Here is a 72,089-nt window from a genome sequence, read left to right as displayed (position 1 = left end):
CACCACAATTTAAAATTAAAAATACTACGTTAAGGACCTGAAAGATAATTAAATGTAATTATGTATCTCACCTGTAGTTAAATATAGTTATATATGGTTCCCGCTGACAAGTTATTGTACTTAGCAGGGCCTCAGAAATGTATAATTTCTTGAATAAAACGCAATTCAATAAAAAAAAAAAAATATATATATATATATGTAGATATATATTTATATATATAAATATATATAACAGACTAAAATATGTCACGAAATGTATATGAGGATTATAAAAATTTTACTTACAAAATACATAATTACTAACCTCAGCGGGGATAAGGGACTGCCTATGCTTAAAAAAAGTTTCTGATGTCATTCACTACTATTACTATATCCTACAGAAATGCCTGCAGTTAGACCGTTATATGCGCACCCAGGTTAGAGCATTCCATGGTACTAGGGCCAGTCCCTTGCCAGGTCGTTAACCTCTTACCATGTATTACTCCCCTCCCTTATTAGATTCGTTAATTGAAATATGTAGGTTTAAGTCACGTGTGCTGTAATTTACTGTAGATAATAATGCACTTACTCTACAAGAGGAATAATGTTCATCCATCCGAAAATTCTTACTAAAAAGTATTACATTTTACAGTACAAAACACTTGGTAACGGCGACTAAGTATTTCAGAATATGTTTAAAAAAAAATTAATATAGTAATCTTAGTAGATTGAAACAAGAAAATAATATATTTTTTTTGACAACTACGTTAATGTTTTTAGGTTTGATATCATTTACCACCACCCCTATCGCCAGTCTTTCAACTCCACTATGTGCTAATTTTGAGATATGTAATAATATTATATGTGTGGAAAAGTTTGGTTTAAAATTAGGATCTTTATACGATAGGAATTCTACAATCACTATATATTTAACTTTACAACAAAAATTCCACAAAACAATGAAATGATCTGTTAGATTTAAAAGTACACGGCCCCTATAATTCGCAACAACGTTTTTTTCGTTAGTTTAATCACTGAGGTAGTCACATTCTCATTCAGAACATTTAGCTGTTACTTTGGTAGTTAAATAAATATTTTGTACAACTGCTGATTGGTTTTGATTTTGCTTTGGTCAATAGCATTCTTTATCTTTTTTAAACCTAAAATTGTTTCTGCGGTTCAATTTTTAATAACAATCGCTGTTTAAAACAAAAAACAAATAAGATCAAGTCTGAAAGAAATGCAGAGAAAAGGTATAGAACATCATAAAAACACCTTACATTAAAAGTAACCAACATTCAGACACAGACAAAAAGGCAAATCATCGTCAGGTAATAATATTAATTACAATAATATATTATATATATATATATAATATATATATATATATATATATATATTCGTCTTTCGGAAAATAATACCGGCAATAAGATCTTCTTTAACGAGAATTTGAGTTATTTCTACAAGGGCCTGTTGAGAGAGACTAAAGCTCGAGCTTAAAGTTCACAACTTTAAATTCGTGTGGTTTCAGAACGGAAAAATCCTAGTTAAAAGACATGAAAACGACAAAAACATAGTAGTTATTAAAAGCCTAGATTGATTTAATAAGATAGGGAGTGTAAAAAGGTACGAATAAATTCTCCAATAAATATGTTTAGCCTATCTTGTACAAGTGGCACAATGTTTAGAAATAGATTTTAGATAGTAATATAAGCTTTGCAAACTATAATAGTTTTGGTGAGTGGTTTTCTGGTTGCAATAGTAGCAATAGTGATTTTATGGGTATTTCCCATTGTAAACATTAACATAAGGTCCATAAAGAAAAAATACCATGTATTACTCCCCTCCCTTATTAGATTGGTTAATTGAAATATGTAGGTTAAGTCCACGTGTGCTGTAATTTACTGTAGAAAATATGCACTTACTCGACAAGAGAATAATATTTAGCTGAAAATTCTCACTAAAAACGTATTAAATTTTACAGTATAAATACTTGGTAACGGCAACTAAGTATTTCAGAATATGTTTTTTAAAAATAATTACAGAAATCCTAAGTAGAAATTAAACAAGAACAGAATATTTTTTATTTAACAACTACGTTAATTGTTTTTAGGTTTGATATCATTTTCCGCCACCCCTATCGCCAGTCTTTTAAGTTGCACTATGTGCTGACATGAAAATATGTAATAATATTATATGTGTAGATAAGTAAGATTTAAAATTAGGATCTTGCTAGGATAAGAATTCCACGATCACCATATAATAAACTTTAAAGACTAAAAATTTCCCAAAACAATGAAATGATCTGTTATATTTTAAAGAAGTACAACAGTCCCTATAATCCACAACACGTGTTTTTCGTAAGTCCAGTCACTGAGGTGGACACATTCTTATTCACAGTACATTTAGTTGTTACTTTGTGTAGTTAAATAAATATTTTGTACAACTGCTGATTGGTTTTTGATTTTGCTTTGGTCAATAAAAGTCTTAATCTTTTGTAACTTAAAATTTTTCTGCGTATCAATTTAAAAACAATCGCTGTTAAAACAAAAAACAAACAAGATCAAGCCTGAAAAGATATGCAGAGAAAGTTATAAAACATCGTAAAACACCATACATTAAAAGTAACCAACATTCAGACACAGACAAAAGGCAAATCATCGTCAGGTAATAATAATAATTACAATTAATTTATATATATTATATATATATATATATATATATATATATTTATTATTTTTATTCCTAGGAAACTATGGAATGGAGTAAATAAACTATTGGGCAGAATTGAAAGATAAAAAATTCCGATAACCAAATAATGGGTTCCATATCAGACTCTGTACAAAATATAAACTAACGGATTTGCCAACCAGTTTGATACAGGGGTGATGAAAATTAAACATCACTGTGCTAATAAAGAATTTACTGGTACGTGTAACAATGCAAAAACATAGTTTCTATATACCTAAGGAAACTGCAACAGAGATCAAACGTATTATTGATAACTGTAACGAGCACAAAGCTCCAGGATTAGACGGGATTAGGTATAAAGATCTGAAAAGTATATCTGCATTCCTTTTCTCCTGTTCTGGCCAAAGCTATAAATATATCGATTTTCGACGGGGGTATTTCCAGAAAATTTAAAAACTTCCATAGTTAGAACCAATATACAAAAAGGGGCCCAGAGAAGCCTATATTAATTACCGTCCGATTGCCTTGCTTTCAAGCATAGAAAAAAATAACTGAGATGTTCATTGTCGGAAAATTAAATAAATATCTTAAATGAATGTAGTTTAATTAATGAAAACCAATTTGCATTTCAAAAAGGCAAAGGAGCGGAAGAACTCTTACATGTATTTGGTACATATATTAATAAACAATTATATAAAGGATGTCACGTACTGTGCCTATTTTATTGACTTGTCAAAGGCATTTGACACAATTGATTATTGCAAAATGGCTGAGACACTGAAAAGCATTGGGGTGGTTGATTTGCAGCTGCAATGGTTCCAGTCCCTATTTGAAAAATCGGATGTTTACAGTTAAAATTTTCCAAACATATTTAGCACTTACAAAACAAATACTTGTGGGGTGCCCCCGAGGTAGCAATCTTGGGGCCAGTACTTTTTAATATTTACCTTAATAAAAGTGGTTTTGAAACTGTAAAACATGTAAAATTATGGGCCTATGCTGATGATTTGCTACTGAGTAGCAAGTCATCATTGCTTGCCGACAGCTCAATCCATGTTGCAGGCCGACTTTTGGCCGGGTTTGTGAATGGTTTCATGACATGGAACTGATACGTGAACTCGGAGAAGACGGTTATGATGCACATTCACTTGAGAAATAAAAATTGTAGCAATAAATCCAGTAATAAAATATCACAAGTGTTTCCTGTCCAAATTTTAGAAATTCAGCAAATGGAATAGTAACAGTATGCAGTTTGCAAAGAAATAGAAACTGGTAGAATATTGCAGTTATTTAGGAATAATAATTGACAGTGGTCTTACTTGGAAAAAACATACTGAAAAAATTTCAAAAGAAAAATGTTGTCATGTATGACTGGCGTTTTATAGATTGAAAAACACCATTAATTTAGAATGTAAAATATCCATAATATAAAGCATTAATTGAGTCTATTATTAGATATGGAATACAACTGTATGGGTCAGCGGCGAATTGCCATTTGAATAAGATTTGCCAAACTTTAAAACAGGAGTCTACAGCTGATGTTTACACGCAGCCCAGATGATATAAATATTAGCAATCTACGTAGGGCGAATACATTAACCCCTCAAGATTTTTATAAAATATACGATATACGTGAGACACTTTGGTAATGACGAATACATGATGGTAAACTCTAATACTACATCTGCAAATTTAAGAAACACAAAAAAACTAATTGTTCCTTACATAAAAACGGATTTTGGGAAGAGACTGGTGGAATTTTATTGTGCCTACTCTTTACAATAACTTGCCTAACCACATTTACAATGAAAATAATTTTACAAAATTTAAAAAATCTGTATATAATTGGTTAGTTCACACATATTAATGGTAAGGCTGAACATTTCCTGATACTTTAATGGACCTTGTTGTTGTTTTGTTTCACTATAATATTGTTTTATTTCATATTTTTAAGAACTGTTAATGCCAAAGATGTATTCCTGTAGTTGTATTGATGTTTTTCTATGTTCATTAGTTTAGATCACTGTTGTTATTTATTATTGTCACATTTACTAAGTATTATTTATATATAATTTTACTCATTACAAATAATATCTATAAAAGACAAGACCTATCTACAAGTGTTTGATTATATATCTGTCAGAGAAATGTTTTGCTTTCTTTTATTGTTATGTGTACAGTTTTTAATAAGATATCTTTATTTGTTTACTAATTAATTCAAGTAATATCTCTCTAGACTTCTGTTATCCTCAGGGATGGATTTTCATTATTGTTTTTTTTTCTGTTTAAAACTAACTTAAATAATATATTTTTTGCTTATTTCACACTTTAATGAACATATTGAATAATCGACTAGGTATAAAGGTAATCTGAACTTTACGTAAAACTGATGATTGCAATTTGCTGCTGGTGTTCCATTAATACTGCACAGTATAGCACTTTGATAATACATCAAGTAAATCAACCGGTAAAGTACTCAACCGGTGCTTACCAATTTAATAAGGAATGCATATTTTAATGGTTCTAGAGGTAATCTCCATTGTGCTGTATGTAGTGTTTCTGGTACACCATGTCTACTAAAGGATATAACAATTACTAGTTGTGTTTAATTATTTGAGCTTATATTAGAAATGAATTTATGTACTCGGTTACTATCTGTTGTTTATAAACGACTAATATAGAAAGTTTGCTAAGACATGCCAGATTGAGAGTTGCTTGAATTTTTATTTATTCTATGCACTGAATGTAAATATAACTAAGAGTGTAGCTTTAATATATAACAAAATAATTTATATTATATCTAGTATTAAATGTAAGTTATTAGGGCAATATCATAGTTATCAAGATAATGTTATTTACCTGGAAAATAGAATATCCAAATTTCCACTTACACAGTTGAATAATTTCAATCACACTTTACACAACATTTAACAAAGACATAACCGACACACAGTACGCCAGCATATATTCAAATACTTGTATGCGAAGAAAAAGTTATTAAGTAAGAATGAATAAATTTGATATACATAATTTCTATAAAATAAATAAATTAGAATAGCTGTAACAGTTGTAAGAACCACATTTATATCATATTAATTCACCTCGATCCGTCTGTATGTAGGCTACACGACATGACTGTTGGTTCTTGCCCAATGCACGGAAATTAATCGTTTTTTGATAACATGTTTGAATTGTACGTAATATTTGTCTACTTCTTCCGATAACCCAATATCTTTAATGGTTATTACACAAATGGATAGGAATGGGTAATAACTGATAAGACTAATGAGTTACTTAGTTGACCGAGTCTTTTGACTATTCGCCACGGTCAATACCATCGACCTATTCACCCAATTTATTTACTTTTCTTCAACTTTTCAGTTTACAGTTAAAAAGCTTATTCAACAGAATGTTCTAAATATTTAATAGTGTTATGGAAATGATGTATTGTATTAACTTATAGTAATAATCAGACAATATTTTTTAATCACTCCAAATTAATAATTTCACTGTTGTATGTATATTATATACCAATGGTCACCACAATTAAATTAAAAATACTACGTTAAGGACCTGAAAGATAATTAAATGTAATTATGTATCTCAACTGTAGTTAAATATAGTTATATAGGTTCCCGCTGACAAGTATTGTACTTAGCGGGGCCTCAGAAATGTATAATTTCTTAAATAAATGCAATTCAATTCAATTCAATATACAGATTAAAATATTTAACGAAATGTATATGAGATCTATAAAAGTTATACTTTCAAAATACTTAATTACCAACCGCGGCAGGGATTGGGACTCCCTGTGCTTAAAACAGTTGCTGTGCATTTTACTACTGTTACTATAACCAACAGAAATGGCTGCAGTGAAACTGTTACGCGCACCCAGGTTAGAGCATTCCATGGTACTAGGGCCAGTCCTTTGGCAGGTCGTCGCCCTCCTACCATGTATTACTCCACTCACTTATTAGATTGGTTAATTGAAATATGTAGGTTAAGTCACGTGTGCTGTAATTTACTGTAGAGAATATGCACTTACTCGACAAGAGAATAATGTTTACCCGAAAATTCTCATTAAAAAGTATTACATTTTACAGTAACAAACACTTGGTAACGGCGACTAAGTATTTGAGAATATGTTTAAAAAAATTAATATAGCAATCTTATTAGATTGAAACAAGAAAATAATATATTTATTTGACAACTACGTTAATGTTTTTAGGTTTGATATCATTTTCCACCACCCCTATCGCCAGTCTTTCAAGTGCACTATGTGCTGACTTGAGATATTTAATAATATTACATGTGTGGAAAAGTTTGGTTTAAAATTAGGATCTTTATAGGATAAGAATTCTACAATCACCATATATTTTATCTTTATAAACAAAATTCCAAAACAATGAAATGATATGTTACACTTAAAAGTACACAGCCTCTATAATTCGCAACACGTTTGTTTCGTAAGTTTAATCACTGAGTTGGGCACATTTTATTCAGAACATTTAGCTGTTACTTTGGTAGTTAAATAAATATTTTGATCAACTGCTGATTGGTTTTTGATTTTCTTTGATCAATAGGATTCCTAATCTTTTGTAACTTAAAATTGTTTCAGCATATCAATTTAAATAACAATCACTGTTAAAAACAAAAAACAAATAAGATCAAGTCTGAAAGATATGCAGAGAAAGGTATAGAACATCATAAAAAAACACCTTACATTAAAAGTAACCAACATTTCAGACACAGACAAAAGGCAAATCATCGTCAGGTAATAATATTAATTGCAATAATATATATATATATATATATATATATATATTCGTCTTTCGGAAAATAAATACCGGCAATAAGATCTTCTTTAACGAGAATTTGAGTTATTTCTACAAGGGCCTGTTGAGAGAGAACTAAAGCTCGAGCTAAAGTTCACAACTTTAAATTCGTGTGGTTTCAGAACGGAAAAATCCTAGTTAAAAGACATGAAAACGACAAAAACATAGTGGTTATTAAAAGCCTAGATGATCTTAATAAGATAGGAGTGTAAAAAGGTACGAATAAATTCTCCAATAAATATGTTTAGCCTATCTTGTACAAGTGGCACAATGTTTAGAAATAGATTTAGATAGTAATATAAGCTTTGCAAACTATAATAGTTTTGGTGAGTGGTTTTCTGGTTGCAATAGTAGCAATAGTGATTTTACGGGTATTTCCATTGTACACATTAACATAAGGTCCATAAAGAAAAACTGGGATTTACTCATGTTAGAATTAAACATCTTTTCTGATACATTCGATGTGCTGATTCTATCAGAGATATTTTGTGACGAAATTGAGATAGACAAATTTAACATTGATAACTTTTGCAGAATTAGTGCATGTAGGTTTTGTAAAAGAGGAGGAGGTTTAGCCTTATTTTATAATACCTTAAAACTTAAATTTACCGAATTTAACATTCATACAGAATCATTTGAAAACATTGCTGGGTCATTACATACTTATGGAAATAATTTTAGTTGCAATTTGCAGATTCTAGCTCTTTATAGGCCTCCAACTCAGAGCACAGGTTTTAGCGTAGGTTATTTTGTGAACGAATTATCAATTAAGTTGGATAAAAATTTATCATAATGGGAATATAATTATGATTGGGGACACAAACATTAATATTAATGGTGACCTGGAGAATTCTGCTTTAGATTATTTAACGATGTTATTGTCGAAGGGACTGGATAGAGTAATTTACGACAATACTAGGGAAGAATTTAGAGGTGAAATATTATGTTCATCTTGCATTGACCATATATTTTATTAGAGAAGTTTCTACTTTCGAGAAAATTGTTGTAGGCGTTATTAGGTCTAAAATTTCGGATCACTATCCTGTTGGTGTAAAACTCAAATTTGTGTGCAATCCATCACAAACTGTAGTGCATCTTTGCCCAAAATAGATAATATAAATGAAACTAGGTTGAAATTAGAATTAGGTAACATTGATTTATAAAATATGCCTATAGAGAACTCAGATATGGCCTATAACTATATAATCAACAATCTGAAAGCATTATACGATAAATGTAAGGTTATAAATAAACCCCAAAACAATAAAAAAATTAAAAATAGGACAAGAAAAAGTAAAGAGTGGATGACTAATGACCTGAGAGACCTGACAAAGGAAAGAGATAGGCTATTTAGAAAATCGAAGGCGAATCCTACAAATCTAGTTTATAGGAGGAACTGCAATTGCTTTCGAAATAGAGTAAATAGTGAAATTTCAAAAAGAAAAAATGAGTACTATAAACATTATTTTCAGAACACTAAAAGTGACCCTAGGAAACTATGGAATGGAGTAAATAAACTATTGGGCAGATTGAAAGATAAAAATTTCCGATAAACCAAATAATGGGTTCCTTATCAGACTCTGTACAAAATATAACTAACGGATTTGCCAACCAGTTTGATACAGTGGTGATGAAAATTAAACATCACAGTGCTAATAAAGAATTTACTGGTACGTGTAACAATGCAAAACATAGTTTCTATATACCTAAGGCAACTGCAACAGAGATTAAACGTATTATTGATAACTGTAATGAGCACAAAGCTCCAGGAATAGACGGGATTAGGTATAAAGATCTGAAAAGTATATCTGCATCCTTTTCTCCTGTTCTGGCCAAAGCTATAAATATATCGATTTCGACGGGGGTATTTCCAGAAAATTTAAAAACTTCCATAGTTAGACCAATATACAAAAAGGGGCCCAGAGAGGCCTATATTAATTACCGTCCGATTGCCTTGCTTTCAAGCATAGAAAAAATAACTGAGATGTTCATTGTCGGAAAACTAAATAAATATCTTAATGAATGTAGTTTAATTAATGAAAACCAATTTGCATTTCAAAAAGGCAAAGGAGCGGAAGGTCTCTTACATGTATTTGGTACATATATTAATAAACAATTATATAAAGGATGTCACGTACTGTGCCTATTTATTGACTTGTCAAATGCATTTGACCACAATTGATTATTGCAAAATGGCTGAGACACTGAAAAGCATCGTAAAACACCTTAAATTAAAAGTAACCAACATTCAGACACAGACAAACTCAGGTAATAATAATAATTACAATAATATATATATATATATATATATAATATATATATATATATATATATATATATATATATATATATATATATATATATATATATATATATATATATATGTACATATATATATATACAGACTAATATAGGTCACGAAATGTATATGAGATCTATAAAAGATTTACTTTCAAAATACCTATTTACCATTCTCGGCAGGGATTGGGACTGCCTGTGCTTAAAGCAGTTGCTGTGCATTCACTACTGTTTACTATAACCAACAGAAATGGCTGCAGTTAAACTGTTATGCGCACCCCAGGTTAGAGCATTCCATGGTACTAGGGCCAGTCCTTGCCAGGTCGTTAACCTCCTACCATGTATTACTCCCCTCCCTTATTAGATTGGTTAATTGAAAATATGTAGGTTAAGTAACGTGTGCTGTAATTTACTGTAGAGAATATGCACTTACTCGACAAGAGAATAATATTTAGCCGAAAATTCTCACTAAAACGTATTAAATTTTTACAGTATAAATACTTGGTAACGGCGACTAAGTATTTCAGAATATGTTTTTAAAAATTAATACAGAAATCCTAGTAGAATTAAACAAGAACAGAATATTTTTATTTAACAACTACGGTAATGTGTTTAGGTTTGATATCATTTTCCGCCACCCCCCCTATTGCCAGTCTTTCAAGTGTACTATGTGCTGACATTAAATATGTAACTAAGAGGTACTCTGGTAATTCGTATATACCCTTTTAACATTTTGATGAAAAAACTAGTAGCATTAAAATTTAACGATTGTTTCCGGTTAACAATATTTTAGTTTCCTTTTAAAACACTTTAGATATTTCGAGAAGAGAGATGGAGAAATTCCAAATTCTAATAGGAAATTAATTTATCGATTAATTCCCTGTTGTCTCAATAGTTTGCAAAATTCGAGTAACCAACGCTGACATTCCATTGATGTCAAAAGTTTTCTTTTGGTACAGTTGTCTATGACGCGGGCTTCTTTTTGTTTCGAAGCAGGTATCAGAAATATGGATTTTACGGGAACTAAATAATTGAAAAGATGAAATTTATAATTCTGTTACTTGGAAATTGAATCAGAGTCGGTGACTTTTAGAACGTCTTCCTTCAAAATATTCTGAAATTAAATATTAATTTAAATACAGTAACAAAAAAATCAAATACAGCAAGAAAACTTCTACCCTGTAACATAGCAGTAGCATTAATAACAGACGGGCTCTTGTGTAGTAGTGGCCAGAGTCCATGCAGTAATTACATTTTACATAAATAATACGTTAAAATAATTCAGTTATAGTATTTCTTTGTTCTCTTATATATACGATAAATTCATGAGTTGATTATGTCTAAACCTTAGGCTTTACTTCTGTTTAACATAAACATTCAGACAACATATAAGACAGTACATTTATATGAAAATGTGATATATTTTAACTTACTCTTTTGAAACAGTTAGCAGTCAAAACAACAGAGGGGTCAGCCGTGGTGTCAGGGTCACAGATCCGAAGAAAAGCAAACACTTTTAACTCCGTCCGCATCGACTTTAACACAATGACACATGTGGCTGAGTGTTGCAACATCTTTTAAAGTATTATGATTTAGATATTATTGGTGTTTTTCATAGTAACGCGGTACAGTTTAATTGTTGGTTTGTAAATAGTTTAAAATTTTGGAGTTTTTAATAGCAAAATCATTTTAATTAATAGTGACATATTTAAGTAGACTTCCCGTACAGTAAACATGGAGTTTATAAGGGAACATAACAAAAATATATGGATTTGTTATATGGTGATACGTGGTAGAAATATAAAATATCGTTTATCTAAGTTTAGACAAAAAATTCTCATTTCTTTTATCAGTAACACGTTTAGCTTGAAATATGGGGAAATATTAGATGTTCATGTAAATATGTTGGGAAAATAAGATGGTTCGCATTAAAAATATTTCTATATTATACTTGTTACATATGTTTTATTGGAAATTTAATAGAACTGGATAGGGTGATTGGAAAGGAGTACAATTTTGATCAATCTTTTTAAATTAAAACATGTCACATTAAATTAAAGAATAATTTAAATATGGTCAAATGAGAAACATTTTATTTTGTGAGCAAATTATAAAATACTAATGGTTTAAACAAAATATAATAGATGTACATGATTTTCAACATGGATTGCATTAGTATATTTTAACTCGGTACTAAAAAAACGTTGATTGTACTTACTTTTTAAATAATAAAAATCATACTAATATTTGTCATTATGGGGCATCCAAGATTTTTTTTTATGGTATTTTTAGATCATTTTGATTCAAAATGTTATTTATACACTTTTGGGCATATTTTTATAACTGTACTCGTTTAGAGTAACTGCATTATTTAAACTGAATTATATTCAAGTTAACTGTTACATAAGTAATCTTAGTTATCTCATGGATAAGCCATTTCATACTCATCTGAAAATGTTTCGGTTTATTTCTAAAATTAAACCATCTTTAAGGTAAGCTGGTAAATTTGAATACAACATGTAAATTATGTAAAACGAACAGGTTTTGTTAATAGATTTCGATAATCTAGGAATCACAATTCCAATATTTTCCACTGAACGAGTAAGGTAGTGGTGGCCTATAGGTGTGAAAAGGGTAGACTTGTTGTCAAAAATATATAAAATATCGAATAATATAGAAGCAGATAGACGCAAGGCTAGACCATATTATATGCCTACTCGTCGTATTACAGGAGTCGAAACACCAGTTTACTCCAAAGGAAACTGTTCAGTAGCTAGGTGTTTAGTCGTAGCTTTGCAAATCGCACTTCTCTCTCGTTTATAATTCCCAAAATATTCTTTACATTAATGAATAATTTGTGAACTTGGTCTAGGTAAATGTCACTTTTTGTTTATGAAAATTTATGTAGTCTAGTTGAATTTGTATTTCGTTAGTAACTGTGATTGAATTAATGCACAGCAAACTTATGAATCACAATCAGAATGTTTCAGTTTAAATAGCTAGGTGGAAGTACGGACTATGGATTGTACTAAGTATTTTTATACTTAATTTTGAGGATTTTGGAGTTTTAAAATAGTTCGTGTTTTACTTGAAATAGTTATTTATTAAGATAGTTTCAACTTAAAAATGTTGAAGGCGTCTAGACAATAAGTAACGTAGAAATGAAACTATTATAGTAACGTTGAATTTGAACTGAACAATTAAGAGTTCAGCGTCTAGGGCCAGGGAGACTCTCTGCTTAAGAGTGTGAATACTCGCAAGCAAAGATAACATCTTTCTTCATTTTAGTCATTGCTAGCTTCACGGTATAGTAAATACCTCTGTTTTAACCGACAACTATATGTCAATGTTATATACGATACAACAAGACTGTAAGATAACGGATTCACAATATTATATAAGGCAATTTGCATAAGTGTTTAATATTAGTTCTTTTTTATTTTATTCTGAAAACATATTTATTACTTTAGTTTTTAAAAAGTTAATTATTAATTTGTGTTGTCACAACCATTAGCTAGTGAATCTATATAAAAATTGTGATATTATTATTAAACGGTGTTATTTACAAAGTTTTAATGTTTGATATGCTTTTGTACAAATAAGTTTATGGATTAGTAAAATTTAAGCTTTTGAAATACCTATATGATAGTTTAAGTTTTATAAAGGGTATTTTCAGACCACCTGTGTATAATCTTTAAGCGCCAAAAAAAACTACGCTGCAAAGTTCGTTTCAACAGATAACCGCATTTTTGACGTAGAATTTAGTACCAAATGTATCAACCCAGAAAATAATTGCCCTGGACGACTCATTTTGGGGGGGGGGGTGGTCATCTCTTTTGTACAAAAGTTTCAAATGGGAATGTATGTTACGTGATTTTCCACGTTAAAGGTATACGTAGCCAGAGAATTTTGAGGCCAAAACTCAATATTATGGTTACTCGTATGCACTAGGTATGTATTAGGTACACAATTAGTTTTTGTAAGACGTTTTGTTACAAAGCTCTTCAGGAAATATGAAGTGGCCTATATGTTTTCTTTCTTTTTTTAAGATAACATGATCATGAAACCTTTAGTACATACAACTATGCAAACATTCGTACATAAACATTCGTTTTAGATATAAACCCATCAAAAGTAAACAAATGTTTAAATTCCATTAAAGGCAATTATTATGATATTTTAGTTTATATTATATTATAATTTATATTTTATTTTTTCTTTAAAAATTACACTAAAAAGTCTGATTTCATTATGTTGTGTAATAACTACAAATACACAACATGTATAAACAGCGCCATTGCCCTTAACCACCTAGCACCTAGACCTAGCAAGCTAATATGTACGAATTTGGCTTTTTCCGAGTACTTTGATGTACCCTGAGAGTTTCATATCCATTTACTGTATTTGGTGTAGCATAAGAGAGAATGCCATATCCACATCCTAAACTTTTAAAGTTAACTTGGGACCCTAAATCCTTTGTCACGTATACGTAAGGAAGACGATGTTGTGACTAAGAAATATTGATTTATCTTTCCCTCATATGTTGTTAAGAATTACACAACGGTAAGTTCGGTATTCAGGACGTACTGTTATAAACGGGAAAACTATTTATAAATATTAAGTATTATTTTATAATTGTGTAACCAGTTAGGTAGATTTCATAGAAACATATCTATAAAACGCGTTAACTTGATAAAATATAAATGGCAATATGCAATATAACGTGAGCTAATAACTAGCGTATTTCTAATTAGATACAGATTGAAGTTCGTGCAAAGACTGTAGCACATAGCTTGGATGACTTTAAACAACATTATTTAACTAAAATTTTTTTAAATGGCGGAAACTATAATTTACGAAAGCATTTTAATTACAAGTTTTCCAATATACACACCTTTATGTTTTGCGATCCCTTCAGATTTAGAGAATGAGACCGTAAAAATTTTGAAAAAAGTAATTAAATATGTGTACTAAATGTTTAGGTTGCTGGTGACTTTTGTGTGAGTATACAAGTTTAGATATTTATTGCAGGAATGAAATTTGGTTAAAAATTCCGATGCAGGAAATAATTAATTACTACATAATTTATTTAAGTCAATGGCTATCTAATGTTTTTAATTTAAACAGGCAGTATTAACAAATAACATTATCCTATAATTTTATATTTATTTATTTCAGCTTTGAATTTTTTCAAACTCTTGAATATTTATTCTATACATTTATGATAAGGTATAACATTTTGTAATATCGAAGATACACATAAAAAATTCAGACAGCAACGTAATTTGGGAATTGTGGAGAAATGCTGAATTCCGTTAAAAGAACATTTTTTATTATATGAAGTTAAAAACAGTGTTTCATAATATTAAAATAGTTGATAGTTTGACGTAACATAAAAATACATTATTATAATTGAATATTATCTTAATTAGAAAAAAAGTGTCAGCTTTACTGTGATATATTGTGTGCTATCTAGATTGTTCCTAGAGTACGATTAATATAATACTGTGCACGGAAATATATATATATATATAATATATATATATATATATATATATATATATATATATATATATATATATATATATATAGCATACTTTCTATTGTGATTTAACTTTCCAGATCCCTGTAATTTCTAGTTACAAGTTTGTAAACGCGCACACACATACTCTACTATTGTGAGACATAAACTAACACACTTGTTTCGAGCCCTAATTTGAAACTGATGAGAATCCCAAAATAGGAATTAGAAAAAAAAACCTGCAAATTAAATCACTGTGATTTTAACAATACTTTCATCTGTAATAAGTTAATAGGGAATTACATAAACCAAACAGGTCATTTGTTTACAAGTAAAGTATGGAAGACTATGCGATTCATTTATGGTAGTGATTCACATATATATTACAATTTAATTTATTAAATTATTACTACTGTCATGAGTAATTTTGATTATATTACGATTATAAACTATTATCATGTAAACATAACTAAACCAATTAATATAAGTATGCCATTCTGAAACAACAATTTTAACCAAATTGATTTAAATATTTTAAGTAGAACAATACATTACCTTGTGTATGTGTCGTGTGTGTATTAGTGTGAGTGGGGCGACTTCCTGCCGCATTGGCCGCATCACCCTGTAACAATAAGAAAAGACAGCATGTAATAGTGTATCATAATAAACTATAGAGTTTCCAATATAACCAATATAATTAGAAATATTTCTTAATTAAATAAATGTTTTTAATATTATGTATAGTCATGCAATAAGTATATAAACTTAAATCTAATATTAGCAGATAAATTTAGTTACCTTAATATGTTGTGTAGTGGAGAATTATTGTTGTAGTTAAATGTAGTTCTACACGCACGCAAACTTTCACACTTTTCCATTCAATCATCAGTCATACTTTGAGTGTTTTGCAACACACGTGGGGTAGTGTTACGTGATAATGTCAAAGAGGGGACGACAAGCCAACGCAGGACCGAAGCCACCTGAAAACAATCAGAACAAAACACTCTAATCACAATCATGACATCATCAATTAGTAGGCTGATTTATTTATAATACCTTATAAAAGAGTGTAATAACAGTCTTGAGATTTGACTAAAACTGTAGTTTCAGAATGGAATTAAATTTACACCTGAATTGTTCCAAATACTTACGGTACTGTGTCATCTCGCATCGAGGATAATGAATATAGCCTGCTGAAACATGATTTCATATTAATAATCAAAACATAATGAGTCAAATATAAAACTAATACTTAACATAGATAATATTGTAGTGGTGTAAGGTGAATATATATAGGTTCCGGTAGCCAAGTCGTCTAAAACTATTAACTTTGGATCTTAGCTAGAAATAGCACAGTCTTAAGTTTTGTTTTTGCACTGAAAAATTAAAAGTAATTTGTATGATATATTTTAAACTAAGTGGTATTAAGTTTTCTTCAAATTTGTGATGGAAACAATCTATTATAGTTTGATAAAACGTCGTTACTATGACATTTTGACGCAATTAATACAGTATTAGTCATTTTAGATTGCATTGATGGAGAAAATAAAAACCATGATGTCGACAAAAATAAGTGAGGTTTACTAAGACACTAAGTCAAGAAGTGACTGACGTCAACGCAGACCGACATGAGTACCTTAATCGCCAGTCAGACTCGCGGTCCTCATCTTGTCTCGAGTTCCAGCACCTGAAATCGAAATAGCGTGTGCTGGTGTCACTGGAGATTCGGAGACCAAGCCAGAAAATGCACTATTCCCTGTCAGAACGCTGCCAGACCTCGGGAAACGAGCCGGGAATGACTAGTAATCCCACACTAATGTCAATCCACCGTCTCTTTATCACGGACAGTTATTTCTTGTATACATTGGAATAGTGATGTTTGTCCATCTAAAATTCTGCTTCAGTAGGAAAAGGTAAAATTTGAAAGATTTTGCAGGGAAAATTTCCACAATCATCAAAGAGTCTCGTGAACAAAAGGTGAAAATAGTCAAGTGCTATTCTGGATCTGTGACGTACAAAAAAAGGAGAAAAATTGTGTACTATTGTAATATCGACTCGCAATTTGTAATATGACATGTCGTAATGTAGAGTGAAGCATTGTAAACTGCTTATAAATAAGGTAATTTTTATAAAAGATTTTTGGCTAGTATAGAAAGTTTCTGTAGTGAATGCAATTACTAATTGTTTTTCAGATGAAAAGTTAAACAAAAAATGTCCAAGTGGTTGTAAATATGAAAAAATATTTCTCTTTTATTAAATTATGATAGCTTCGTTGTACATGCAGTATACTCTAATAACTAATCATGGAGAGAAGCAATAATAGGCCTGCTACTGTGGGGAGTAAACAATGTAACGCTTAGCTCAAAATTACAATGTAACTTAGAAATTATTAAATTAATTTCTATGAGAAACGCGCTGAGTTCACAAATCCTAATATGAACCTAAATGCAAGGCAAATAAAGTGCTTTATTCGTTTTTGTTTAGTTATATTTGCTTAAATTCTGCTCAACATTTTATGTATACGACAGCAAAGTTCTATAAAAAATTTATTTGTACTTTCACTTCAGTAATTTTTAGAAACTCTACATACATTTACGTAATATGATGTACTCATACAACGTTCACTGTATGCTCCGCAACAAACACTGTTGGAAGTTTGACAATAGGCAATGCTTGTGACGTAATACTAATTGCGTGCAAAACAATGTCTGCCATTGTTTTGTTGTTTAAAACACTCTGGAGAAAGTCTTCGTGATGAAATACTCGGTTGAGTGCAATATGTTTTAAAATTTTTGTAACTTACTAAGCGATATTAGTACGCTAATTAATATTTGAGCACTTGTAGTTTTCTTCTATAACAAAATATAGAAGTATGGAATAAACGACTAAGTAAAACATTTCCTAATATTTAACGCAAACGTTTCTCTAAGGATAGAACGAGGTATATCCAGTCAAGAACACGCACTTCAAGTCAGTAGGTTAATTTATTATCGATATATCCTCCTGATTTATAGGCAAAGCTATTATACAGTTAATTAAAATTCCAGTTTCATATGAGTTCATGTTTAATTTAGTCAGTGTTAGTGTTCAAGTCCAGAAACCATTCGATCCAACCAGTTAACTTTAATATACCACAGATAAAGAGAGACTTACTTTAGTATACTTTCTTCTTTAAGATTCTAGAAAAATTACTTTTTTAATTGTTGTATATTTTTAACTGAGTAAAATGCTTCATTATCAAATGGCTTAATAAACGAGATTATGTTTTGTCCAGTCCACTTAGGTAGTTTGTTTCAGAACATTTAGCTTTTACTTCTAGTAGTTAAAAAACTATTTTGTAAAACAACTGCTATCTGGTATAAATACGCAAGCTTGAAAGATACTCAGAATAAAGTCTACAAACACCATAAAACACTTTACAGCAACCAACTAAGACATAAATGTCACTGTGACGTAATACTATGCAGGCGGAAAATATGACACGAAGGAAAAGTATAGGAGATCTATAAAAATGATACTTTAGAATTTTTTTATGACCAACCTTGGCAGGGATTGGGACTGCCTGTGCTTAAAACAGTTGCCGTGCATCCACCACTGTTACTAGAACCAACGGCAATGGTGCAGTGAACCTGTTATGCGCTCCCAGGTTAGAGCATTCCATGGCACTAGGGCCAGTCCTTGGGCAGGTCGTCACCCTTCTACCATGTAATACTCCCCTCCCTTATTGGGTTGGTTAATAGAAATATGTAGATTAAGTCACGTGTGCTGCAATCTACCGCATACAATATGCACTTCTTTGACAAGAGAATAATGAAGATTCGTAAATTCTCACTAGATGTATTGATCTTTACTATATAAATACTTGATAAAAGCGTTAAATGTTTTCAGACTCATAATGTTTAATTAATATTTAAGTCCGAGTAGATTAAGACAAGAAAAAAAATATTTTTATTTGATACAACGGCAGATATTAAAAGGAAATGTATTCTATTCTGGTATAAATACGCAAGCTTGAAAGATACTCAGAATAAAGTCTACAAACACCATAAAACACTTTACATCAACCAACTAAGACATAAATGTCACTGTGACGTAATACTATGCAGGCGGAAAATATGACACGAAGGAAAAGTATAGGAGATCTATAAAAATGATACTTTAGAATTTTTTTATGACCAACCTTGGCAGGGATTGGGACTGCCTGTGCTTAAAACAGTTGCCGTGCATCCACCACCGTTACTAGAACCAACGGCAATGGTGCAGTGAACGTGTTATGCGCTCCCAGGTTAGAGCATTCCATGGCACTAGGGCCAGTCCTTGGGCAGGTCGTCACCCTTCTACCATGTAATACTCCCCTCCCTTATTAGGTTGGTTAATAGAAATATGTAGATTAAGTCACGTGTGCTGCAATCTACCGCATACAATATGCACTTCTTTGACAAGAGAATAATGAAGATTCGTAAATTCTCACTAGATGTATTGATCTTTACTATATAAATACTTGATAAAAGCGTTAAATGTTTTCAGACTCATAATGTTTAATTAATATTTAAGTCCGAGTAGATTAAGACAAGAAAAAAATATTTTTATTTGATACAACGGCAGATATTAAAAGGAAATATATTCTATTCTCGGTTGCAATTTAAGTAATATAAATATAGAGATTACTCCTTATTTAGTTCAATTAGATCTTGATGTACACTCCTAATTGCACCCAATCTTTCAAGTGCACAATGTGCTGACTTGAAAGATGTTTCAATATCATTAAAGTTAAGTTTGATTTAATATTATTAGGATCTGACGGATAAGACTTCTACGTTCACCACATATAAAACTTTAAGACCAATGCTAAACATTTGATTTAACTTTTCATAAAACTTAAGTTCACAACGGATAAAAGCAATAAATATTAATACCGTTATAATTTAGTTTCAATAGAAAGTTTCAACAATGGAGTTCATAGATTTAATAATCTCATGGAATCTTTCTTTTAATTTATTATTCTTAATAATATCCACCGTTAATAATTTCCGTCCTGTTCTTACAGATACTGTGTTGGAAGTTAACCAACGACCACAGGTAGCGGATACACAGGTACTACCTATACCAACACCCTGGAGGTCTTTATGAAGAAACAAACTGAGGCAATACATTGATGACGTCAATGAAGACATAATGAGAAACGACTTACGGTCGAATATTTATTTAAGTTACAGCAGTGGAAAACGAAATTGTGTGTGCTGATATCACTTGAAAACTTAACCAGTAAATGCACCTAACCCTGTCAGTACGCCATCAGTCGTGGATCACTATTACCGGCTAGTTTTTCGTACTAATGTAATACCTCAATTATATTTTGTATTTTTAGATTTAATCCAGATAGGAATAAACTAAAATTAATATGTTTAAATATAAACATTTAGTACAGATCTTACAACCTTGTCTAGTTTAATCAGGTAGTATAGTTACAACGCAGGGTAACCTTCGCATGTTCATATGAAGCTTAGAAATAGCATAATCAAGCTGAGTTTATTAGTTGACCTGGAAGAAATCAACTGTCAACCACGCTACTTTTGGAAGAATCAAAACGACACAGCATCAAAAAGGATACAAAATATAAAACTGGAATCTTTCTTTAGATATTTTCCAGGTTCTTTATACTTAATACTGACATCAGTTTTAGTATGTAAAAGGTAAGAATTATAATTTTAGAAAAACATTAATTATTAACACTTTGATACTTTTCTATGTTGACCACCACCACAACTTTCAAAAATTATTTTTTTCTAGGATGAACCTTCCCGAAAATTTTAAGAACCAGGTTGAGCACTTAAACTATAACAATTGGGAATAAAACGTACACCACTTAAAACAATAACCAAGAGAAGAAATACTTTTCAAATTAAATATCATAAGACATCTTAGAACAGATTTTGGCAACAAGCAATGGTGGCACCAATGTAACAGTTAAATACGTTTATTATTACATTTGTGTAGCGTTTTTAAAGCTACATTGATTTATTTTTTTAATTAAAACTTAAATTAAATAAAAATTTTGGGATCGAAATATTGGGACTTAATTTTAGATTAGATTGTGAAATGTCAGCGTAAAATCGAACATGTAATCCTTTGGCAAGTTAGCACTGGTAGTTTTAAATTGTTAGGAAGGCAGGTTGACTGCCTTGAATTGATTAGAACTTGTCTTATTGTGAGTATTGTTCTCCTGGTTTGATACAGCTGGACCAATGAGAGAGCTCCACGGATGTCCTGCAAAGGTGATTGGAAAGGGAAGTATTTAAGCGCCCGCTCATAATTTTCGCCCTTCTTTGGGTTATTTTCGTGAGTAAAGTTAATTGCAGTGCGCCGTATTTCTTAAATTTTTTTTCCGCGAGTGATTTTGAGGTAAGCACCAAATTTATTGTACGTTTTATTGAAAAAGTCTTCTTGATCTGATATTAAATTAATTTTGTTGTCTTTTTTATAGGAAAAAATTAAATTCATAGAAACTACAGAGCAATCTGAATAACTTATTCTCGAAGAACAATAGAGCATAATAGAATCATACAAGTTACATTTGGTTCATGCTTGCAAGAGAAGTGAATTAAAATTGAACTTTGTTAATAACTTTAATTGAGATTTGAAAAAGTAGTAATTTATTAATATTTAACTGGAACTGTTTATTGTGAATTATTAATTGAAAATTAATTGAACTTTATAATTGTTAGAGAGAGAGTTGTAATCTGAATTGCAGAGACTTGAAAGTTAAGGTTCAAATAGTGTAAAGAGAAGTTGAAATTTTATTTTGTATTTTGAGTGAACTTAGAAGTGAACATTTTTATTTTAATTATTTCCAAGTGGTATTTCATTTTATTTTAAAACTTTATTATTTTATTTTAGAAGAGAGCTCTGATTTTTAGTTTGATAATTTGATTAATATTTTTATTTCTTGCCAAAGGAATTTTTAAATTTACTAAAAGGTTTGTCAATTCTTTGTGGAAAATAGAGTGATAAAAATTCTGAAACGTTGAACTTATTAATTTGCCAGTTAAAAATAAATCCATTGTTTTCATTTAGAACTGTGATTTTTATTTTAGACAAACCAGATAATATTTAATAGTTAACAATTTTAGTAATACATTGTACTTAATATTCACTAGGATCTTTACTAATCAAAAAATATTTTATATCGTCTTGGATGTATTATTGATGATTTATATATTAATACTCTGGAATATTAAGATCAACAATCCAAGTCGTTATATTGACTGCGCCACTCTGCTTGTAAAGTATCCAGTGAATTTTTAAATAAACTTATACAAACTGTTATAAACTTTGTTAGAAAACTTTGGCAAGAACTTGTGTTGTCTAGTTAAGTTGTGATAGTTAAGTTAAATTTATTTAACCTAAAATGGCTCTCAAAGTGGACTTTTTAAGTAAGGACGAATTAATTTATGAACTGTGGTTCCGTGGTGTGGAAACAATTACTGATAGCACTGTAGATAAACTTAGAAAGTTATTGAGACAGGTATTAGGTCTCAACATTATTGGCAATAAGCTAAATTTGTCTAGTAAAGTAAGTGGCAATGAGGAATATAAACAGTGTGCTGCTATGTATGAAGTGTTAGTTCTTCGAGTGGAAATGGCAATAAAGGGTTCTAATAATTTGGAAATTTTGCGGTGCCAGGTAAAAATTGCTCATTTGGATAAGGCGAATGAACAACCTGAAAGGTCTATTCAAATTAACGGATAACTTGATCAAAGAGATTGATAGAATGTCTGAGGGTTTAGTAGCTCAGGAAGAGTCATTGAAATCAGTAGAATTGGATGAACAATTATGTAGCGAATTAGAACGCCGGCTATCAGAATCTAACCTGGAGACGGAAAATGAAAGTGTAGCACTTGAAAATATTACGAAAGGACCAAAACCCGTTAATATGTGTAATGATGTTTTCGTACCTGAGAATCGTTCAATTGTATATAATAAGTTACCTAACCCACTTGAAAGGTATCTTAGAATGTTCAAGGTAACGGACGGGTTAAAAGTAAATGAACTATTGGAGTTTTTTAAAAGTTGTTAAAAAATTTAAAAAAACGAAACAAAATGTTCTGATCAAGAAATCTTGGAAATTTGCGTGTCTTATTGCCAAGGTCCATTATTGGCAAAAATTTTGGAAGCGAAAGAGTATGGACAACCCGTCAGTGTTGTTCATGAAAATTTGTTAACTACCTTTGTGCCCCTTTGTTATCGCGAGAAATTAAAATTTGAAAAGATCTATCGCCCCCAAAAATTTAATGAAAGCCTGAGTGGTTTTATACTGGATGTTAAGGAATGGGTTAGTATATTAGCCACATCAATGTCAGAGAGGGAAGTAGTAGATATTATTAAAACAGGTTTAAACCCAGACACCCGCAATAAAATGATATTTATGGGAAATCCTACTTCGCTCAAAGAGTTGGATGAAATCTGCATAAGGTGCCAAAATATTGAGTATGCGGATAAGTTGAGGATGGTTCAACAAGGCACCTCAAACCGGGAAAGTAGGCCTATATAACTAATCACATTCAATTAGGCCATAACAATCAAGTTGTATGTTTTAAATGTAAGAAAATAGGACATTACGCTAGAGACTGTAGAACTTGGCATGGTAATGAGGTTAGTAATCAACCTAAATTGCCTGTTGAAAGGCCACCCGTTTCTCCAATATTCCAAAAAACTTGTAAAAGGGGAGGGCTTAGAAAAAGGTAGCTTAGATTCTAACCCTTCCCGTAAACTGGACACTCAAAAAGATTTTAAATATAGTCCCTAACAAAAATCCGGACATATTAATCACATGTGGCAGAAACGCCATGAGGAAAGCCAAAGTACCTTGCCAAGTGTACTAGTAAATATAGAAAACAAAGTTAATGTGAAATTTTTGTTAGACACTGGAAGTACACTAAGTTTAATCAGTGCGAAACTTTATAATCATTTAAGGGAAGTGAATTTAGTTAACAAATTGTTAGAATCTAAGGTACAATGTGTTAGTGCTGGAAACCAAAAATTAAATGTACTAGGAGAATTAAATCTTAAAATTAAAATTGACAACTTATCCTGGAAGGTTAATCTAGTAGTAATTAATAACTTATCACAATGTGGAATTTTAAGGGGCTAATTTCATTAAATCAACTGGGTTGTTAATTGATTTAAAAAACAATGTGTGTAGATTCGATTTTAACTTGAACAAGTCAGTGCATTTAATTCAAAACACTAGTTCTAATGTGTTAAATATAAATCATAATTATAAGATAGGGAGTTCCGAAGCTACACAGCAAGTTTTAGAAATCATTGAAGAGTTTCCTGAAGTTTTTTCTGAACGTCTGGGGAAAACTCTTGATTTCGAGTACAAGATCCAATTAAAGGATGATGGTATAGTCAAACTGCGGCCTTATCCACTTAACCCTCTGAAGATGGTGAGAATGAAGGAAATCATCGGTGAGCTACAAGAACATGATGTTATCGAGCCAAGCCTAAGTGAGTACTCCATTCCGGCCTTTTTGGTGGGGAAGGAACCGGGAAAAGAAAGGTTGGTGATAAATTATAAGGAATTAAATAATAAGATTGAGGCTGTAAATTTTCCAATTGGGGATCTCCATTCTTTATACCCGCATTTAAGTGGTCACCGCTATTTCAGCATCATAGACTTATCAAAAGCATATCATCAAATTAGATTAGCTGATGAAAGCCAAAATTTGACAACTTTCTCTGTGCCATTCGGTAGTTATAAATTTAAAAGACTGCCATTTAAACTTCTTGTGGGCAGTGGCGTTTTAACTGCTTATTTAAATTCAGTGCTTGGACACTTAAAATTTAAATGTGTTTTAACATACTTAGATGATATTATAGTATACTCTAAGGGTTTAAATGAACATTATGCCCACTTAAGGGAAGTTTTACGCTGTTTGAGGAACCATAACCTGACAGCAAATGTTAATAAAGTTAAATTTTGTTACAAGGAAATAAATTTTCTGGGACACATTGTGAGTGAAAATAAATTGAAAATTGACCCAGAAAGAACTGTAAATATTCAACAGTGTAGGAGACCTAAAAACAAAAGGACATTGCGCGGTTTATAGGAATGACGTCCTATTTTTCTAAATTTATTGAAAACTATGCGGACATAGCGGCTCCTCTGAACGCTATGAGGAAGAAATGTGCAGTCTTCCGGTGGACCGAAGAGTGTGAAAAATCGTTTGTACAGTTAAAGAATAAGATATCTAATCCCCCTGTGTTAGCTATTCCTGACTTTAATAAAGAGTTCACCTTGCAGTGTGATGCGAGTGACAGGGCAATAGGAGCTTGCTTATTGCAAGAAGATAACAATAAGAACTTAAAACCTGTGGCTTATTACTCGAGAAAATTTACTGAAAATGAAGAGAAACTAAGTACTTACCACAAGGAGGCTCTGGCAGTGGTGTGCTCAATAAACAAATTCAGGGAATTTCTCGAAGTAAGGAAGTTTAACTTGTACACTGATAACTCCGCACTTTCTTGGGTATTGAGCAACCACACTAAACTAGGGAAACTTGGTAGATGGGTGAAAACAATTTTATCAATTCCTTTCACTGTAAAGCACATTAAGGGGAGTGATAATGTGACTGCAGACTGTTTGTCACGGCTGTTTGATGACAATGGTGAGGTTAATGGAGAGGTGTTGAAAGAACTGTCAAATAATTCTGCTGTAAATGTGTGTACAAATAGTGTAGTAAATGTAACTTGTAATGTAAATAACTTCTATCCTTTCTTACCCAAAGATTTAGAATTGGAACAGAATAAGGACAAATTTGTGCAAGAACAGTTAAAAAACATTAGTAGTGATGATGAGCGCAAAGGGTTTTGGGTAGAAAAAAGAATTTTATTTTATACAAATTCGAGATCTAAATCCCCTAAAATAGTTCTCCCCGAATCTATGTTTAAGGCGGTCTTTGATTATTATCATGATAGCCCAAGTGGGGGGCATTTTGGAGTTAATAAAACATTAAGGAAAATTACAGCGGTGTGTTTTACCATCCTAATCTGAATGAGTTTGTGAAGTCCAATGTTTAAAAGGTGTTCTATTTGTCTTAGCAGTAAACCTACTAACTGGAGGGACCGTGGTGAACTGCATGTAAACATTTCGACACGTCCACTACAGAAAATCTACATGGATGTATTTGGACCTCTACCTAGATCTTCAAGACAGAATGAATACATCTTAATCATGGTGGACGACTTCACAAAGTACAATTGGATCGTACCTCTCAAGAAAGTAAATTCAGGTATGGTGTTGCAAGCTTTAGAGAGTAATATTTTTAAAAACTTTGGTTTGCCGGAAATTATTGTGAGCGACAACGCTACTTACTTCACCAGCGAGGAGTTAAGAGCAAATCTTTTCAAATGGGGTGTGAAATTAATCACTACAATCCCGTACAACCCCCAGGGTAACAAATCTGAAAGATAATTAAGAAACTTAAATTCAATTTTGACTTGCTTGTATAGTGATTGCAAAAGGAACTGGGACTCTGATTTAAGTAAAATTCAACAAGCAGTTAACTCGTGTGTGAATGACAGTACTGGGTATAGCGCATATTCTTTAATGTTTAATTTTAAACCTAACAATGAGTTGGATTTAAAGTGGAACTTGAAATCAATTTTTGAAAATTTAGTGCCAAAGGAAAAATTTCAAAAAATATGCGGAGGCGTTGGAAAATTTAAATAAACAGTTTATTAAAAATTCGAAGTTAAGGCCCTATAATAGAAACCACCGGAAGTTTAAAAATTAATGATGAAGTGTTTTGTAAAATACCCGGACACAGAAATAAATTGGATAGGAAATTTGACGGACCATACAAGATTGTGATTATAATCTCAGAGAACAGTTATATAATACAGCACACCAAGGACTTAAAAAATTTTGAAAAGAGTGCATTTACAAGATTTGAGACCCGCTTAAGTGAAATTTAATTGGAACACTTGGACAGTTAAGAACAATTGGACAATTTTTTCTTTCAGCGTAAAATAAAAAAAAAATCCCCATATTAAAATGTCATAATTGAGTAACCATAGGCCAAGTCAAGGTTTTGTGTTTTCTTTCAGGTATTAAAAGAAAAAGGGGATTTTTATGACATATAAATAAATATTTACATGAAGAGGATAATTTACATGGCCTCAGGACTTTAAAATTAAGAAATGTAGTATTTAATAATAGTGACTACAACCATTATACTGTCTGATATTAGTATAAAGACATTATATTATTGATGTACTAACATTCCTTCTTGTGTGTCCAATTTCATGTTGTTATTTGTTTATAGTGAATGAATGAGAGAAAGAAATTCAGGTCAACCCCCCCCCCCCTTGTAATCCAATGTAAATAACGTGTTAGTAATTAAAAAGGGTCTTAAATATTTTAATAAAGTTTATGAAGGAAAGAATGAGCAATCTTTGAGTTGGATAAAAATTAAAATTTTTTGAAAACGAAACGAGACAAGCTCTGAAATTCCGACATAAATGGTGACAAAGGGGACTTATGTCATTGTAAGAGAGAATGTTCTGTTTATATGTGAAATGCTGTGGAGGTGAGAAACGGAACAGCACTGACACTCCACTAACACTGGTCACACGCTGCGGACCACGCGCGCGGCCCACCGGCGGTTCCAACAACGGGGATGGTGACCTACACTACACGACGGATCCAAGGGACGATACATACGACCGTGAAGACGAGCACTCACTGACTGAGGGAGCTGCTGTCCATACCTAGACGTCGACAGGAGGAGACCGGAAAGGACAAAATTCCTTGGACTGGAAAAGACTGACCTGTTGTAGATAGTAAAATTAGAATTGTGAGGGGAATAGGCTTCGCTATCTCGAGTTATTGACCTACATTCCTTTTATAACGGTCAATCTCTATTTGTTTAACTGTTCTGTCTGTTCTAAAAACATTGGTGGGTAACTAAATGATGTACGTTTTAAAAACATTTTGAATTGCTAATTGGTGTTAATTTTTTATTATCAACTTCAGGGCCGTATTTAGAAGTAAAGGAGGGGGAGTAATGTAGCGTTTTTAAAGCTACATTGATTTATTTTTTTAATTAAAAACTAAATTAAATAAAAATTTTGGGATCGAAATATTGGGACTTAATTTTAGATTAGATTGTGAAATGTCAGGGTAAAATCGAACATGTAATCCTTTGGCAAGTTAGCACTGGTAGTTTTAAATTGTTAGGAAGGCAGGTTGACTGCCTTGAATTGATTAGAACTTGTCTTATTGTGAGTATTGTTCTCCTGGTTTGATACAGCTGGACCAATGAGAGAGCTCCACGGATGTCCTGCAAAGGTGATTGGAAAGGGAAGTATTTAAGCGCCCGCTCATAATTTTCGCCCTTCTTTGGGTTATTTTCGTGAGTAAAGTTAATTGCAGTGCGCCGTATTTCTTAAATTTTTTTCCGCGAGTGATTTTGAGGTAAGCACCAAATTTATTGTACGTTTTATTGAAAAAGTCTTCTTGATCTGATATTAAATTAATTTTGTTGTCTTTTTTTATAGGAAAAAAATAAATTCATAGAAACTACAGAGCAATCTGAATAACTTATTCTCGAAGAACAATAGAGCATAATAGAATCATACAAGTTACATTTGGTTCATGCTTGCAAGAGAAGTGAATTAAAATTGAACTTTGTTAATAACTTTAATTGAGATTTGAAAAAGTAGTAATTTATTAATATTTAACTGGAACTGTTTATTGTGAATTATTAATTGAAAATTAATTGAACTTTATAATTGTTAGAGAGAGAGTTGTAATCTGAATTGCAGAGACTTGAAAGTTAAGGTTCAAATAGTGTAAAGAGAAGTTGAAATTTTATTTTGTATTTTGAGTGAACTTAGAAGTGAACATTTTTATTTTAATTATTTCCAAGTGGTATTTCATTTTATTTTAAAACTTTATTATTTTATTTTAGAAGAGAGCTCTGATTTTTAGTTTGATAATTTGATTAATATTTTTATTTCTTGCCAAAGGAATTTTTAAATTTACTAAAAGGTTTGTCAATTCTTTGTGGAAAATAGAGTGATAAAAATTCTGAAACGTTGAACTTATTAATTTGCCAGTTAAAAATAAATCCATTGTTTTCATTTAGAACTGTGATTTTTATTTTAGACAAACCAGATAATATTTAATAGTTAACAATTTTAGTAATACATTGTACTTAATATTCACTAGGATCTTTACTAATCAAAAAATATTTTATATCGTCTTGGATGTATTATTGATGATTTATATATTAATACTCTGGAATATTAAGATCAACAATCCAAGTCGTTATAATTTGTAAACTCGCAACGTTTTTCTTTTCCTTTGTCCGTGTCTACGATACTATACACACTTTCGTTCAGTCTAAAAAGCCAAAATAAAGTACGTCTGAGAACATACACTTAAATTTTGATTGTGAACAATGCAAAACAATCTCGTGTATAACTTCGTTGTACAGTGATAAGTTGTGTTTTTAATTTATGCAAATATTTAATCAACTGTACTGCTTCATCAGTAGTGATAATAATGGACATGCATGTGGCGTAGTGGCCAGAGTCCATACAGTAATTACATGTATATAAACATACAATACAGCAAGTGAGTTATAGTACTTCTGCTGTTCTACAGGTAAATAAGTCAAAGCCATGAGTTTCTACAATCTAAATCAAGACGTAATTGTTCAAAAATAATATTTAGACAACATGTACAGCCATACATACAAGACAACATCTAGGTGAATTGTATTCAATGAAAATTGTGATTTGACTTATCTATTTGAAGAATATCCCAGCGAAAAGGACAGAGGTTCTGCCGTGGTATTCTGGTCATAGGTCGGAAGAACACTGAATACAAACTCTGCTAACTTTTTCCGTATCAACTTGAAGGAAAATTACTCTCGATGCCTCAGTACTAAAACAGTTTTCGAAGGTTTTTAAATTAGTTTAAATTGTGTTTTCATGGTAACAAGGAATAATTGTTGTATGTTAAGAAATATGCTACTCGTATGGCGTAAGTTATTTATAGAAATTATCAGGAAGAACATTTCAAAATTTTACACCAGAAAAATTTATTTCTCTAATTTTGTACAGAATTTTACAGCAGAATAAGTATATAAACCCATTACAGAAAGTTGTATTAAACAAATATGTAATACCAGTCGTATGCTAGAGGATCATGAAATAAATAGTTTCATTACGGTTTGTTTTATTTTTTGCAGAAGAACTATAATTTGACCCACCTCAGAAAATATTTATTTGCAAACGGTAGTGTGGGCAAGCTAAGCGATATACCAACCTGTCCAAGATGGGATTATTGTTAAAATTCACCCTTTTTGGCTCTAATTTATAAAATAATTTATATATAGTAAAATAGTACGTTCTTAACACAGTAAAACATAATGAATAAATGTGTAATCGTTATGTTAAGCAACATGCTTTCTCGAAAAGCTTGATTTTGTTATATAAAACTTCCTTTTTACTGGTTGCATGTAACTCTCGTTTATAATTGGTAAAATATTAAAAAATATGTCCTATTACAACAACACGTGGAGTAGCGTACTTATACCTTGTATGTATAAACAAACAATATAAGAAATGAATGTGGCCCATGTAATAATACGTGAATAGTGAAACATGTAAATTTAGGAATGTTTTAGGAGAATTCACAAGCAACCATGCTGGACTAACTTATCCCGTAGCTGTCTACATAGATTCTAATTCTATAGATAAAATATATACAAATTAGGTAAGTTATGTTTCCATTGATATATGTGCTGAATGTTTAATCATTTTAGAATTCAAAGGAAAGGGCAGTTTTTGTCATTTTCCACCAAGAACAATAAAAACCATCGGCAAGATATTTTGAAAATCATGAACATATTCACAGAGTTTGACTTTAACACGGATAGGTAAAATACCAACATTATCGTGACCTGACGTGAACTGCAGTAAATTATAATTGTAAGAAAACACGGAGCAAGCTCGTTAATTATGTTGAAGAAATATATCCTTTGGGATTTTATAGCATTGAAGAACATTCTGTTAATAATTCTTAAGCGTTACTGGATATACTACTTTTCGGCAATACTATTTACTTATTTTATGTCAGTTGTGCCACAGAGATTTAGTTGAAACATTTTACACCAGCTGGCTTTAATAAATGTTATGTTTACATTCAGTTTTCTTCTTAATAACGTGTTTCTAACATATTGATTTGTTGAAATCAAGAAACAGTGTATAAAACTTTTGCAGTAACCTATTTCGGAGACATAAATCATTCAGATTGCTCTAGGGTGAAACATTGTGTTATTTAAAAAAGCATACAGGCGTCTTCCGTATGAAAACCACTTTTAAATTTTCGAAATGTTGTCGTAGTGGCTTGATATAAAATGGACTTATATGTGCATTGCTGTCTCCCAGTGAGAGGTTAAAACAGTTAGTGCAAGGTAACCCACTCAACTGAAATCTGGAATTCTCTCTATATCTTCAAATCCGAGTGTTACCATAGCTCTCCAAATGGTAAATCAAAATATTTTATTATTTATTTCCTAAATTGTAGCCCTTGTTGTATATGTATAATTTTATGTTTATTATCATTAAATTAGCATGAGTTACCAAAACTATCATTGGTCTACAAAATAATAAAACAGCTTAACTGTTGGTTTTTATAAAATATTTATAAATTCGATAATTTATCGGATAGAAAGTACACTAACACTTATAACATTTAGAATTTCACAATTTCCCAAAGTGGTTTCATTGGCAAACTGAAAAAATGCGATCGTAAATTTTAAATCTTTGGTGTTTCATCTAAAGTGATAACCATGTATGTAGACTTGTTATGAGGGTATTAATATATCTTTTTAAGTTAGGGCGAGGTGATGTTTCTGGTTAGAAGCACCACTTCTTTTATTATTTTAGATCTTTTTCAGAATAATTTGCTTGTAGTTGTGATAAAAAATAAATCTATTCTGCGTAAGAATAGGGAATATGTGTGATTTACTTTAACAAGAATAAGGACTCACCATAAAATATAATAAATTACCTTAAAGTTGGAAAGACTGATTCACAAACTTCATGCACGGCTAATGTAAGTGATGTATAAAACGCGTTTCATTCTTTACCAAATTAAACAAAGATATTTTTATTGTTATTGCAGTCAAGTCAGAAAGTCATCAACATTGTTCTTTAGAACACGTAATGGAATATGTATAAAAAGAAATGAAAACCGCACTGCAAGGAAGTAAATGATGTAGATCTCATAACAACCTAACTCTATAATCACAGTTTACTATATAAAATAACACCTAATTGTAAGTAATGTGCTTTGCAGGTTTTTGTGGTATACTGTTAACTCTTGCATCCATAGTAAAATCGTTAGTAATTTATAATTAATTGATAAATGACAGAGAATCAGTTTGATTGTTTATACAGTGTTCACGTTCAATACAGACACTATTCGATCCAACCTTCTAAGATCTTCTTTAAGATTCTACAAAACAACTTTGTGATTTGTTCTCTAATTTTAACCGAGTAAAATGCCTGATTACCAAACGAATTAATAAGTGAAATTATGTATGTTTAGATCATCCCGTACGTTTGGAATAAATGATATTTAAAATATGAAATAATTTATAATTACCACTGATTTTAATACAGCCTCACTAAAGTTCCTCTAATCAACAAACGTTTCCAGTTAAAATGTTGTTCCGTTTCAAAAGTTGCATTGCTTTTTATCGCCTCTGAAGTAATGCGTCTAATGCGTTGTGTGTAGAATCAACTGGATCTTCTCACTACAAATATTCATAAAAAAAACCGAAACTTGTAATTTATGAGAAATATTTCATTACCTCAAAACATATTAACTAAATTAAAATAAAACAATCAAGTGGGCAAGGTCAAAAACAGTGAAATCCTCTGTTATATTTAAAATAGATACTTAAACACATAATCCCTAATACGTTAATTTTATTTAAAGTCAGGTTACTTAAGGAAACATTATTCACTTAGAACATTTAGCTGTTACTTTTGTAGTTTAATAACTAATTTGTGCAACATCTGCTGTTTGGTTTCGATTTTGCATTGGTCGGTAACATCCTTTATTTGTTGTAAGTTAACATGGTTTATGCACATCACTTCAAAAGAAACATTACTGTGAAAACAAAGAATAAGTAGACAAAGCCTGAAAGATATGCATAGAAATGTCTAAAACATAAAACACGTTACATTAAAAGCAACCAACCGTCAGATACAGAAACTAAGTGTCAAATCTCCATACATTACCTATTTACCATATATGTCAGGCAATAATATAAACGGAAATATATCGGAATCACGAAGGAAATGTATGTGAGATCTATTAAAATGTTACTTTCAAAATATTTAATGACCAACCTTGTCAGGGATTGGGACCACCTGTGCTTAAAACAGTTGCCGTGCATTCACCACCGTTAAGCGGTGAACCAACAGCAATGAATGCAACGACACTGTTAAGCGCACCCAGGTTAGAGCATTCCATGGTACTAGAGCCAGTCCTTGGGCAAGTCATCGCCCTTCAACCATGTAATACTCCCCTCACTTATTAAGTCACGCGTGCCGCTATCTACGGCAGACAAGCAGATAAGCATGTACGCTACAAGAAATAATGTACATCCGTAAATTCTCCCTCAGACGTGTTGAATTTTACAGTATAAATACTTGATAAGGGCGACTAAGAGTTTCGGAATATATATTTTTTTAGATTATTACTTAAGTCCTAGTTGATTTAAACAAGAAAAGAATATTTTTATATTTGACGACTCGGTTGATAAAAAAAGTAAATTTATTCTATTATCGGTTGCGATTAATGTAATATAAATAAAGAGGTGACGTCATTTGTTTTTTGATTTGATATCGTTTTCCGCCACCTCTGTCGCCAATCATTCAAGTGCACTATGTGCTCGCCAATCTTTTGCCAATTTGCCCCTTAATTCGCGTGTCCTTAGATTTTTATACTCCGTTTTTCTTTTCATTTGTGTGTGTTTACGTTTCTACACACACTATGGTTCAGTGAAAAAAAAACCAAGATTAACAACTTCTGAGGAAATATATTAAAATTTTGAATTGTTAACAATGCATAGAAATCGCTTGTATAACTTCATATACTGATGTCAAGAGAGATTAATTATATTTTTAATCTATGAATCTATTTAATCAACTGTACTGTTTCAAAGGTTGTGATAATAACTAAAAAGTATGTGGTGTAGAGAATGGAGCCCATACAAGTAATTACCTATAGCTAAATATACGGTAAAATAAGTAAGTTATAGTACTTCTGCTGTCCTACAAGTAGGCCTAATAAGTCAAATTCTTGAGTTGCTACAATCTAAACTCAAGGCCTAATTGTTAACATCAATATTCAGACAGCATCTACAGCCATACATACAACACTACATCTGTTATATTCAATGAAAAATATGATGTTTTGACTTATCCATCTGCAGAATTTTCCCGTCAAAGACACAAGGGCTCAGCCGTGGTTTTAGGGTCAGAGGCCGGAAGAAGACCGAACATAACCGCTGCTAATATTGTTTTTATTAACATGAAGTAAAACTAATCAGGATTTCCACTCTACTGAACAATTTTTCGAAAGTATTAGATTTTAAAATAATTGTGTTTTCATGGTAACTAGGAATAATTATTGTTAATTAAGAAATTCTAAGAAAGAGAGATAGTGTAGATCTTAGCACTAGGATATTAAATGTTAAATTTTTACTTCCGTAATGCTATGGACTGTAAATAAAATAATATCAGTTCCTTATGTTTTGGCCATCAAAAATATACATGGTTTATTTTTCGGAAACTTTGCTCAAAATCCGTGTTAATGCGCTGTTTTCCTATAAATATTTTGAGGTGAAAGCAGGATTGCATAAAATACAATCTGAATATATATTATTGATTGTTTAATCCAGCTGTATAGGTTGGTTATAGATAGGGTACTTTAATTAAAGTAAAGTGAAAGAAAAATTGTTCTTTTGCATAGGGTAAATAAGAAAATATAATTAGATTTATCTTCCCAGAGGAAAGATTTTAATTTCTAACTCTTGTCGTCTGTAGTTATCTTGTAAAACTTATCATTAGACAACGACTGGAATTTTGTTATTTATTTAAACAGTAATCGTACAAGCTTCTCTTCTATTAACTTTGGTGTAGTGTATTTCGAATTTAAATTTTCATTTTTAAATAACGTCGCCTTTATCTTCACAAAATCGAGCTCAAAATGTATCAAAAAAGTTTAATCGCATCATATAAATTAAGTACTGAATCATTTAAATTGTCATGAATCATTACACTTTTCGTCTACTTTTAAATAAAAATTAATTTATCTAACTAAGATAGCCATGTTTTTATATCTCTATACAAATACTCTGACAATTTATTGAATTGGAGAAAATGAGATTTTAAGTTCACTATGTAGTTGTCATTTAATGAGGGGGGCAATTATATAGGGTATATTAATTATAGACACATCTCTCTCCAAAGTTATTTTTTATATTTAGTTACAGCGTTAGTTTTTAATCTCGTGTGTAGAGCCGTCCTCTTAGTATTCATAGAGATTTAATGTATCTTATACATAGAATGTTAAAAGAATAAATAGTGAGATTTTTCCACTGGCACTGGCACTAGCTATTTTGTAAATAGCTGGAACAAAATGTTTGGTTTATTTTATGTTGGCTATTATTTATGTAAGCCCCTTTCTTGTTGTTCTATGTCATCTGTTTTCTATAATTTGTGTTATTGTGTTTTTTTATAATATGGAAACAAATTTAATCCCAAAATACAAATGTACATTTCTGATCTTTGAGAGTACTCTATACCAATAATAGCTGGTAAAATGCCAAACAATAACACATTTTTCAGTAATTAAAAATTCTGAGGTAATTAGTTTGTAACTTTTCTAAATCTATAGTCTTCAAAACCTTACTTCTATTTATAAAAAATTTATTGTAAACGTAGCCCAATCTCCTAAATTAAATGTAAAGTCTTCCCTATTGATTACAATAAAATTTTCAATAGTTTGATATTGTGCTTTTTAAAAACAATATAGAAGTGTTCCTATACATCGAGTAATTTTATGTTGATTAGGTTATGAATAATAACTAAATATTAAGTAAATAAACGTATAAATTACTTTGAAAATATCAAATGGACCATAAAAACATATATATATCATATATATGTTTAAAACTTGAATTTTTATAACTTTTAGGGTATAATTACGAAGGAGAAAGAAAAACCGTAGTGATCTTAATTTAAAAGTAATGACTAACTACATATTAAGATATCACCGTTTACTCAAAAACGTTTGATTTATATTGCAATACATTTGAGAACGCCATATATTCTTTTTTATATATTCAAAACAATAATGTGATTGTTTTAATAACCTTTTCATTTTCAAATTCCGTATCTAAATTACTTATTTATTAAAGATAGTGATATTTAGTAAAAAGGTATGTAACAAATTAAGATCGATGAAGTGACATATAAGTAAAATCTAATTTTGCGATATATTTCACCTTTCCTCAAACTAACATTAAGTAAATCACAAGCCGAGTAACTTGTTCTTAGCCACTGTTAGTGCATTAAAAGCGTGGCTGATACTGGATAGCAAGCTAAATTCAAGCCAATTTACTTGATACAAAATTGCATTATTCCATATTTAAAAAAAAATAATGAAAAGTAAATCGTAAATTTGAATTGATAATATTTTACCATTAAAAATTAGCACAAGAATTGTGGCCTAAGATCAAATAGTGTAAAATCTAAATTTTAATTATCAAGTATATTTAAAGTGAAATATTATGAGAAATAAGATTTAATACAGTTATAATTTAATTATTTAATTTAAAACAGAACATTATTATACTTGTTATGTTTACTGCAAATTATTCATAAATTTAATAAATGTAATATTGAACATTTCTTATAAATATTTGCTTATGGCTGAGACAAAAAGAATTCAAACATAGTCATAGACTCTACTATAAAACTGTTACTTAGATTATACTATGTTCTACAAAGTTTAAAATTACAGTTTACAAACTTTTAGAGAAATTTTAAAAATTTCTATATGAAATGAATTATATAATGTCTTTATTAGAGGCGAAGTTACGACTATAAGGTCCTCTCTACCACTTGAGTAGTATTTAGAAACATTTTGTGTACAAGAACTACGTAAATATCACAATGAATGGAGTTTTGTTTCAAGATTTTGATAATAATTAGTTAGTATATGAACTCTTACAAGTATTTATATGAGTAATGAAATATTGTGAGGTATCATTCCATTAAATCAATTTAAATAGAATGTGCCACGTAAATTCCTTGTAAACACACATTTTTGGCTGATCTTCAGTTAAACCTAGAAATATGGCTCGGAGAATTTAATTTCTGTCTCTCGGTCAATCTGCTTTCTGTCCACACATTTCGGAAAAAAACAACTACAGAGTTGATTGTTACCATTAAGCTTCATTTCTACTAGAGGAAAACTGAGTTCAATAATTGTTGTATGACTCTCAATGGAATTGAAAAAAACATAATGAAAAAGTTAATGAATTAAATGGGAAAATATATAGAGAAAGATTTCATTCGCAGACTTCTAATTGTGAAAGGAATTACATTTTTACATTGGCAAGAACATGTTCGAATATGGTAAATTTCTAACCATGCCATTTGGCTAAACGTAATGTTTGAGTCAATACCTTGTCTTTCTATCTATCCGCCCGCAGGACACCTCCTGAATTAAATTAGTACGGTATAGATCAGAAATTGTGCATACGACCTCAGAAAAGGTGGTTACCCGAAAGTGATGTGCTTTCCTACATTTTATAATTAGGAAACGAGAAGTTCTAAAAAAACACAAGGTTTACTTCATTAATAGAATGTCTCCAGTGTGATTTCCCCGAGGAGCGGCGAGTTCAGTGCTCAATTGATAGCTGGAGTTATATCACATATCGCTGTCAGGGCAGAGACCTGGCACCGGCCTTACTGTCACGTCGCTTTGCTGACTGGTTAATTAACCTTTTCTCTATGTATCATTGACCCAAAAAGGATCATTCTCTAGTAAAAATATATTTTATAAAACACTTTTTAAAATTAGTTTGGAAATGTATTTGTTTATTTTGAACGAAATCTATGGTTACATCATGTCTTAAAAAATGGTTTATAATTATATTAAAACAATGAAAACGTAATTTTGATTGAGGAAATTGATAAATATTTGGGGTTAATTTAATTCAATATCTCTGATAAGAAATTTTGAGAATATTTTAATGTGCTGCAACAAACTTTCAATAAGGAAAATATGTTTTGATGTTAAACATTCAGCTCTTTGTAATAAATTAACCGAATACAGAAAAATTAGAACAAATTTTAATTACTGAACGTAAAATTAGAGGCTTTTAAAGTAGCAAATATAGGCTACTTTGAAATTAAGACCCATATGACATTTTTTAAGTTGTATATGACCTATTTATGTACAGTAGGCAGTAAGATGTTTTATTTTAAATTTCTTTAAAAAAAACTAATTTTTTTAACGGGTTTATTCTAGAATTTTGATTCTTTATATAATAGGATTTTCTTAATAAATTATAAACTAAACAAAATATATCTTTAATCTCTGAATCTATAACTCATATACGTGCTTGAAAATTACACATTTTGTCTTCAGTAGATTTTCTTTGGAATTTTGTATGAAATAGGCTTAATGTCTTACTTTAAATGCCTATAATTTCACGTAGAGATAAAAATGTATAAACCTTCAGTAAGTTACCTATCTAAATTAATTGAAAATAGAAAAAAAATCCAAATCCAAAATCGTGTTGTACCGTAAATCTGCAGGTCTCTTGATAAGATGTTTTTGCTTGAAATTAATTTTAAACGATTTCTTTGAAGTAAATAAACTTTGTACAAAAACTTGGTTATCTATGATTTAAGACTAAGTTATATTTTATATTATAATATAATATAAATATATTAAATAATATAATATATTATATAATATTATATTTTATATTATATTTTGTATACATTGTATTTGGACAATTTTTAGCTAGAATAATTAGCTATTAGTAACGTAAAGAATGCTAAGACATAAATTAATAGGTACAATACTAATATCTCATATTTTATGATAAAACAGTTTAATGTTCTACGAGACATCCATTAGGAAAACCAAAACGGTAATTAAATAAGTTACAAGTCAATGAATGATAGGTTTTAATCTATATTAAATGTTTCTAAAACTTACCTCTCCCCCGCTTATTCAACTCATTCATCAGTTAATTTATTAAATCTGAACCATCGTATGAGTAATTTACAATTTAGTTATAATAATCATTTAAATGATTAAATAGTGAAAATTGTTTCTTATACTTATTGTAAAAACATACGCATATCCAGTACATCTATAAAAACCCAATGAGGAAACAACAATGATACAATTTACAATATTTTCAGCTTAGAATAATCACTTCATTTCTATGATATGGCATGACGCGGCTTTTATGGCCATTTTAATATATTGGCTAAAGTAAGTTATATATATTTATTTATTTATTCATCGTTTTATCTTTGCTATTGGGATACGTCTTAAGTTACCTATAAGACCAACCAAGTTTCGATAACTCTCATCCAATTCCCACTGAGTGACATTCACCATAATTTTAAATACATCTATTCGATCTATGTTATGAACAATATTCCATCATTATCGTATAAAATGCTTTAAACACTGTACATTTAAGAACTAATAATAAAACGATATATGCCTACTAAGCCATACATCTTATTTAGCCAGATCATCGGTAAACATAGCTATATAGTTAGTATTTGCAGCTGAACATATGGTAAAACCTTTAGTATAGATCTCCATAAACATTACTGACCTTCAAAAAACATTTTATACGAGGCGATAACAAACTCACTTATTACATTTACAGCATTTCATTTCTTTGCCACTGGGAACACTGAAATTTTGATTACAACTTTACGTCTCATCATAGTCACTCGGGACAAAGCCTAATATTTTAAAGGTCCATAAAAATCACTATTAAGATGAAAAGATACAATTAATTTAACTCATGAACTAACAATTGCCATGAGTAATTGTAATTATATTAAGATAAAAAACTATTCTCTACAAACATATAATCAGCCATATAATCAATATTATTGTGCCAATCTGAAATAACTATAGTAGTCAAACTTATAGTAAACTTTTTAACTAGAACAATACATTACCTAGTGTATGTGTCCTGTGTGTATTAGTGTGAGTGGGGCGGCCTCCTGCCACATTGACGACATCACCCTGTAATAATCAGTAAAAACAGCATATAATAATGTATCATTTTAAACCACAAAGTTCCCAAAATCCATATAATTATAGTAATTTAGCTTAACTAAATAAATATTAATAATATTAATGGGGCAAATATTTAAACTTAAATCTAATATAAGCAGACACATTTAGTATACCTTAATATGTTGTGTGGTGGAGAAAATTGTTTGAGTTAAATGTAGTTCTACACGCACGCACCCTTTCACACTTTTTTCCATTCAACCAACATTCATACTTTGCGTGTCTTGCAACACACGTGGAGAAGTGTTATATGATGAGTGTCACAGAGAGGACGTCGGGTCAACGCAGGACCGAGGCCACCTGAAAATAGTTAGAACAAAACTCTCGAATCACAAATATAAAACAAATCCTTTAGCTGCCTATTTACTAATACTTTTAAAGGGAATATTCTAAAACCTAGAAAGTTTGACTAAAACAGCAGTTTCAGAATGGCATTAAACACTTGTTATGTCCCAAATACTTACGGTACTGGTTCTTCCCATGTTTAGGATGAGTAGCATTGTAGCCTGAAACATAATTCAAATTTAATAGTCAGAACATAATAATTATTTGCTAATAACATATCACGGTACAAGAATGTGAAATTTAAATTTGTCATAATAAAAAAGTCAATTTGGATAAAGTTTTGTTGAAAAGAACCCGATGAATACGATTTTTTGACAAAATAAAATTTATAGATAGGGTCTTGCTTTACTTCGTATAAGATTCTGTTATCGCTTGCAATCTTCTGTAAATGTAGATTTAATCCAGATAGTAACGCACTATAATTATTGCTTGTAAACATAAACATCAAGTAGAGCTTTTCTAACACTGTCTATTTGCATGAAATAGTACAGTTACAATGCAATTTGGGCTTTGCCTGTTCATATAAAACTTAATAACACCTAATCAATCTGAGTTTCCTATCTGAGCTAGAAACAATCTATCGTCAAACACGTTACTTTTGGTGGAAGATAAAATGGAACAGTTTGGATGAGTTAATAATATCAAACGATAATCCTTCCTCATATTTTTTCTTGTATTTAAATATTTAGCACCGGCTTTCAAGTAATTATATATAATACTTATGATACTGTTATAGAAACATATATAACTATAAAAAAAACTGTAAATTTGAAGGTTAAAACACATTTATTCGTCTAAGGTAAGTTTTAGGTATAAAGCTAAAGAAATATGATTTGAGAAAACAGTGTTATTATATATTTTTAACAATTTTCATACCCTTCCTTTTTAACCACCTCCACAACAGGCAAAAATCATAATTAACATCTTTCCTAAGATAAACTTCACAATCTATTTCGAACACGAGGTTATGTACTTGAACAATACGAATTGGCCCTGGGCTCCTGGACGTACACCACTTAAAATAATAAACATGAGAAGAAATATTTTTCAAAGTAGTTATCATACGTGAGAAATTTCTGGCAACAAACAATTCAAATACTAATGTAAATGTTGAATTGTGCTGAATGCGAAAGGATTGCATGAATGTCTTGATTTAAACCAGTCAATTGTGAAAATATGTGTTTTCAATATACCAAACTATTTCATCAACTGTATTGCCTCAGCGGAAGTGACAAGAACGTGCAAGACTGTGGAATAGTAGTCCATTAAGTAATTTCATACAGCTAAATATACAGTAAAATAAGTAACTCATAGTAGTTACGCTGTTATACATGTAATAAGATGATGTAATAAAGATGCTACAATCTAAACGGAAGGAATAATTGTGTAACATCAATATTTGGAAAAAATACACAGCCATACATGCAAGACAACACCTACTCGAGTTATATTCAATGAAAAATGTAATGTTTTGACTTATCCTTTTGAAGAATATTGCAGCAGATAGGATAGAGGCTCAGGCGTGATGTCAAGGTCACAGGTCCGAAGAAGAGCGAACGTGAACACTGCTAACTTCGTCCGAATCAACTAAAATCCCAATGAACCAGCAAGCTGCAGCTTTGAAAATCTTTTTAAAAATATGATTTTAAAATCGTGTTTTCATGGTAACCAGATATAAATTATTCTCTTTTAAGATATAGCGTATTTACATTTCCAACTAGGTAATTCTTAAAAACAACTATGTGTGACCCTATTTTGTTTATTTTGAGGTATAAGAAAGGATTATAGAATAAAAATATTTGTTGCAATAATGTTTTAGAGGATTATTTTACTGCATTTTACTTTGAACTAAAATGATGAAAATGCGTATCGCAAACTTGTGGGCTAGGAAATGTTGGAATTTCTAAGAATTGGGTTACACAACTTTTCGCCAATATAATAACAAATATATTCTTGACACAGTTACTAGATCAGCCTCAGACGAGCTTTGTCACACTTGCGGATAGTACATGCAAGAATTGTTGATATCTAGTAAATAACACAATCTTTCACTGTACCTAGTAACATTGTTATTGACCGTAATATGCTGATGAGGGATCAGATTAAATTAATATACTTAGCTTATTATATATTTTGTCTCTTTAAAAATAATGTAAAACATACACATGATATTACAGTTATCATGTTCCATCCATATAACTCTATTATCTCGTGTAAGTATAATTGATCAAATCAGCCGATATGTAAGAACGCCTCGAGTGGCAATAATCGTACACGATTACAAAATTACGATACTGGAAGAAATTGAAGATGTGGGAAGTCTTAAACAAGACTCGTCTATAATATTAAAATTCAGGAGAAGTTGTATTGAGGTGCTGCTCCAGTACTAGGGTTTTAAGAAGGGGTTCAACCCTTTCTCTTAGCCGAAACGCCAGAGCGAAATGAGGCTTCTGTAATTCAATTCAGCGATGTAATGTTTATGTAAGTCCCCCTCAGAAGTGAGACGCAGCGTGGTGTAAGTGATTGCGACGGAATTCAGGTTATGTCGCCACACATTCTTTTTGCGCCAGCTTTTTTATGGCGCAAATGCAAAATGCTTGCTCCGCCATTTTCACTTTTATAAAAGAACTTTATCCTTTTAACTAGTTGGTAAGTTACGCTCATCACACTTTATGATTCTTGAAAATATACATATAAATGGCGAAGAAAATATGTTATAAAGTAATTTGTATGAGATCCATTAAACGTTACTTCAAGATTTTAAAAGACTAATCTTGGCAGGGATTGGGACTGCCTGTATTTAAAACAGTTGCCGTGCATTCACCACTGTTGCTATATCCAACAGCAATGGCTACAATGACACTGTTATGCGCACCCAGGTTAGAGCATTGCGTGGTACTATAGGGCCAGTCCTTGGGTAGGTCGTCACCATTCTACCATGTAATCATCCCCTCCCTTATTAGGTTGGTTAATTGGGATATCTCCGTTTACGTCACATGTGCTGCTATTTACCGTAGACAATGTGCATCTACACGAAAAGAGATTAATGTAGAGTCGGAAATTCTCAACATTACCTAGTGACCGTTACAATTTAAATACCTTATAACAGCGTTTTGGTTTTTCAGATTACGTAATGTTTAATATTTATTGCTGCCTGAGTAGACTGAGGCTAGAAAAGAGTATTTTTTATAATTATACGAGTTAGCTTAGATAAAAAGAAAACATTTGAATCTTGGTATTAATTTAAATCATATAAATAAAGAAACTACTATATATGTTTTTGGATTGTTGAGTTACGAATACTTTACTACCTCTTAAGATGTGTTATTCTTATTATGGTTAAATATTTATGTTGAATTAAGATCTTAATAATAAGATAAGTCTTCCACGTTTACCTGATATAAAACAATAAGACCACTGATAAACATCTTTAAGTTATCCATAAGACCAAATTATAAAGTTACGATAGCTCGAAGCCGAGGACATAGATGTTCATGGACCATTATTTAAAATGCATCTATTTGATCTATACCGAGTACAAGTTCCTGTTAGGACCATGGACCATGCTTTAAACACTGTAAATTTAAGATCTAATAATGAAGCTATATTCGAGCTGCTAAGCTACACTATTATTTGATCACAGCTTGGGTAAAGATCTCTGTATAAATTACTGATTCCTAGATAACCACGGATAAATCTATTAATTAACATCATATTTCTAAATATCACCACATGATAGTGTTTTTAATAGTAGTTAGCAAACTCTATGTCTGGTTTTATTATAGGAAGAGGTCTATGTATATTACCAGGAAAGTTATATTTAATTCAATGTTTTAACTGACTGATGCAACGTATATTCGATCAGGCCATAAGTAGGGATCACTGTAAACTTTACTGACCTATACAACAAAATAAATAGTGGTGAAAAAAATCTTGGATGGGACATAATTTCACGTTGGAGATCAACAGCGGTAAGAAGACACGCATATTCTGCTCACGTGGTTATGAGATTTATCGATCCTTCACAATACCTACATATGATGGATGGCTCTAACAAGATCACTATTTAGAAGCTAGGGAGGGATCTATAATTCTTAGTATATAGCGTAACGTTTATTTGTCAATAAGGAAACTGAAATTGTTATTACTACTTTACCTGTCACTAAATGCATATTCTAAAGTTTGGAAATACATTTTCTAAGAGGCACATCATTATTTTAAAACTTTAGCACAATGAAAAAAACTATTTCGTACAGTCATACATACAGACTTATACATATGTATATGCTTATAATAAATATGCACTCTATGTATAAGTGATACGATATACGATAACAAGTAATGCTACACTGTTAGGTATTAATTACAATACTGCTTAAAACGTTGCATACAGTGTATAAGCATTAAACTGTACCAGCTTTCCATTCTTATTTGTCATTGTAACTTAATTACTTATGCATAAGCTTGATCTGAGTATTGCACAACGTAATTTGTTAACGTACAAGTGATCACGTTCACTGTGACTCATTCTTCCCGTGTCAACTGAATGTGCACCGATCTCGCACTGATGTTGACGTGTTTGTTTGGTACTGATGGACCGAATCATTTGCAATACACAGAGCAATGCTCTCAATACCTTACAGTCGTCTATAAAACAGTGTTTATAATGTACACAACGATATCTAAGAGCGAGAAAACAAATATAACATTTTTATTTACCATTTTGAAGAGTTTTGGATGAACTTGTAGTCCCTTGAGAATACAAACTGTAGTCTACATCAGATTTAACATGCACTAGTTATAATACCTTTTTAATAGTAATCCAATTACAAATTTACATCATACTAAGCTTCTAAACCTAAACTTTGAAAACTTTTAATCCCCGGAATCGTTTTCATGGAAATGAAGATATGTATTGTTAGGTAACATAAGGTTTATCCTTACATAAATTATAGTGATAGTTGTATCTCAGAGTTCTGAAAATACTCATTTGTTTTATTTGACTGATGAGCTCGATTAATTCAAGATTTAACCAATTCAACAACTAGAGATTGTTAATTATACCTCCAGGTGAATATTTCAAAACAACATAAAAGAAAAAGATTTTAATTTTACTGAAATGTAAACTATAATTTCTCATACATAATCTTACTAAATGGAAACATACAAATGTACATCACATAAGTGCAGTAAAAATGTACAGAAGAAATTACGAATGTAACTGGTTACACGTGAGTAGGTCTGGAGCAGGTTCCGGCAACGAAGAACACTGCATCTAATTTGGCACATAACAAAGGGTTTTGTAAAATTTGCATGCTCACAGCTTTTTTCTTTACCCTATATAATGGATCTATAGAATAAATTAGAATTCTCAGATAATAGTTTTAATTTTTGTTATAACTCTGAGGAATTACGTGGATGTTAATTTTTCTGTTACAATATAGTCTTCCTTTTAATTGCAGAAATTTCTAATCAAGGAATAGTTTTCCTCCAAAAGTATAAACTTTATTATGAATCCAACAGGGTCTTATTTTTCAATCATGTTGTTGTAGGTCCGACAGTACGTCTGTCAATGTGTCCGTCCGTATGTGCGATAATTATATATAGTAAGAAGATTCTTGCGACATGAAATTTTGGTATAAATCTTTGTCTAAGGAAGATGTGTTTGAGATCATGGCCGATACTAAATTCGAAAGAGCTTTGGTTGTCGCGTTCACCAGGCCTGCACCTATAACAACCACTTTGGTACTGTTGTCAATTGGCGTTTATATTAGTCTAAGATATGGCAAAAGCTTAGCTTACATCAACAGAGCTCCCTGACTTGGTTACCTAAAAATATCTTTGAGGTAACCAAATATTACGCAATCTAGGACGGCAGGTACATTATTATGTATTGTGTAAGACCCAAGTAGCCTACGACACTCAACGTGTTGCGTATCACATTACGCTGAGGTAACAATATTTCAACTCTACAGGCAGCTAAACATACACAAAAGAAGATATTCATTTCTGGTGTACATAAGAGAACCTGTGTCATGGTACTGAGTGCTGGACAGCAACGACTTTTAGAAAAATATGTCACGATTGGACACGAAACATCATACGATAGAACGTCTTTTGTAATGGTAAGTTTTATAAGACATTCCCGTCAACACAAGATATATTTAAATGGATACCATTTATATAAACACCTTTGATTAATGTGACAAACAGGTAGAGGAGCAGTTTTGCTGAAGAATATAGTGAATAAATGAAGACTTTCTATCGTCATAAAAGAGCCACAGTCAAAAATTAATTGTGCAATCAACAAATATTGACACTATCTTGAGGGATGACGAGGACAGAACGTATCCCACGAGTAATACGGTAGAGCGATAATCTGATAAAGTTAACAATGAACACATCTACCGTCATGACGGAGCCATTGTTGGAGATTGATTTACGGTCTATAAATATTGTCACTTGACTTAAGGATATAACGAGGATATAATAACTCCTCCATCTTGTTGAATTTGATTCAAAAGTAGTATTTTGTGAACCTAAAAATCTTAAAAGAAAGATAATGTTTTAGTTGTATTTTAGTAGCTCATTGAGCATTAACGACTGTTCTGGTTTACTTGGATTATTTTTCACTTATATAAAATTCATGTGCTCTTTTTAGTATTCAATTTGATACCCAGAATCTGGTTGTGGTAGTCAATGCCAAAATTCTAAGACGATTTGTAATTAACAATTTTCAGACATTAAATATCATCTTGGATTATTCCTGTATATATTATCGGATATGGCTGTTATAGGATAGTTCTCTGACATTTAAGCATATTACTGGATGAAAATTAAAAAATTGCTATTTATTCTTGATTTTACTAATATACAATTTAATTATAGAAAACGTTTACGTACATAAGTCTTATAAGTAATCACAATAGACTCTTCCCATGATTGTGGACACTTGCAAGTATTACGTTTTCTCACTATAATAGTTGCTACCTAGTAGGAAATACCTGGGCTTTACCATCAATTATTAAGAGGAATAAGAGAGATAAAACTAAATTTCCGAAAAGAAAGGTCGTGTCACTTTTTGTCGTATCTCTAACGGTTAAGCCATAAAAGTTATTGAAGCGTTAATATTAGATAGGTTTTTTTAAAATTGATTTTATGAAATAGTGGGTTAAGTGTAAAAACTCTGGAGTGGAATGATAATCTTCTAAGTTAAATAAACCCCCTGATTCAGTTATTGTATACCCTTCCGTAAGCCCGAAAAACGCTCTCAGTAAATTTTATTTATACTCATAAACACAACACCCTCCAAAAGAGAACCACTTGTGTCTTAACCCCCGGTAACATTAACACCCCCCGCCCGGAATTTCCTGTATGACCAGATAATCTCATGAGTAAATTAAAATTAAACCCCTGATGTCTTAATCCCCGCAAACATCAAACACCCTCCCTCGGAATTTCCTGGCATGATTGGATAAACTTCTAAGCAAATTAAACCCCATAGTTAACTTTAAAATACTGACAGAGTCGATTTTCATTGTATTTATACTAAAAAATTCACGATGGCTGACCAGTGCAGACATTTCTTACAAGCTCTGTACTGCCTAAACCAGAGGATCTTAGCTTAAATCTGAGTGCGGAATCTAACAATAAAATGAAAGTTCCAACAAGAAAGATCTAGTGACTTTTTCTCGTATCCTTAACGGTTCAGCCACAAAATGCCCTTAAAGTCAAATTTTCATTAAGGCTGGAATAAAACAGGTCTAATTTAAACTCCCAGACCCCTAATCTGTGATTTAACCTGTCACTGAATTCCAATTATCTTCGAATTTTGCCAAAACCAAAAAAAGCGAGCCGAAGGCGAGTTTCAGTTCAAAATCAAACTATGATTAAAACCTATTTGTTTTAATTTCTACAGAATAATTAGATTTTTTACCCAACGCACTACATATTTCTTAATAAAACTTCGTGACCATTTCAAGTGATATACCAGCTTATCAATGTCGGCATTTCTTCATAAAAACTATATTACTCTTTCGTACTAAGGCTGACCTAATTTGTATATAGCATAAACCCTTAAACCACAGTAAAATATAATTATCAATTTTGAAATAATTAAGTCAAGCAACGTGCTCGTTCAGCAATGTTGGACCATGGAAATAAACTTTAACCTCTTTACTAGTAGGTATGTTACTCTCGTAACCCTTTATAATTGCGAAATTTCCAAAAATCTCCTGGAAAATATGTCGCGAAGGAAATGTCAAGGAGATGTATTAAAATATTACTTTAAAAATCTTAAATGGCCAACCTTGGCGGGCACTGGGACAGCATGTGCTTAAAACAGTTGCCGTGAATTACCACTGCTACTAGAACCAACAGCAATGGCTACAGTGACACTGTTATGCGCACCCAGGTTAGGGCATACTATGGCCAGTCCTTGGGCAGGTCGTTGCCCTTCTACCATGTAATACTCCCTTATTAGGTTGGAAAATTATTGGGATATCTCGGTCTACGTAACTTATGCTGCTATCTACTGCAGAAAATATGCATCTACACATTCTGCCTGATCGATCTTTATGGTATAAACACAGCGGTTTGATTTTTAGGTTATATATGTTTAATTTTGATTATATTTAGGCTTGAAAGAGGTATTTATATAAAATGAAATGCTTGAGATAAAAAGAAAAGTGTTTTATTCTCGGTTGTCCATTAAATTGTGTAACTAAAGACGCTACATTATATGAGTTTAATAGTGTTTGTGACGACGTGTTTTTTATTCTAACCAAATAATTTAAGTTCACAAGGTGCTGATTTGACATATATGTCGATATTATTATAGATAAATTGATGCTATGATGATATTATATTAGGATTTTTATAAGGTAAATATTCAATTTTAACCGGATATAAAACATTAAGAACACTGCTAAAACACTTCGCCATGAGTTCTCCGAGTTACGTCTCTGTTCTTTATTTTTAACAAAATACGAAACTGCACCAGGTAATCACTTGAGCGATATAGGTCGATATTAGTATTTTATCAATTAAGTTTTAATAAGAAAGTATTTTACGTTCATCAGTGAAAGGTTGACTCCTGATAAATTTCATCTCGGGTGAGAACTTTTTAATACTAAGTAAATTTTAAAATTAGTTTCTATAGGTACTTTGTAACAATACAATGATTCTCATATGTTCCTTAATTTTCCATCTCCGGCCCCAGAGTCAGATACAGAAAAAAACTTGTTATCAAAATGTTCTGTAAATAATAAAGAACTGTTGTGACAAGTTGGTGCAACGAAAATTGTGAGTTTAGCTCCATTTCATCAGACATTTATAGACTCTTGATTCTTGGAGACCAGTCAGTGGTAGCGTCACATCTCAGACTCTGCACTAAGTATAGCGCCAAGTTAAACATTCGCATATAAAAGTTTTTTAACAGAACTTAATATCTTATAAATTAGAGTCAATTCGGGTAGTTAATTTTCAAAATGTCGTTTGAAGTACAAGAAATTCTTTCCAGAAAAGAAAAATAGAAATGTTACCCAGAAAGTTTTAGGATTCGAAAAATATGATAGTAAAATTCACGCAACATAATCCAAATTTAACTGAAATTAAAGAGCTGTTGACATTTTCAGCAGAAGTTCACGAAAGAGACGTAACAATATGTTAAGATTTAGAATTAAAGAAAATATTAATCGTATAGTTTTTGATCAGTAGTGTAGGGCAGATTGCAAAGACGATATTAATTTCCAAGTTTTACAATAGATTGCAGAAATTAAGAATTTATACCATTAATGTAATGGCAATATGATAAGCAGTTACAAAATCCACAATAATGAACAAAGCTGTGAATTTGCAACACAAGATATTCGAAATTAGTTGGCTTCTTTGACATTACATAATTATGATATTTTTACTGTATTAAAAAAACAGAGGCTTAAATAAAAAATAAATCAACAAGGAATTTTTATCTCAAACTGAAATATAAAAAATACAAGATTTAAATCGGGCAAAACTTTATAAACGATTATTTTAAATTCAAGGATGTTTATTCTTCCCCTTGTATCGGAAGCAAAACACAAGCGACTGAAGTAGGTGATTTTTGATCGAAGTAGTCATTTAAGCCCACATATGTATATTTGATTAAAAGGAGTAATAAAATTAAAATCAATTATAGCACCAGAAGACCAGAAGTGGACGCTTTTAATGTGATATAGTTTCCAAGAAGTAATACATATATTTTCCTAGTCGGTTCAATAATGTAAATTTACTTCTAGGGCCGTCATGAAATGAGAACGAAAGTGAATTTAAACAGCTGGAATAGACAATTTTTGACTGCAGTATCTTTTCAGCCATATTTAAGTATGTTTTAAAGTTACTTCCTCGTTATAAAAAGACAAAACCTTAACTAGGACATTTGAAATATCCTAGACAAAATTAAATTATAAAGGTCTGTCTTTCCTAGAAATTCAATATTTTTGTATATTTCTCTTTTGATAAGGGCTACTCAACTCCAGCATCCAAATCTATTAAACTAGAATCGAAATTAAAAAGTCGGAATAGACACTTAGACCATTCTTCTCAAGCCTACGTAGGTGAATATATTTTCTCTATTGGAATAACAAACCAAATTTAAATTACAATTCTAATCTTATAGTAATCTTGGCCTTATAATAGAAAATGAACTTAGATTTTTAAACAAAAAAATGAACTTTTCATTAATTGAATTTAAAATCTAATTTAAAAATTGTGTATTGAACAAAATAAAATATGCAACGCATGTGAAAATCTCTGTTTAGGACATTACGGCCGATCCTTTAATATTAACTTTAATATACATATAAATGCATTGAAGACATCCTCAAGATTAATATATGCTGGCCATTTAAATAATATTGCCTATACATAAACAAATATAGAACAAATCTTGAAATTTTACACATGTACAAAAAAGGTACCTAATGTTTAATAAAATAAACTATGTGCTAGAATTGTACACAGTAAAAAATATTATCTCCAAATTAGTGATAGATTTGAAACATTGGTCTAAAACTGCCAAATATGGCAATGAAACAGAGGTGTTGGTGTACCAATGTTTCAATTGCCCAGTAAGAATTTCTCCGTCCCTTCGTCTGGAAGTAATTCCACTGGATCCGATGAATATATTTTAGACTGTCGGAATCGCCATTTACCCACCGATTCCTCCATGGAACTGTTGTTTTTGGCCGCAGCAGAATAAATTTGAAGTTTGATCGTAACACGCGCATAGACTCCTCCCTCAACTCGCAATACTTACAAATCCCTAGCTGTACACCCATGGAGATAAGAATAATACCATTTGCTCTGTATATAACAATAGTGCAGCTTTAATGATGATAATACATTTATATTCTATAGTTTTATAGTAATACATACATGAATTCCTCCTACAAATCAAGCGACCCTCAGCTACTTTTGTTGGCGGAATTCAAAGAGGAAGGCAAAAGAGTAAAACATGTTTAACAATAATTTGGGTTTTAACACTTAAAATTAACCGTACGATACGTAAATAATAACTATATCTCCGTCTGAAAAGTAGAGAAGGGTGTAAATATATTCTAACTTCCTAATACATTTTAGATAGAAATATAAAATGCACTTTGGCAGGACTGTTAAGGCGGAAAATGAAACATTTGATATAAGTACCCATTATACTATCTCTAATATCCCTGCAGTATAATAGTATTTATTATTAAATATTAGTATACTAGCTCTAATATATTTGCAATATAGTAGTATCTATTATTAAATATTATAGCTCAGTGTGGAGGAATCCTAAAGTCAAATTCCTTAATTTTATATTTAGGAATTATTATTTTTTTATATAATTTTTTTATAGGTAACTTAATATTTATAAATTTCAGCTTTGTTGACTATGCTAATATATTTTAAGACTCTTGAATAATTACCATATACATCAATAGTAAAATATACCATTTTTTTACTATCAGACTCAAGTGCTGCACACGTTAAAAATGCAGACAAAAACGTAAGTTGGAAATTGTGCAAAAATGTCGAAATGCGTTAAAACGTTTTTATTATATGAAATTCAAACTTTATTTAATATTATTAGAATGATTGATAGTTTGATTTAATATAAAAAACATTATTAGAATGGTGAGCATAGCATAGTATCTTAATTAGAAACAAAGTGTCAGCTTTGCTGTGGTATATTATGTGCCATATAGTTTGTTCCTGGAATACGATTAATTTAATAGTGTGCATGGAAATATATATGGCTATATATATATATATATATATATATATATATATATATATATAATATATATATATATATATATATATATATATATATAGCTTACTTCCTATTGTGATTTAACTTTCCGGACCCCTATGGTTTCTAGTAACAAGTTTGCAAACGCGCACTCACATACACTACTATTGTAAGACAGAAACGAACACACTTGTTTCGAGCTCTAATTTGAAACTGAAGAGAATCCCAAAATAGGAATTACAAATAAACCTGCAAACTGATTCACTGCGATTTTACAATAATTTCATGTACACTAAGTTAATAGGGAATAAGATAAACAAAACAGGTAATTTGTTTTAGAGGTGAAGTATGGAAGACTGTGCGATTCATTTATGTTAGTGATTCACATTTATATTACAAAATAATTTACCAAATTATTAATACTGTCATGAGTAATATTAATTATATTAATATTACTAACTATTATCATGTAAACATATATTAAACCAATTAATATAAGTATGCCATTCTGACACAACAATTTAAACCAAATTTATTTACATATTTTAAGTAGAACAATACATTACCTAGTGTATGTGTAGTGTGTGTATTAGTGTGAGTGGGGGCGACTTCCTGCCGCATTGGCCGCATCACCCTGTAACGATAAAAAAAGACGGCATGTAATAGTGTATCACGGTAAACCATACAGTTCCCAAAACCAATATAATTATAGAAGTATACGTTAATTAAAGAAATAGGTTTAATACTAAGTATATTCATGGAACAAATATGTAAAAACTTAAGTTTACTTATATTAGCAGATAAGTTTAGTTACCTCAATATGTTATGTAGTGGAGAATTATTGTTCTAGTTAAATGTAGTTCTAACACGCACGCACACTTTCACACTTTTCCATTCAATCATCAGTCATACTTTGTGTATTTTGTAACACACGTGGAGTAGTGTTACGTGATAATGTCAAAGAGGGGACGTCAAACCAACGCAGGACCGAAGCCACCTGAAAATAATAAGAACAAAACTCTCTAATCACAAATATGGCATCAATTAGTAGGCTGATTTGTTGATAATACCTTATAAAAGAGTGTAATAACATTCTTGAGATTTGACTAAAACTGTAGTTTCAGAATGCCATTAAATTTACACCTGAAATGTCCAAAATACTTACGGTACTGTGTCATCTCGCATTGAGGATAAGAAATATAGCCTGCTGAAACATGATTTCATATTATTAATCAAAATATAATGAGTAAATTATTAAACTAATGCTTACATAATATTTTATAGATAATATTGTTGTGGTGTAAATACAAACAGAATATATGTAACGAAGGAAATGTATATGATATCTATTAAAATTTAACTTTAAAAACTTCTAATAACTAACCTTGGCAGGGATTGAACTGCCTGTGCTTAAAACAGTTGCCGTGCATTCATCATTGTTACCAGAACCATCAGCAATGGCTGCAGTAAAACTGCTATGCGCACCCACGTTAGAGTATCACATGGTCTAGGGCCAGTCCTTGAGCAGGTCGTCGCCCTTTCTAGCGTGTAATACACCCCTCCCTTATTAGGTTGGATAATAGAGATATGTAGGTTACGTCACGTGTGCTGCAATCTACCACAGACAATATGCACTTCCTCGACAAGGGAATAATTTAGATCCGTAAATTCTCACTAGACGTATTGAACTTTACCGTATATATATATATATATATATATATATATATATATATATATATATATATATATAATATATATATATATATATAGAAACTATGGGACCGATCTTGATGAAATTTTTTGTTTGTTTTCAATGGAATTCGAGATTGGTTTGATTCACAATTTGGTCCAATTTAAATAGTTTATTTGATAAATTTTTTTAAATTATAATTGTTATTGATGTTGGAGTGTTTTATATTGGATCCGACAGACTGCGCTACGACACGTAATACAAAGCGAACTGATTAAAAGCTGTTAATACTTTCAGATGAATTTTATCAAAGAGGCAGAAATATTTGTTTAAATTTTAAATTTAGAAAATTTGTATTGTAAAGTGCAATACAAATTGCACTTTACAATACAAATCAAAAAGTACGTAAGTAGTAGTTTTGTGTTGTAAGTATCAGTAGTGTAATGCAGGTTGCATAGAAAACGTCATTGCCTAATTTTAAATTCAGATTGCTCAAATGATCAACAAACTATCTAATGCAATCAAAACACTATTAAACGCTATTATGAAAACAACCTCATTGTACAAATCCGTGAATGTTTGCACATAAGGTAATCGAATTTGGTTACATCGAAGGTAAATGAAAAGAGCCGAAAGAAAACACTTATTAATTGTAGATACATTTTATTAATTGTTCTGAATGACTTATCAACACCTAGTAAAAACCACGAAAGATAGAGGCACGAATGTGGTACATACTTCATAATGCGCCCAAGAGGCTCACGAAGGAACGACTATCAATTATCTCAGCAATGTTTAGAATGTGATAGAAAAAGAATAAGTGAATATAGAGTACTGTTTTCGACGGGAAATTGCGTGCGAAGCCGCGGGCAACTGCTAGTACTTGTTAAAAGTGTTTAATGTTTTCAGATTACATAATTGTTTAATTATTATTGTAGTGCAAGCAGATTAAGACAAGAAAAAAATATTTTTATTTGACACACCGGTTGATATTAAAAGGAAATATATTCTATTCTCGGTTGCAATTTAATTAATATAAATATATAGGTTACTCCATGTTTTGATCAATTTGACCTTGAATTACACTCTGCACCCAATCTTTCAAGTGCACAATGTGCTGACTTGAAAGTTGTGTCAATATTATTAAAGATAAGTATGATTTAATATTATTAGCATCTGATAGGATAAGACTTCTACGTTCACCACATATAAAACTGTAAGACCAATGCTAAACATTGGATTTATAATGTCATAAAAAATTAAGTTCACAATGGTTAAAAATTACTAAATATTGAAACCATTATAATGTAGTTTCTATAGAAAGTTTCTAACAATGGAATTCATAGATTTACTAACCTCATGGAATCTTTCTTAAATATTATTAATAATATCCTCCATTAATAATTTCCGTCCTGTTCTCACTGACGTTGTATTGGAAGTTAGCCCACGACCACAGGTACACCTTTACCAACACCCTGGACATCTATGTTGAAACGGACTGAGGAATTAAATTGGTGACGTAAAAAAAGACATAACGAGAAACGACTTCCGGTAGAATTTATTTGAGTTTTAGAAGTGGAAAACGAAATTGTGTGTGCTGATATCACAGGAGATTTGTAAACTTAACCAGTAAATGCACCTAACCTAGTCAGTAGGTCATCAGAGCCTCAACAGTCAAGTCGTGGATCACTATTAGCGGCTAGTTTTCTCGCACTAATGTAATTCCACCATTATTTTTTGTATATTTAGATTTAATCGAGATGGGAAAGAACTAAGATCAATGCTTGTAAATATAAGCATCTAGTACAGATTTTACAACATTGTCTATTTGAATCACATAGTACAAATACAACGCTGGATAACCTACGCATGTTCATATAAAGCTTATAAATGACACAATCAATCTGAGATTACTGGTTGAACTGGTAAAATCAACTGCCAACCTCGCTACGTTTGGAAGAATCAAAACGATACAGCACCGAAAGGGATACAAAATATCAAGCTGGGATCTTTCCTTAAAACATATCATTATCTTTATCATTTTATATTTAGCTAATATTTTAATCACTGTCAGGCAATTAAAAGGGAGATATAAAAGTTAGTTAAAATGTCTAAATATAATTTATAATATATTTACTTGTTTAGGGGCCAGTTTTAATAACAATTGGCTCTGGATTACTGGACGTACATTATTAAAAAAAACTCACAACGTTTTTATCTTCCTTTTTTGTGTGTCTACGATGATATACATTCTTTCGTTTAGTCTAAAAAGTCAAAGTTAAGAACTACTGAGGATACACATATGAATGTTGATCGTGAACAATGTAATACAATCGATTGTAAAAGTTCATTGCAGAGTGATTAGTTTTGTTTTTAATTTATGGAAATATTTAATCAACTGTACTTCCTTAGCGGTAGTGATAATAATGTACTTGTATGTGACGTAGTGGCTTGTGTCCATGCAATAATTACATACAGCTAAATCTAAATTAAAATAAGTAGGTTTTAGTACTTCTACTGTTCTACGGGTATAATGTAAAGTTATGAGTTGACACAATCTAAACTCAAGGCTTAATTGCTTAACACCAATATTTACACAACATATACAGCCATACATACAAGACAACATCTACATTGTATTTAATGAAAAATTTGGTTTTGACTTATCCATTTGAAGAATTTTTCCGTCAAAGCGACAGAGACTCATCCTCGGATTGGTCACAGGTCCGAAGAAGACTGAACATTAACGCTGCTAACGTTGTCTGTACCAACTTGATGCACAAATTATTCACGATCCCAATGTACTAAAAGATTTTTCAAACGTAATAGGTTTTTTAAAATGTGTTTTCATGGTAACGAGGAATAATTGTTGTTTTGTTTAAGAAATAAACTATTCGTATGTCTTATTATAAACATTATTGTTAAGGGCAATAATAATATAACTTTACTCTAGGGTGTTAAATGTTTAAGGCCCATTTACAGAATCCTATTGATTGTAATATATCACTTACCTATACTTGGGCTTTCAAGAAAATACAACAAATATACGTTGATTGTTGTGTAAGTGTTTTGCACATAATATTTGGAAATAAGCCATTTTCCCTTTATCATATATATATATATATAATATATATATATATATATATTTCAATAATTATATATATATATATATATATATATTATATATTATATTTTTATAATATAAACCGGCAAGTGAGAGATCCGGGTTCGAGTCCCGGCGGAGCAAGTACTTTTTGCGATTCAATGTTTATTGAAATAAATTAAATTCGGCTATTGCCATTTATACAAATTTAATGAATGTATATATATATATATATATATATATATGTGTATATACATATATATATATATACATATGTGTGTGTGTGTGCGTGTCTGTTGTAAAATAAGCAAATTTACATTAAAAAACATTCTGAATATATATTTTGGGCAGTTTAACCCAATGTATATGATAGTTAAAAACAGGTTTAATTCAAGGTACTATCAGGTAACTTGAATTAAAGGCGAATTATTTAAACATGGTTTTGAAAGAAGATTTTTTTATTTTGCATAGGTTAAATAACAAAATATAAATATAGTTTAGTCCGAACTAAAAAAACTGTATTTTCATATTTTTGACCATTCCCATTTAAACTGCACCAAAATAGTAAATCTATAGAATTATTTCTTTCATACTAAAATCTCAGACAGGTTGTGTGGTTAAACTAAGCAAATAGGCTCCCGTATCATGGTATAATACGTTTTTTCGTATAATCCATAAGTATTGGAATTCAGGTAATGAATTATGTGTAACATACCATTTGTTGATTATATTGTTTTTGTTGTTGAATTCCACAAATAAAATAGACTAAATACTTGTACTTAATGTAATCTGTAAGTTGCTTTTTAAATTTATGATTACAAATCGACTGCAATTTTGTTATTTATTTTAAAATTAATTGTAAGTTTCTTGTTAAGTTTATTTTTAGACAAAGACTGCAATTTTGTTATTTATTTTAAAGTAATCTAGTAAGATACTCTTCTATTAACTTTGGGTGTACTATAAATTGAATTTTTTTTTTATTTTGAATAACTTCGTTTTTATAATTTTTAATCTAGTTTATAAAATTTTTCTTTTTTTTTAATATTGATAATTGAAGTTATACAAATTATGAATAAATATACTAACGTTAATTCCAATAAGTATTACATTCGTTTTACTCTTTTCTGATGCTACAAAATCTTGTTGAAAAAATTATAATTGATTATTTAAAGAGATTTTTAAAATAAGATTTTATATTTTATATTCGTGTGTTACAGGTTGATGAGATGGAACGGAACTTATAGACCATGGCAGACATCACAAATAACTAATTCTTTTCTTGACATAATGCTCTTTTCTGCTGACTTGAATCCTGTGGATAAAATAAATATAATAAACCTTAAATTACTACTATATAAATGTAATACGCTTTCATGATCTATATTTTTTCAGTTTAATATGATGAAATAGTTGATTTTAACAGTAACATACGTTTTTGTATCGCTGCGATATACATTGTCTTGCGATATAGAGATATGTCTTAAAATCTTTTATGGATTGATAATATTAATCTTTTAAAATCAAGGTAAACCAGATAAAATAAAACTAAGTACAAACAAGCGACCTTGATATAAATCTGATATAATTTAATAATCAAATATTACAAGTGTCGGAGTGTCCGCACGGATGTAGGATCCTGGGTCTTAAAGCTAACACAGCTCCTGACTGCCGCTTTTCATCAGTATTGTAAATTTGTACCTGTGCATTTTTATTAATTTATGATCCCCTTTAATATGCTCATACGCCTTTACTATATTCATATATGGTGACAGGAAAGGTTACATCGAGGGACTCACGCAACTTTTGTGACTTGATAAATTAGTATGACCTCTCTGATATGCAATAAGGAATTAAATATATTAAAAATAAACTATATATGATATAACATATTTTATGGTTCTTTGTGGATAGTACAGAGTTTTTAAGACTAATAATCACTTTTAAAGGCCTACTGTCAAACAATTCAGTTAACATGTATGATATAAGGTGAAAATGTTTCGAAGGCTTACTATACTTTCATCGTCATATCTGTAGTATGTGCCGTGGTGGTAGGTGGATTCACAATAAAGTTAACATAACATAACACCGAAACAAACAAATAAGTCAATAAAATGTACAGCACAAAAACAATAGTAAACACTGTTGTGAGTAATACTCCATGTAGGCTGTGGAGCAGTAAGGGAACCTGGGCTATAGGCGACTCTCGGGATTATTACTTGTTCAAATAAAACTTATACCTACCTACTTCGATTATGAGATACTTTATAACTCCAAACCCACAATTATAATTTATAGTTACAAAAAAATTAATAATATCTTTATCTAACTAAATACTAAAACAAATATATCATAATTATCGTTTTAGTGACAAAGAACTATCTAAACCTAATAAATTGATAAAATATTATCTACACTAAAAAATGACTATTAATACACTAAGCCAATTCCATCCATAAGAGCTAGTAGAAAATGTCTAAATTACTCTCCTCTATAATCAAATTGTTTTAGAAGAAATGTCTGAGGAGTAATTGCGCTACTAGAGTCAGATGTGAAATACCTGATTATTTATTATATTTATTATATCTTTCTATTTTGTTTTGAAAATGTTCCCTAAAATCCGAGTGCTCAGTTTCAGATGTATAACGCCGTAATATGCTAGTTTTAAGTATACAACGGAAGAAACAGATTATGTGGTTTATTCATGTCTATTGCAAACACTAGGAAAACATCATCAATATGACTGTCTCAATCCATAAAAATGTGCAGAAGGAAACACCCTTTAACTACAGCAGCTGCTGAAAACTTTTCTCTTGAAGCAATAAAGGATAATATTTGATTTTGAATTGTTATTTGTTTTTTAATATTATGATTACAGTACTAACGACGAGAATTCATAACCAACATAAAATATTCGATTTGATATACCAATACAAGTTTTTATTGCTCCACATAGTTCAAATGTCTTATAAATGGTTTATATAATAATTTAAATAAGCTCATCAATTAGATTACCCGTAAATCAACACTGGTTGTGGTTTAAAGAATGTAAGTGTTTTCAAGCAGCCCTCTGGTATTTTGGATATACCCTTTTAGTAGAATTAAAATAAGGAAGATAGCTTCCGCTTAACCATATTTGTCCCTTTAAAACAACTTTTGATATTTCGAGAAGAGAACCCGAAAGATTCCTGATTCTAATAATAAATTAATCCATCGATTGGTGTCAAATCATTGCTCTCAGCAAACTCGAGTAACCACACTGACATTTCATTGATGTCACAATTTTTCTTTGGGTTCAATTATCTATATGACGCGGGCTTCTTCGTCCCGTTGGAAGCAGGAATCAGACCTATGGATATCACGGGAAACTGAACAATTGAAAAGAGGAACTTGATAATTACTTTTATTTGTAACTTGAATCCGAAATCGGTTTTAGTGACTTTTAGAACTTCCTGTTCCCAAAAGAATCAGAAGTTATATAGTAATTAAAATACAGTAATACAAATTTCAAATATATCAAAGGAAATTATTACCCTCTGTCTTAGCAGTAGCATTAATAACAGACGGGCTCTTGTGTAGTATTTGCCAGAGTCCATATAGTAATTACATGTACATAGGTATGAGAGTTATAGTATTTATCTACTTTCTACTACAGGTAATACGGCAAATTCATGATTTACTACAGTCTAAAATTTTAGGCCTTACTGTTTTTTTAACACAAACATTTAGACAAACATCTGCGTGAGTAAATTTCAGATGAACATGACTGGTATTTTGACTTACCCTTTTTAAACCTTTTCAGTCCAACAACAAAGGCTCAGCCGTGGTATCAGGGTCACTGGACTGAAGAAGAATGAAACACTGCTAACTCCGTTCTTACCAAATTTTAGCACATTTAATCATGTGGCCGAAATGTTGCACAATTTTTTGAAAGTATTATTTTTAGAAATTTATGTTTTCAATGGTAGCACGGTATAATTCATTGTTAGTTAAAGAAAATACAGTAGATTAAAAAATATTTGGGATTTTAAATAATCAAAAAATATTCTAATTAATAGTTATATATTATGCAAACAATCTCCTTTGCACAATACCATGGTGTTTAACTAAAAGAACATAAGAACAAGTATACTTATAGCGTGTAGTAATAAATATTCTAGACATTTTATATGGTGGTATGGGTTCTAAATAAAAATATAATTTATTTAAGATTATACAAAAAAAATTAGATTTTGTTTTAGTAACAAAACTTTTTGCTCGAAATCTGTGGATATATGTATTTTGAGTGTACATATGTTGGGGAAAATAACAATAGTTCGTATGTAAGAATATGTATACACTATATTATTGTAACATATGTTTGATTGGAAATGTAATCGAGCTGGAGAGGATAGTTAGAAATGAGTATACTTTCCTGGTCCTTTTTAACCCTTTGAGTGCCACAGGTATTTTCCCCAAGCCATATGCATAAATTTCCAGGCTGTTTTTCGCATATTTGTAAGCTTCTGGGAAAAAAAGCTGTTGTAAAATAATTACCCAACAGATTTGTATTACTTTGTTTTGTTTTTTTTTGTTTTCTCATTAGATGCAGAATATGATAAAAATCGTTACAAAACAAAATTTTGAGTTATAAGAGTGTAGCTATAAAGATTTTAATATTTATAAAAAAGATTTTAATTTTTTTTATAAAAGTTAAGTTTCAATCTAATTTGAGTTTACTATGGAGATTATACTCGTGTAATTGAGTGATATTGTTAGATTTTGTTTCTTTAAAACCATGATAAAGGCCCAATATAATTATAAATAAAATCCATTTATAATCTTTAATTTTTACAATTTAAAAAACATGGCATTATATGTACAAAACCAAAACGCTTGCCTGGTACCGTGACATTTTATAAATTTTATATTTCATTTGTAAGAGTTACATAGTAGAAATTTACATAGTAATAGTGTAATTTTTACAACAAACCTAATCTAAAACATGTAAGATAACACAAATATACATGATTTATTTAATGTAGTAGACAAATACTTGGTAACATATTTACATTTAAAAAGTTTCACATTCTACTACATAAATAACCCTAAATATATTGACACTGAAAATTCACGTTTATTCGCTTGGACACAACTCAAATCACTACATTAATTTTGAAAATAAATACGGTAAATACTGCATAACTACTATTATAGTTTGTATTTACTCAAATAATTTTCGTTATCGGCACATATACAATCATGAAAGGCCGTTACACAACATGGTACTCGTCCGCTATGGTCGTGTGACCTGGAAGACAGAATCGCCGCATAAGTAGCTTCGGTATGATCGCAGCGAACCTCACTAATTTTTGACTGAATTTTTCCTTATGAGGGACCAAAAAATACACTTCATTTTACCTTCCTTCCTCCATAGTTAATTTCAAAAATACTCAATGAGTCTTACTTCCTATCACCAAATCGGTCTCCAAATAGACACACGAATTACCTGATATTATCGAATAATAAAACGTTGTAACTTTTTAAAATTTCCAAAATAATAAAGAAGAGTCTGTCCCTTTTTAAATACTGTAAATTAGTTTTGTCTCCAATTAGGAAAACTTGTCCAAAAATAGTAACATCTTGATAAGTACCCAGAAAACATAAATTTCACAGATAAAATGGTAGAGAAACAACATAAAACAAGTATTTATCGATATTTTGGAACGATGATTGAATACAACTGTTTGTTTATTTGGCCAAAATAATCTTGTACTATATAAAATATCGAAATACGAAACCTCAAAATTAGCGACGCTGTGGCACTCAAAGGGTCAATGAAAGCATATTAAGCGCTTCAAATTTAAGCTGAATTCGAACATTTTAAATAATAAATGTTTTTATAATTTGCATTAAGAACAGATGATAAAATTACGATGGTTTAATACAAACAATTGCAATAGATGTATTGCTACGCAGGAATGTAGTTAACAAGCGGTGTATATTATAATATTATAATTATAAACTAGAGACAAAGATTATCAAATATAAAGATAAATTAGCTACAGTTTACGAAAAAGTTTAATTGTGCTTGGTCAAATTTGGTAAACATGTAAACTGCTGCCAATTAATACATTGCTTAAACGTAGGCCAAGGCAGAAATCTTTTTCCAGTTTTAAATATTGCATATAATAAAAGAGAAAGGCTTTTAAATATCTCATGGTACTTAAAAATTGAAATATTCTATATTTGCTAACCCTCGATAATAATTTAGGTAATATTATTCTCAATTGTAAGGTACATTTTATGTTTAGCCTTATGAGAGCCTATTTTTTGCAGTATTCGCCAATATTCGCGTTTGAATACAAAAGATTATAAACAGATTTAAGTAACAGGGTATACGGATACAAATAAACTGTTTAGATTCAGTGTCTGTTAGCAATAAACATAATTTCACTTATGTGTATTTTAATAAGTTCCAATAGTAAAAGCAATTACAACTATTAAAGCAAATTATAGGTTTCCAAGTTCCAATATTTGCTCATAATAATTTTATCTAAATCTGTTGTACAACCAGATATAGTAAAATGGCAACGTTATATGATTGCGTCCTTCTTGAGGATTTATAAAAGTGTATGCTTACGGGGCCGTACCAAAAGATAAAAAACTAAATTTCGAAGTTTTTTTATCCATTTAATGTTGCATATACCTTATCTATACACATTAAAAGTTATAAGGCAGACCACGGATCGCGTAACATGCTTCGCCAATGTTACATTGAAACTTATCAAGTCTAAAGCAAATTCATTAGAAAAAGTTTGCTATGATTCACATTTTAAAATGTCGACTATCGCACTAAGTGATTGCTTATAAATTAAATGTATACCTTATTACTCGTTGACATCATGTAGTAACATCACTTTCATCAAACTAGATGTTTTTAGAAATAATAAATTTGAGTAAACTAAAAACCCTTTTAAATTTTCTTTTTATATTCATTTATTTATTAAAAGGGTTTTAGTTTACAATTATATTATATCTAACATAAAGATAGCCCTATGATGTGGAGTTCATAACATAATACGATGTTTTTTATATACAAAGGTAAGGCTTATGAAAAATTTTGGTCATAATAGGTATGGTTCGTGTCTCCAAATCTCGTGCGGAAAAAGAGTGATATAGGATTGTCACATTCCAGCACCTCATATGAGGCCTTTGCTAACGCTCCAACAACGGTTTCTACACTGAATTTCCGAGACATTTGGCGGTTAATGATGGTGCCTCTCCTAGACTTCAATGTGGTTGCGCAAAATAACACTGGGATACAGTAGGTTTTTGCTGTGTAAGATTCAACTGGTAGGCATAAACCCAGCTAAAAGTGAACAGCCCTGGGTATTATTGATTCTTTTGAGATATAAAAGGTCGAGAGTTCATCATCGATACTTACTTGATAGTAGCTTGATATTGACCTTCAAGTAGGCTACTTATAACAAAAAAAACATTTATTTTCTTGCTATGAGAAACTGTTTACGTATAAAAAAAAATAAAAAACAATATCTTACATGCGTTCCCGGAAACCAGTTATGTATTTATGTAGCCTGTTTAAAAGATTTGGAATTTTTGGGGCGGCACATCACTTCAATTGCAGCTAAAGTAATAAAAAAAATTTGTCATGTTTTTCAGTTGTAGATAAAAATATATAATTGAGGAGTTTGTTTCGAAGTTGTTTATGGTTTTTATGTGTTTTGATGTTAGTTCAGGGTTTGAATGTGTCAAGGAGGAATAGGACGAATTTCTTAAAAATGTATACATTATTTAACTTCTAAGTTTTCCAGTTTAAGTAAAATAACAGAATATAGTCTATAAATATTGTATGTACAAAAATCAATACACCCAGAAATCATTAATTAATTGAAACATTTAACTTTAATAATAGAGCAATTTAGACCATCTATAGACTATTGTGGAAGAAAAATAAAGGCAGGACAATGATAAATTGAGTTGCGAAGTTTTATGTATTAAAACGCAAAATGAGAATTTACCTTCCCAATTGGAATCTAAGCCAGATAATAAGGATGGAAAAAGGATAAGTCCAGATAGAATAAATGATGAATAATGTAATATTGTATTAACTATTTAGTAATTTTTTTAAATATAAATATATAAAAACACTTTTAAAGTGTACAGATATTAGTATGATTAAAAAGTTACACTTCTAAATTTGCTTCCCTTACAGTCTTATTATTATTTTTTATGACAATGGTTTTATAATCACATGCTGTGATCAAATATATACTAAATTTTTTTTGATCAATGAATTCTATGATGAAACTACGCCCCGAATACGTGTATTATGGAGAGCACAAAAATATAACACTGTTTGAATATTTAATTATGAAGGTAGTAATTATTTTCGCGTTAATTGAAAAATTCAACACAAAAATTGCCAAAAACTACGCATAAACTACACACAAGATAATACTCATTACTGGAATTTGTAAATCACAGTGATATCTTTTTGTGCGTTTAGGGGGCATATATTATGGTGTAAATCATAGACGAAGTAAGTTTGAGTTTTCCTGTAAGTATAAAGTTTGGGGATAAATTAAACTTTACCAAATCTCGGGCGGCCACTCTGAAAAATTTACTTCAAAGATTTCAATAATTGGAACGAAGAATTCTAAGTTTTCGCCAGCAATTTTAGAGGCTCTCCCAGAGGGGGAAATTAGACCGGACCGTAAGACTAGACCAACTCGTCGTTCTTACAAGAGGCTGACCTCCAAATATTTACCTGAGATCTTTGTTCAAGAACTGGCTGCTCTTCTCTTATATCAAAACATAGTATACGTTATTGAATTATTATAAGTGTGTTCTCTTAAATCCAACTTTGTATTCATTGAGAAAACTTGTGCAACTTAGTTGATTGTTGTTTCCCAGATGTGTCATTCAAAATGTTTACTGTTTGATGTGAAAATATTGGAGCCCATAACCTGTTCGAGGAGCGGCATTTTTTATTGTTTGGGGGGGGCTGTGCATTCAATTCTTATATTAAAAACCACTAGCTTTTCCCTCGTGGCTTTCGCATACGCTTTTTGTAAAAGCTTTGCTCGTGTATGAGCACTTTGTCTGGTCTCAAGGTGAATAATATTTTCAACGCCCAAATGTAGAGTTTACCCTTGTGGACACTATTAAGAAAATCTGCCAATATGGTTAAAAGTGTATGTGTTACAGCCATGTGTACATGTACATGTTACTGGAATAATAAAGTGGTCTAACATTTCAAGTATAAGGCCAAACAACGGATAATTCATCTTTGAAAAGACAAATATCCATACTAAACTTAGCGCCTTCACATAGTGTGTGGTTATTATACACCAAACTATCTCGTAAGTTGTTTAGATTTACATCATGTTGCAAGCGTCGCTTTGGAATTAAATATATAGTTTGCAGCGCGCTCCTGGTGGTTAGTTCATTCAAATGGGGCATAGCATATAAATACCTTCTACCTGGAAAAATACATATTACATATAAATTTTCATAGATGATAGGTCCAAAATCGTTTCTGAGTCTATAAAGGGACAAAACACACAAACAATTCACTGTTATATATAGTAGATAACGCAAATAGACGATGGGTTTCCTCTATTCCTCTAAAGCTAGCAGATGCTTTATCGTGAAGTAATAAATTATAACGGTCACTTTACGGGAACTTTGTACGGAGAACAGTTAAATGGCTTAGAGTAACATTGAACATTTGACTTGTAATATATCAAGGCTTGTCAATATATGTAAGATATAAGACTATGCCTAGCAGTTTTTTTTATCATTGTTGCTTACGGGAAGAAGGATTATCAAGGGAATTTACCGGGTAAGTTCTAAGGGGGAATGGAAGTATCTATGGTGTTACATTTAATATTTCTTATGTATTGGTTAGGGGGAACGTAATTTGTTTTGACATGTATGGAATTTAAACGTGCTAAGCTTTGGGTTCTTTTGCTAGTTTTTTTCTACAAGGGTAAATTTTTCCAGCTACATTAAAGAGATAAATATCCAGAGAGGGTTAATTTGTCCATGTTTTACGATAATCTTGTCCATGGTGTTGCGATTGCGCATGCGCAACCACCATAGCTTTAAGTTTATTCTCGAGACGTCCCTAGACAGATAGACAGGCAAAAAAATCATACAGAAAACAAATCACTTTTACATCACTTCGGGCAGGCTTCATAATAATTAATTTCCTCATACGACGGAGGAGCTGAATATACCAATAAACACTTAGCTGAATTTCATGGTTGAACATGAACCACTCATAGACGCCATCTTTGTCTATTTGTATTAATCAAGTTTGATGCTAACCATAAAGCTCACAGGTTTTCGTGGATAGATGGCCATTCATAGGGTACATTCATATTTTTCTTCATTGAGTTAGATTTATCATAGCAGTGTTCAAATAATCAAAGTTATGGACGAGAGTGAGTTCTAAAGCATAAGATTTGGGCTGGAATAAAAATCTAGCATTGAAAGTTTGAAGCATTGAAGTTCCATTCTGTAATGTTTTATTGATATACATACAATTCAGAATATTAAAAAAATTAAAATAAAAATTTCATATGAGATGTACTAAGGTTTCAAGATAGGGTTTATTCTGCTGTTTTTTAGGTATATCAAATAAATTTTGTAAACATTAATTATTAACATATTGCACTCACTATTATAAGTAACATAATGTAAACTAAAAAAATTTCGTATTAATTATTAGTTACCTCAATCAAACAATTCACTAGTTTTTGTCTCTCTAAGTAGGTTTTTTAATTTTTATATTTTTTTAGAATATTCGTATAACTGTAATGATTGTTTAATTGGTACCAATTTTTCAGGACCTAATTTAAATAATTACTTAAAATATATCTAGTTAGAGTGTTCTTTTGCAAGTCGGTTTTGAATATGAATCATGTTTTGAAGAACGGATATATGAATTCCTTAGGACTTATAATAAGTAATAAAACTGGGGTACAAAGTTGAGACTATTGTGGAGGCTCGACAGCGAGATAGCTCCTTGAGGGTTATGGTAGTACCTTCCGTTACCAATGAATAATTCGACACCCTCTGGTCCTAGTTGGCAAGAGACTTCACATTACGTTAATCTTACAAACATATTATATAGTACCCTCTCTAAAACTCGACGTATAGCCCCACGGAAAGGTCCGTGATGCTCATGAAAAAAAAAAACCATGTCCTTAAGTCTTTTTTTTTGTATTTTTCTCCAGGCCCAGATCCTCCTGAAGTTTTAGAAGAGGCATATGTCAATTGTTCCATCTATATACGGCAAATATTACCAAAGAGTCCTAAACATTAAATCCCCTAAATCATATTTGAATTAACGGTATACTTATGTCTATAATGAATTATTATACGAAATATAATAAACAGGAATATTTGTTTGATGTTTGCCTTTTAACGTTTGACGTTTTCTAATGTGTATTACAAAATAGAGGGAAATAATTTTCTGCTAACTTTTTAAAAATTAATTTTGGAATAGAAAAATTGCACAATTCTCTTGCTTGAGTACATTGGATTTGACAACTTTCCTTTCCAAGGCAATGTAGATAGATTCCTTAACGCCATCACATGTGAAAGCTTGTCTTTTTTTCGCTGTGACGGAATGGAGGGGGTAGTCACTTAAAAGGAATTCCTTTTATTATATTACAAGATGCTAGTTCTCGATAAAGTTGTTTGAATATAACATATACAACACAACACGTACAACAACAACAAGTAAAACAATAAATCAAAATTTATACAATATACACGTTTTACACATTGTTGATATTGTGTTTATTGTTGTTACAATGTACATGTTTGAATTCAAACGAATTAATCAAAAAAGGTCCTTGTAGGTAAAAGAAAATGATAGTAAATAAATAATTAAAACCAAATTCTTCGTATGGGTTTTTAAAACTACCTTGGTGGCATAATGTTTTTTATTATTTAAATTTCGTATGTATGAAATTTTATATTGTGTTAAAAGTTTATTGAATACACTGTTATTATTGGAATAATAATTTTGTTAATTAATGTAGCCAATTTTTTACCAAGATAGGTCTTATTAGGAATGTACTATGATATACATTTTTTTATTATTTTCTTGCTCTTGTGTATTCTTACTTTAGTGTGGTGGATAATACATCATTCATGCATTGGCTTGTATCCATTTATTTTTGGGGAGTTTTGCATTTGAATAATATTCCCATTATTTTTCAAAATCTTTCGGTTTTCATTTGGGAAATGTTTGTGCAATCTGTGCGATCATTAGAGTTGAATGCTGCCAGTTTTTGGGTCGATGTGGGGTGAATTCGGATAAGGAAGGGAATAACTAAATCTGTTGTATGTTGGTTGTCAATAAATTTTGAAATTTGTTGCTTTTTTAATTTTTTTTTTTATTTGTTCTAAAGGTCAAAATTCAATGTAATTTTATGTTCTTCAATTTTCCACTAGTAAAATTTAGATTTAGGATGGATTCGAAATGTAAATCGTACAAAATTAAACTCTATCACAAAAATGGTTAAAGTTTGTAATTATTATGTTATATTATTAATTTATTAATGTGGTAGCTGTGTGATGTTAACTAAATTTAGATTCTGTACTGTTTACATTAGTTTACAAAATAATTTACTGAATGAGAAATTGTTCTTACGTAGGTAGTTACTGTAATACAGGTGGAAAGTGCTGGCTATGTGGTTTTTTAATTCAGGCCATCCAGATCCAGGAAAATCAATTTCCTGAACACCATTCCTACGAGTACCTCTTTCTCTTTGTGGACTGCCTTGTCCCCCCCCCAGGTGTTGTCAGGTGACAAGTTTTTTTATTAAAATATTAGTATTGATACATAATTTTAAAACAACTCTCAAACCCCTTAAATATACGGCCACCCTTTTTTAATGGCTCCCATAAAAATTTAATTAAAAGACTTTTAATATGCGTCATTCAGGAAAATCCAAACGATTTTGAAAGTAAGCGCCTCACAACAAGAGTATTTCTCTTAATTTAATACACACTGTTATTATTAGTAATGGATTTACTTAGAGGGTAAACGAAAAGAGTAATTTGAAGGATAAAACCTGAAAATTTTCTATAGCTGAACTCATTTAACTAACCGATAAATCCCTAACGTGTGCAATAGTTTTTAGTTGGTGTTTTTAGTCTATGGAATGTTCAAAAAATTTTGGCGACCACATCATTTTTATAAAACTCAATAAATATATACGCGAGACCTTTTTTAATAGACAGCCGAAAACTAGTCAAAGGTGATAATCAGTACACTAGTATTGTATTTATTTAAAAAAAAGTCTTTAGATTAGCGCGAAGTAGCATGCTCATTAAATACGCAAATCCATGTATAGGACAACAGGCTAACATTTCCACACAATCGATTTACTCTTTTTACTTTTGCGTTAACGCTCATTCGTTTTGAAAGAGCCAGCTTGGGAAGCAATTGTGGTATTTACACTTTTATTTACAAACAATAAACCCCCTGAAAAAAAGTCCATTAAAAACTTGCACATTTATTTTAAAAACAATCTACCAGAGACAAAGACGAGCATCTCTCCAGCTGTTCTTGATGTTAATGTTAATTTATGTCAAATAAAAATAAAGGGAAAATAATTTATAATGTAGCTCTAACGTTTTCCCAAAACAGTATGACTTTAAGCCTAGTATAATACAGAAATTAATAATTTTACTCGTAAAGAGAACAAGCGTAATTATAATGCATATTGTATTGCTAAGCTGTAACTAGGCATACCAAGAGATGCACGTTAATATAAATTGTCCCAACCCAAGTTTCAATATTAACTAACTAAGAGGAGAGAAGAGAGAGAGGGGAGAGAAGAGAGAGAAGAGGAGAGAGACGAGAGAGAGAGAGAAGAGAAGAGA

The 72,089-nt window shown here is 30.8% G+C and overlaps 1 long non-coding RNA gene across 1 annotated transcript; it reads left to right on the top strand.

Moving 5' to 3' along the window:
* The first annotated feature begins 31,563 nt into the window (after positions 1–31,563).
* On the top strand, positions 31,564–59,536 carry LOC124371683. Its single transcript, XR_006923266.1, has 2 exons — positions 31,564–31,888; positions 59,399–59,536. It is a non-coding gene; the product is annotated as an uncharacterized LOC124371683 (long non-coding RNA).
* Positions 59,537–72,089: the final 12,553 nt, after the last annotated feature.

Source organism: Homalodisca vitripennis, unplaced genomic scaffold (assembly GCF_021130785.1).
Source record: "Homalodisca vitripennis isolate AUS2020 unplaced genomic scaffold, UT_GWSS_2.1 ScUCBcl_1842;HRSCAF=5967, whole genome shotgun sequence".
NCBI classification, from domain to species: Eukaryota; Metazoa; Arthropoda; class Insecta; order Hemiptera; family Cicadellidae; genus Homalodisca; species Homalodisca vitripennis.
The sequence above is the reverse complement of the archived record's forward strand: the minus strand, read 5'-3'. Positions and strand labels throughout refer to the sequence as shown.